Source organism: Aristolochia californica, unplaced genomic scaffold (genome assembly GCF_029961685.1).
Source record: "Aristolochia californica isolate CCGP_79_NKW_82.1479 unplaced genomic scaffold, dmAriCali1.0.hap1 SCAF_11, whole genome shotgun sequence".
Classification (NCBI taxonomy): Eukaryota; Viridiplantae; Streptophyta; class Magnoliopsida; order Piperales; family Aristolochiaceae; genus Aristolochia; species Aristolochia californica.
The window spans coordinates 24,701,842-24,773,930 of NW_027181782.1; the positions used below are offsets into that span (position 1 = coordinate 24,701,842).

At 38.7% G+C, this 72,089-nt stretch overlaps 1 protein-coding gene and 1 pseudogene across 2 annotated transcripts; one reads left to right on the forward strand and one right to left on the reverse strand.

The window, feature by feature from the left end:
- Positions 1-27,503: 27,503 nt before the first annotated feature.
- Positions 27,504-51,857, reverse strand: LOC137944671 (ubiquitin-like domain-containing protein CIP73). 2 transcript variants are annotated; one of them, XM_068790387.1, is made up of 17 exons: positions 51,722-51,857; positions 48,389-48,515; positions 47,995-48,112; positions 47,737-47,844; positions 33,417-33,535; positions 33,251-33,334; positions 32,979-33,170; positions 32,763-32,826; positions 32,416-32,564; positions 30,413-30,577; positions 30,258-30,323; positions 30,036-30,162; positions 29,584-29,964; positions 29,116-29,450; positions 28,411-29,028; positions 27,870-28,022; positions 27,504-27,784 (listed from the first exon to the last, which is right to left on the reverse strand). In XM_068790387.1, the coding sequence occupies exons 2-17, from the start codon at positions 48,509-48,511 to the stop codon at positions 27,707-27,709; spliced, it is 2,880 nt and encodes a 959-aa protein (XP_068646488.1). In that variant the 5' UTR covers positions 48,512-48,515; positions 51,722-51,857; the 3' UTR covers positions 27,504-27,706. The 2 variants fall into 2 exon arrangements, with proteins under 2 accessions (XP_068646488.1, XP_068646487.1); XM_068790386.1 differs by having other exon boundaries at positions 30,252-30,323.
- Positions 51,858-55,764: 3,907 nt separating this feature from the next.
- LOC137943662 (beta-galactosidase 15-like) lies at positions 55,765-57,079 on the forward strand (annotated as a pseudogene).
- Positions 57,080-72,089: the final 15,010 nt, after the last annotated feature.

The window sequence follows — 72,089 nt, forward strand, 5'->3', positions numbered from 1 at the left end:
AGTTTGGATCACTGCCATTACATCCTAGCTTGAGGGTGAGAAGTAGAAAAAGTATAAGAAAGAGGTATATTATTCCATATGTTGTGGATAAGTTTATGTGACCAAAATATTCAAGAAAGGGGGAGCACAAAAGATGAAGCTTATGCATCTAAGAAAAAAATATTTATATCGGATTATGATTATTTCATGGGTCGTTCTACAAGGTTTATTATTAGTTGTTATATGTGTTGGAAGATGGTCGTGTTATATTTCAGTTGCAGCTATTATGTCTCTTTGGGGACATTTTTATTGAAGAAGAGGTGGCCTCAATATCCTTTCTCATATCATCATTTGTTTGACCCCGTCAAAAAATATCACTATTAGGAAACCATGATGAGCCTTGTAAAATATACATATCATGGTTAGAAAATTTGACGGATGATACCCTTTCAAAAAATATCACAGTTGGGAAACCATGACGGAGGAACATATTATTATATCTATGTTATTCCCCCTTGAATTGGCCAGCTGGGAGTTCATGATGTTCTCTCACCCCCACCTTGAGGGGGAGTGTTGGAAGATGGGCTCTAGCCCACATGACCAAGGAAGGTCCACATTTCTAAGAGTATTATAAGATGGGCCACATGACCAAGGAAAGCCCTCAAGATGGGCCCAAGCACATAAGAAGTAGGACCCACCATGATTACTACGAGATGGCATCCTTATCACATAAGTTGGAAGATCATGAAGGACTCACAAAGATAACCACAAGTTGATTGGAAGATCAAGAAAGACTCACAAAGATAACCATGAGCTGGCATCTTTATCTTATGGTCAAACCAAATAAGAGTTCTAGTTTGAGTTATGTTTGTCTTCTATTTATATTGAGTTATTTAATTATGCTAAGGCTTATCCTTAAGTGTTAGAGTTTGGATGTAATTGGGACAAAGGTAGTTTTATTATAATTGGACTCTACTACCTTCCTCTATTATAAATAGAGGTTCATGTACTCTGATTATAATAAGTTAATGAAATCAATGAAGTATTTCTCTTTTCCATAAATTCAACAAGTGGGATTCTTGAATGTTTTTTATTTTGCAAGTAAATGCCCAATCAATGATGTAAGAGATGTATGGTGGACTATTTACAAGTTTCCCAAGCAAACAAGTTGTTATTTAGTTATTTGTAAAAAGATAATAAACATATTGATCGATCATTGGAAAGCTATGATCAATCAATCATGCATAACAACTATATTTTTATGACTCTTTTGGCTTGTTGATCGATCAAGACATTGATCAACAAGTTTTTATGCCTTTCAAAAAATCATGGTTAGATCAATTTTATCTAATTGATCGATCATGCTTTGTAATCTTGGCCATGCAGAAGTCAGTATGATTGATCATGTCAAGTATGATTATGCCTTTATGGTATACTTTTGTTAATCGATCGAGCTTATAATTCATTATGGATGGATAGTATGATCAACCAATTCTAATCCAAATGATCGATCATGCTTTATAGCTCATTCTGGCAGGATACTGGATAATTGATCAAGCCAGTTAGGTATTGATCATGCTTTATATTGTCTTTCTAGACTGTACTAAGATGATTTATCATGACAAGTACAAACTTCCAATATTCTAAAAAGGCTTCTAAGCATAATAAAATTTATTCTAAGCTATTCTAACAAGTTTTAATAATTAGTATGCATCGGTTAAACATGATTTTGAAAGATTTTCCAAAACTTCTTGTATACCTTTGGATTGAAGGTTGGCTACCTATTCTTATACTTTGCTAGAGTTCTTGAGATGTTTCCTCTTGACTTGACTCTAATCTTCAAGTCTTAAAACTTCTTGTAGGTGTTTCTTCAAGACTTAACACTCTTTGAGTTAGTGGTCTTGAGATGAATTTGTCGATAACTTTGCAATGATCGTTGAAATTATATCTCTTGAAGGCATCCTATGAATTGTTTAATTTACAATCATTAGCTCAATTAAGTTTATTATAATCAAAATGTGGATGAGAGTCAGCCAAGGTCAACATATTGGTCAATTAAGTTTGTTATAACCAAATCTTATTACTTTAACCTATTGGTTCCTCCAAGCGTCACTTTTCCACAAATAGTTACACATTGTTTTAGGAAGATTATTAAAAAATAAACAAACTATAAATTCCATATGCAAATTTTTCACAGAGTAACACATTTTTTAATCTAAGGTTTCATAACATGACTACCAATAAAAATCATAAAAGTTCATCATCTAGAGTAATGAGGTGAAATTACAAACATAATTTCGTAAATTATAGTTTGAGTTTGAAACAACCATTCAAAAACAAATTAAAATATTATAGTTAAAATAGTTAAATACGCAATCCAGTCTCCACATTGGTGAATCGGGATCAATCGAACTACATTCTTGACTCAAAGGCCTCCTCATATATACAATACTTGTGTTCCTCTCGAGCATTAGGAATGATGCATCGTCGGCCTTTCACCCCCTCGGCATTAATTAACCTAACGATGGGTTTAAATGGCCACTCCTGACCTGTCTAGAGGGTAAGCCAACTAAATCAAAAAATGGCCCATGGTTCAAATCATTAAATAATGTGCCCCATGTGGACATTTATACCATGGACAAATTTCCTTTTTTACATATCTTCCTTAATCACTTAACATTTTTATCTTTTGTATTCAAAGAGGCTCGTAGAGGAACTCTTCCTAAATAGGAACCATTCTTCACCTCAACTTCTCTCATGCTTTTGCCCTCAAACAATTGCGTCAACTTAGGCATAGGTGTTAGGGCTAGCATTGAATCGAGCCGAGCTTGAACCTACTTATGTTCGAACTAGGTTTGATTCAAATATTTGAACTTGAGCTCAAGCCGAGCCCAGCTTCAAGCCTAAAATTGTAATCGAGCGCAAGGCCAATAATTTTAATCGAGTTTGAGATCCAACCTACATTTAAAACTTTTTATAAAATACATGTCAAATAAATTGTATATAAAACTATGCATACATTTTACCTAAAATATGGCATGACGTCTACGTAAAATTGGGTGTGACCTCTACCTAAAATTGGGCATAACCTCTGTACATTAACCCTGCATAAAATTGTTTATACAGTTTGCATAAAATTGATCATAAACACTTCATAACATTATTCATAAAGTTTATTTAATAATCAGACACAAAAACATCAATGAAATATCACTATCAAATTACAATTACCCAAGTAAAAACATATACATCCAGTTGAAATTTATAAACTCTATTTGTTTCTCTTCATGCTAGAAAATAATATACAAAGTCCCCGTTAGCATGAGCAAATTCTCGACCTATGACAAAAATAGAAGAATAAAACTTATTATTGTCTGAAAAAAATACTCTTCCACTACTAATTACTTAATGTAGTAAAAAATATTTAAATTACCAAGATGAGAAAAAGATGAATAATCAAGTAACTGGTAGCATTATCTCCACAATCTTCTTCTTAGGCTATAATCATCAAATAAAAATTTAATAAATAAAACTAAAAAATTTACTCAAAAAATCATAATAAATAATTATTCAAAAGTAGTTTACCTTTTGATTTGTCTAGACACCATGGAGATCCCAAACAATCATTGCCACAAATCAAAGCTTCAACTATATTGGGTGCCAAGGAAGAACGATATGGGTCTATTACTCTACCACCAGCACTAAAGGTAGAATCTAAAGCTAATGTGGATATGAGAATTATAAGGATGTATGCTGTTATCTTAGATAATACCCAAAATTTTAAATTATTCACTTTCCACCATTCTAAATCGAAATCATATTGTGAAGTTTCTTTACAAAAATACACACCTTCTTCAAGATAATTTTCTAATTCTAACCTAGATGAATTCACTACTTCCACTTGTTTGACATAAGTTATTAACTTTGAACAACTTGAACTTAATGAATATTGTGACCTACAACTTGTGGAAACACCCGTAGAGCTAGTACTTGATGATATCCCTTCATTACTAATCTCCGCATTATATATGGATACATATTCATCATAAATCTTACATAAGGTCCGCCGAACTAAATTTATATTCATTGTAGCTTCCTCCTCATAATATATCTCTGGAAAACATATTTCTATCAATCTTAATTTGACTCTCAGATCCAAAACTGAAGCAACATCCATCAACAAATAGCATTCACCCCAGTACTTCTCAAATTTCTTTTTCATTCTACTAACCATTGTCCTAATGAAAACATTTTCATTTGTAGAATGAAAATTCAGAACTTCATTTACCCTATATACCTCACTAAGGTACAAATAGAAGTAAGGTAGTCATTCCTAGAAATTATTTTAGTGACTGCACTAAAAACTTCTACAATCCCAGACACCATTTCAACCTTTTCCGATTCATCAAGACTTGGCAAACAGTCATAAGTTGGTTCTCTATCATGAAATCTAGGAATTGCATCTTTCAATTTTAATGCTGAACACAACATGTCATAAGTGAAGTTCCAACGAGTTGGACAATCACTAACCAACCTTTTTTCACCTAGTTATAGTTGTTGAGCAATTTCAAAAAAAAGTGTAGAGTCTAGCCTTAGACAAATTCACGAATTTGACACTCACGTACATTCTCAATGATATCTTTAATTTGAGGTAGACAATCTTGGACTAATAAGTTTAGACTGTGATCACAACAACGCACATGAAATAACTTCCTACCACAAACCAATTTCCTATTCCTTGAAAAATCATATTTCAAATATTCTCAAACAAACATCATTATATTCCACATTATCAACTGAGATAAAAAATATTTTATTTTTGATTTTCCAATCTTTCAAACTCTTGTAAATAGCATCTGCTATGTTAACACCACAACGAGGAGGAGGAACATGCACAAAACTCAAGACTCATTTTTTTAGCTTCCAATTACTATAAATAAAATGCCCAGTAATAACTATGTATTCGATCTTTTGATTTTGAGACTTCCAAAGGTCCCTGGTAAGACTAATTTTGTTAATCTCTTTTAATAAAATTTTAAATTTCTTTTTATCTGCCTCAGACACCGCCATACACTCCTCCTTAATGGTCTTACAGGATATTTTTTCATAATTCACATTTGCCATCTTCATTATAAAATTAAATCCCTCCTCTTCTACTGTCATGAATGGATGCTCATGCATAAGAATCCAATGAGAAATGAGTACTCTCATTCTAGCTTGATCATATTTGCCTCCAAAATCTATAAAAGGAAGACAAGTTAGACTCTAATCAACATTAGACCCCACTAGTTGAAAGTTTGTGGGTTTTTGTTTTCTCACTACCATTTTTGAACTAGGGCAATGTTTCAAATGTCGAGTCATATGTGTGGTCACTCCACTACTAATAATACTCAAATTGGTTTTACAATGAATACATTGAGCTTTTTTGTACCATCTATAAGTGAGACTTCTTTAAATTCCAACCAAACATGAGACCTTTTTTGCCTTTTTGAACTATGGATAGAGTCACCTTTTTCCTCATTTAGGGTACCTTCATCTAGGCTCATTTATGTTATTTTTGTACATCTAGAGGGATATGACTCTAGCGGAGTTGAGTCATTATCTATGGCCACACTAAAACTAGTGTTAACTACTGATGTCAATTGAGCTGGAAGTGTTGACATTCTTACTTCTACAACATTAGTAGTTCCATGTAGACTAGATTTAAGCCCCAGTTGAACCAGATACAAACAAAAAAACCAATCAGTACTAAAAACTGCTAGTAATTCTTCCTAGTTTAAATTCCTAAGTGCATTCTATCATAAATCTTGATTCGTGATCACTAAAATGAGGATACTTTTAAAAAGTTAATCAATACCTTCAAGTGAGTAGTAATTTAGCTTTGAAGCTTCAACCAGCATATTCAAGCAAACTAAAACTTCCACCTTCCGCCACCTCTGCCCCGATATCTACTAGGCTAAAAGACCACCACCAAAACAAAAAATCCGTTACGTTTCCTGGATATTCAGAAATAGTTAATAAACAATGACATAATTTTGCTTTCATTTACTCCATGAAATAAAAAGTTCCAATTTTCAAAAATGGGGTCAAAACTGAAAGAACGTGCTTTCACGTCTCTCTACATGGATATATAGATAATCTAATGGAAGGGCTTGTTATTCAATATTTTTCCAATAAGTCAAAACATGGCACATGGCACAAGTATTGTGAAAATTCATACCAGAGTTGTGAAAATTCATACCAGTACTGTGAAAATTCATAACAAGGCACATGGCACAAGTACTGTGAAAATTCATAGCAAGGCATAGGGGTCAAGTACTCTGAAATTCATACTAGTACTATGAAAATTCATAACATGGCACAAGGAACAAGTACTATGAAAATTCATAACATGGCATAGGGCACAATTATTGTGAAAATTCATAAAAAGGTTGTTATGAACTCAATAGCAGGCTGAGTCACCCAGAGGCGTCGTGGCTGAGTCAACTAGTATTAAGTTAATTACCTTTCTTTTAATTTAATTTTAATGCATTTTTAATTTAGTTAATTAGAAAATATGTCGTAGGGGCATTTCTATAATTTTCTAGCTTGAACTTGTGTTGGCACCAACCTTATGTAGGGGGGAAGGTGGAATATGAAGGGACAAGTCTGATTTTATCCTAAACAGGGTTTGGAGTTCTCCTCAACGAGCTTTAGGGTTTGGAATTCTCCTCAACGAACTCTAGGGTTTGGACTTCTCCTCAACAAGCTCTTATTTTTCTATTTTCTTACACTCTTTTCTCCTTTTTCTTTTCCATTTACCAAAACCAAGCCTAGCCCAGTAGTGCTGGACTCATGCACTGGTTTTTGGATTAAACATTCCAGCGCAAGCCAAGCGCAACTGTGCTGATTTCTTCCACTCAGCTTTGGATTCATCTTCCCCAAGCTATGTTACAAGATCCATGACCAGGGACCGTAACAAAGGCACAGGGCACAAGTATTTTGAAATTTTTTAGAATTTAGGATCCCATGATAAGAACTTCAACCAAAGTAAGAAGAAGAAAGAAGAAAGAGAGGAGAGCTCGACTACCAAAGAGGGAGAGAGCTTGGACGAATTTGAGAAGAGAGAACAGAACTTGATGTTCTACTTCTTAGCCAAGGGCCTCTATTTATAGTTTTTACAATGCCCTTAGGGCTACAACATTACAAGAGAAGAGACATAAATATACAAGTAATTACAACTTCATGCCATCTTTATGAGTAGTCTTCATATTTACCAATATGCCACCTCTTGGATGTGTAGGCTTTATTCCTTAGACGTGTGGGCTTGAGCCCATCTCCTAACACTCCCCCTCAAGATGGAGGAAGAAAAACATCATAAATACCCAACTTGCCACATATAAAAGACAGGATCTTAGATGTAACCGGTTTAGTAAGAATATCTGCAACTTGCTCCTGTGATGAAACATGTTTGAGGGAGATTATACCCGCTTGAAATTTCTCCCGTATAAAGTGGCAGTCCACCTCAATGTGTTTAGTCCTTTCAAAGTGATATGAATCGCTGCTTGGTTATCACAATATAGACCCATAGAACCTCTATAAAATCCTAATTCGGTAAGAAGGGACCTGATTCATAGGAGTTCACTGACTATGAGAGCCATAGCCCTATATTATGCTTCTGCACTAGATCTTGCAACCACATTTTGTCTTTTGCTTCTCCATGTAACTAGGTTCCCTCCAACAAGAGTGCAATATCCAGAAGTGGACTTTTTGTCATCAAGTGACCCAACCCAATCTATGTCTGATAAACCTTCTATGTTGAAGCAACCATTTTTCTTATAAAGCAATCCTCTTCATGGGGCTCTTTTTAAGTATCGTAATATCCTTTCCAAGGCATGCCAATGGGTAAGTTGTGGTTTATGCATGTATTGACTCACCACACTTACGTCATCTGATATGTATGGTCTAGTTTTTGTGAGGTAGATGAGTTTGCCCACAAGTCTTTGATATTTGTTGACATCAATATCTTCTCCAGAACTTTCACATAATTTAATATTCGCATCCATAGGTGTGTCAACTAGGCAGCACCCCATCATTCTCATTTCTTCGAGGAGGTTCAAGACATACTTCCTCTTAGATAATATTAACCCATACTTGGACTGAAGAACTTCTATGCCCAAAAAATAATTTAAAAGTCCAATTTAGTTTTAAATGCATGACATATCATATTTTTTACTTCTTGTATGCGATGCACATCATTGCCAGTTAAGACAATATCAACAACAACAACATACATAGCCAATAATATCTTTCCTTTTGAGGTATCTTTAATAAATACCGAATGATCTACCGAACAGCGACGAAATCCAAACCGTAGTAGTGCTTGGCTAAATTTATCAAACCAGGCTCGAGAAGATTGTTTAAGCCCATATAAGGGCTTCTTTAAGCCACATATGGACTCCCCCTCAACCACACTACTAAGTGGTTGAATCATATAAATTTCCTTGTGTATATCATCATTTAAGAAAACATTTTTTACATCGATTTGATTGACGGGCCATGAAGCGGCAAGCGATAATAAGATATGTACCAAATTTAACTTGGCAATAGGAGAGAAGGTATCCTCATAATCTACTCCATAACATTAAGTGTACCCTTTAGAGATGAGGCGGGCCTTAAGGCGAGCAATGGACCCATCCGGATTATGTTTGAGGGTAAAAACCCATTTAGGTGCTAAGTTCCATGTCTGATTTTCATATAAGTCTTGCATTTTCTCATCCACAACCACCTTCCATCCTAGATGTTTCAGGGCCTCCTGATAGGACTGTGGAATAGAGATGGAAGAAAGAGATGCTAGGAACTGATAACATGAGGAAGACAAGTGATGGTGAGACAAAAAGTTGGATATAGGATGAGAAGTAGTACAAGTACGAGGTTCCTTTCTTAGAGTTGTGGGTTGATTATCAAACTGTGGACCAAATGGAATAGAGGAAGAAGGACTGACCTCGGTAGGATCAGAGAACTCCACAGGTGTGGTGTCGCCCGATGCTTCGAGGGGGCGGAATGACATCGGGTTTAAAGGGCATAAATGGATGAGGAGTGGTAGGAGGGAATGACAAACCCGGAGGAGCATCATTCAAGGAATAGAATGACATGTCCTAAAAAAAGGTCACATCCCTAGACACAAGTAACTGCTGAAGGGTAAGATTGTAATAGACATAACCTTTTTGCGTGCGAGAGTAACCCCAGAAAATGCACTTCATAAAGCAAGGAGCAAGTTTACTTTTCTGAATAGATGTGATATGGACAAAACAAGCACATCCAAAAACCTTTACGGGAAGAGAAAATTGGTCTTCAATTGACACTAATACATAAAATGGAGTCTTATGACCAAGTACAAATGAAGGTAATCGATTGATAAGGAAACATGTCATAAGTATGGCATGAGGCCAATAAAAGTAGTGTACCTTCATGGAGTAGAGGAGGCCCCAGGCAACCTCAAGAAGATGACGAATCTTTCTTTCTGTAACACCATAAGTTGTTTGATGGATAAGGCCATTACCTTAACAGAAGGACTGAAATTCACTAAACAAGTAATCTTTAGCATTATCAGACCTAAATAGAATTTTCTTGCCATATTGGGTTGATACCATAGCATGAAAGGCCTTAAAGATAGTAAATATGTCAAATATTTCTTTAAATAAATATAACCAAGTAACCCGGGTAAAATCATCAACAAAAGTAACAAAGTATTTAACTTGAAAAATATTAGAGACACTCAAGCGTCATACATCATAATATAGTAGAGAAAAGGGAACGACACTTTTATTGGTAGGGTGAGGAGAATATGTTCTCCTCTGGTGTTTGATTAACTAACAAACCTCACAATTTAAAGTAGGCAAAGACTTTAAAGAAGGAAATAAATGTCGAAGAGAAAATGTAGACGGATGGCCAAGCCGGTTGTGCCAAAGTTGCGCCTCAAATGTAGAGGATGAAAGTGCAGCTAAAGGAGGCAAGTTGAAGTAATAAAAACCGCCCTTTTATGGCCTCCACCAATCACCCGCTTCGTTGATAGATCCTGAAATACACAAGAAGAGGGTGAGAAGGTGACAAAGCAATTTTGATATTTTGTGAGTTGAGTTACCGAGAGTAAGTTTAATGGAAATTGAGGAACAAATAAGACATCTCAAAGTGGGATAGAAGATGTAACAAAAGATGATCTCTTGCCAAGTAATTTGGTTTGGGTACCATTAGCTATAGTAACAAACTTATTTGGAATGCGTGGAGATAAACAATTTAGCATATTTTATTACCTGGGAGATGTTTGGAGGCCCCAGAGTCTATTATCCAAGATGAAGAGAAGGGAGAGGAAGAAAACATACCTGAAGCAATAGCGGTAGTAGCCATAGGTAAAGATGTAAGGGATGACCCCATGAATGACTTCATTTTCTAAAATGTCTTCATGAGTGAGAGTCATCTTCCCGGTTTGTGATTCAGCCTTTTCTTCCTGTTTATCATTGGTAACGGAGGCTAGAGTAGCCATTGCCCATTTCGGTTTTCCATGAAGCTTCCAACAACTTTCCACAAGATTTTTTTGACCACCACAATAAGTGCATATGCGAGGCTCTATGCGAGAGTAGCTAGGACAAGTTCTACCATCTCTTGTCGGCCTCCTCTAGAATTTCTGTAGCAGCCTTGGTTAGAGGATGATGTACCTCTATTACCTGAATACATAGTAGATGGAGCATCATTATTTGAGTTAAAAAATGGATCAGGGATTTGCATCAATGTGGCACTTATTTCATCAAAGATCGGTAGTGCGGAGGAGCTAAGAATTTGAGTTTTAGCAACTTCAAGGTATAGCTTGATATTTGTCAAACAAATTGTTGCCGCTAAAGCTTCCCTTTGCCTCTCTAGAACTGAAAGATCAGTGGAGCATGGTTGAGTAATCTTCCACTATTGAAGTAGACCCCAAAACCGAGCCAAAAATTCATGAATATTGTCTCCTTGCTTAGTATTGAGCATGTTTTGCAATACAGTAAATAACTTTTGTAAAGAAGCCGTACTAGAATCTAACTTAGTACAATTGTCCCAAATCTGTTTGGTTGATTGTAAGTGGACAACATTCTTGGCTACATGTTCTTCTATACTATTAATAAGCCAAATAATTACTAAATTATCATCTTTAACCCACTTGAGATAGGATTGACTTTCTTTATCAATCGGTGGAGAAGGCTTGGTTAAGTGACCGAGAAAGTCTCAAGTAATAAGAACCTTTCTTACCGATTGAGACCAACTAAGATAATTTGATAGTCTCCTTAAGGGAATAATAATAATTTTGTGTATGTCACTCTTACTACTTGTATTTCTTCATCCATCTTGAATCAAACAAATGCTTAATAAGGCACAAATAAGAAGAGGATAAGGTACTAAAGTACACTCAAGATCCAATTATACAATTTTCAAATTTAAGAGAGTAAAACCAAGGTGGGAAGTCACTTAAAGTCATGCATAGGCAGCCAAATAAGTCAATTCGAATTTCCAAAATAGGCCAAATAGGGGAAGATACCATTTCCCATGTATTCCAAATTTGAATATCAATTCGAATGTTTAAATTCAAATTTGGAATTTCAGTCAACTAAAATCCACTTTCAAAATACTTCAAGATTTCAAACTTGAAAAATATATCTTGCCCAAAAATGAGGAGATAATCTTGTACCAAATCAACTCAAAAAATTATCCACTAATGAATCTTTGTACCAAATCAGCCATTCAAATTGAAATATAGTATCTTATCCACAAAATCAGGCACTAAATCATCCAAAAATTCGTACCTATGTCAAGTGTAATCACCATCCAGTAATGAATCAAATCCTCTTATACCCTTAAAGCAAAAAAAAACTCAAGATGATAGAGTGAAAAATTATGCCTTAGCCCAAAATTCCAAAATCATGGCCAAGCACTTAAGAACCACTATTTTTGGACTTCTTTGAGATCCTTTTTAGCAAATAAGGTCTCTTATAAATCTCATGTCATAGGGGCAAACCCCAACTTTCAAATAGCATATTATCAATCACTTTAACTCGAAAAAATTCAAAGGGAGAACTTCTCTCATGCTTTGTAAACTAATCCGAGTATAAAAAACTTGTCTTGAATCCAAGTTACCAAAGAAAGGATCTTGAACATTAAGAAATTGAGACATCTCTCATGTAAGTAATTGAAACTCAAATCATATCCATCACATAAACATCCTCTTCTTAAATAATCAATCTTGATAACAAAAACTTGTAACAACCGATCTTGATCAAACTTTTAATTTAGCTACTAGAAGACCAAGATTATAACATCTTCTTGTTGGAAGATAGTCCCAAGCCCACATGACCAAGGAAGGCCCACATATCTAAGAGTATTATAAAATGGACCACACGACCAAGGAAGGCCCACAAGATGGGCCCAAGCACATAAGAAGTAGGACCCACATTATTACCACAAACTGTCATCCTTATGACATAAGTTGGAAGATCAAGAAGAACTCACAAAGGCATCTTTATCTTATGGTCATGTCTTTTATCTATATTGAGTTATTTAATTATGTTAGGATTTATCTTTAAGTGTTAGAGTTTGGTTTTAATTGGGACAAAAGTAGTTTTATTGTAATTGGACTCTACTACCTTCCTCTATTATAAATAGAGGTTCATGTACTCTGATTATAATAAGTTAATGAAGTCAATGAAGTATTTATATTTTCCACAAATTCAACATGGTATCAGAGCAGGTTCTGTGATTTGACTTGGTCAACCCATAGAGATAATGAGATCATTTTCTCTAAACCCTAAACCCTAAGTCTAGGTTCTAGCAGTAGCAGCATGCTTCTGTTTCTGAGGTATTTTATGCTATCAAGAACTAGACTTTATATGGAGAAATATATATCCAAAAAAATATTTGTAAGTCTATTATTTTACCTATTCAACCAATTTTTTATCTGAGTTTTATACAAAGATAAATTGATATTTGAAGTAGCAAAGGTCAGATTGCAAAAGAGGTTCAAGTAGCAGCAGAAAGCTTCAAGTTCTGAGGTATTTTATGCTATCAATAAAGAGACTTTATATGGAAAATAATATATATCAAAAGAAATATATATAAGTCCATTTTCTTACCTATTCAAAAAATTCTCTGTATGATTTTTATATAAGGAGATATTGATCTTGGAAGAGTCCATGGTCATTCTAGAAAAAAAAGGAGAAACAGTACTTAGTTCGGCCAGATGACAGAGACCTAAATCTATCAGATTATTTATCTTCTGATAATTATATTTTATGAAGAGAAGTTATACTTGGATGAAATCTATTTAAGTCTGGTTTCATACAAAGAAAATTTCATGTCAATGTGATCTATATGTAAAGATATATTTGCATTGGAAGAATCAAAGGTCATGCTGGTATTATGTTGCATTGAAAAATCCGAATTTAAGCCCATTGTTTTGTGTCACTTTTTTAGTTGATATATCAGGAAAATATCTCACTTCTCCTTGGTTTGAGGGTTTATCTATACATCTTTGTTATTTGGGCTTATGGCTACATCTATGATATATGGTTCAAGCTGGGATCTCTGCCATTATTTCCCAGCTTGAGGGGGAGAAGTAGAAGAAGTATAAGAAAGACTTATTGTATTCAATATGTTGTGAATAATTTTATGTGACCAAAATGTTCAAGAAAGGGGATGCACAAAGATGAAGCTTCTGCATCTAAAAAAATTATTTATATCGGATTATGATTATTTCATGGGTCCTTATACAAGGTTTATTATTTTGGTTCATGTTATATAAGTTTGAAGATGGTCGTGTTATATTCAGTTGAAGTTATTATGTCTCTTTGGGGACATTATTATTGAAGAAGAGGCGGCCTCAGTACCTTTTCTCATACCATAATTTATTTGACTCTCAAAAATATCACGATTAGGACACCATGAGAGTCGGTGCCCGGATTGGGCACCATGATACATTTAACTCTAAAAAATATCACGGTTGGGATACCATGAGAGTCGGCATCCAGATTGGGACACCATTTTAAATAAACACACTACCCCCCCCCCCCCCCCCCCCCTAATGGTTTTTATTACTCTTACCACTTGAGAGTCGTTGTCCTGTGGAGTGACACAGTGGTGGACACTTCAGAGCAATGCCAATAGACACACTACCTACAGAAGGCAGAGTGTGCCCTACATCCACCATTAGGACCTGGAGTATGGAGCAATGTCTTACCAGCTTAGAGTGATTTTTACTCTCACTTATATTATGCCACTAGGGCCTCATTGAAGGATGCAACAACGTGAGGGGGAGTGTTAGAAGATAAAGGCATATTGGAAGATGTGTAACCCCCAGCTGGGTGGGGTGGGGGGGGGGGGGGGGGGAGGGGTTGGAAGATAGGCCCAAGCCCACATGACCAAGGAAGGCCCACATATCTAAGAGTATTATAAGATGGGCCACACAACCAAGGAAGGCCTACAAGATCGACCCAAGCACATAAAAAGTAGGGCCCACCATGATTACCACGAGCTAGCATCCATATCACATAAGTTGGAAGATCAAGAAGGACTCACAAAAGCATCTCTATCTTATAGTCACATCCTAGAAGAGTTCTAGTTTTGAGTTATGTTTGTCTTTTATCAATATTGAGTTATTTAATTATGCTAGGACTTATAAGTGTTAGAGTTTGGGTGTAATTGGGCCAAGGTAGTTTTATTATAATTAGACTCTACTACCTTCCTCTATTATAAATAGAGGTTCATGTACTTGATTATAATAAGTTAATGAAGTCATTGAAGTATTTCTCTTTTCCAAAAATTCAACACTTCTTAACACAAAGAATTAACTTTCACAACTTCTCATATGAAGGTCATCTTTTCTTGATGTAATCTAGAGATCAAAGGCTCGACATATAGCAAAAAAAATATGTAAATAATAACCAGAAATAATTTATCTCTTCATGATGGGATTCCTTCCTTCACGAGTAACTTGTATGAGATCTTCATAATCCTTTTTTTTCGTATACCTTAACATGGGGGATCCTAAACTCAAGCTCTAATACCATGTAGAATTTACGATTCCATGATAATAACTTCAACCAAAGTAAGAAGAAGAAGGAGAAGAGAGAGAGGATGTTGTGGACTCAATAGCACACCGAGTCACACAACGAAGGAGGCAACAACAACTCACTCAATAGGATTTATTTCTTATATTACTTTGAGTAGTATTTATTTCTTATATTGTTTTAAGTAGGAGTTATTTCTAATTACTTTATATGTAAGGGCATTATGGGGAATTATTGTAACCCTAACCCTAAAACTCCATGACGTGACCTATTTAAGGGAAAGGAATGAATGAAATAGGTTAGCTTTCAGATTTTAGAATAACTAGTCTAAACAGGTTGAGATCACCTCTTGATCTCGAGTTTAGGGTTTACTCCAAAAATCCAACCTATCCTTCACCCTCCATTGCCATCCATCTTCACCCAAATTCATCCCTCATCATCCATACTAAGAAGAGGAGCTTCTTGCCCCTTTTCTGAGCCCAAAGAGAGGGTCTTCCCTCATCATCAGCGTCAACAACAAGTAGGGTTCAATTCCCTCTTGATGAGCATCAAAAGAGGAAGAATTCTGGTTCTTTCACGTGAAGGGTTAGAACAACTCTTCTTGCTGGGAATTCATCATGGAAACAGAGCAAGGCCAGCCATCAACATGAGCCAAGACTGCCCCCCCTAAGCTAGGCCTTCAAGTCCTAGAACGAGCTACATCAAATTAGAGTTAAAACCCTGATTAACGTGAGCAAGAACAGGTATTCCTCCATTATCTCTCCACCTGAATTACTTTCATTCTAGCTATAACTGTAGCACTAGAATGAGATCATAAAAAGGGAGACTGATCACTGGTGGAAGAGTACCCAAAGAAGGGATCTTTAACCCTCCTTACCGAGTCCAGCAACTCAATACCAGTGCTGGATTCACAACTCCCACGCCGTGTTACTCTATCCATGACCCGGAACCATAACAACTTGGTATCAGAGCTTTGGCTAGGTCGCGAGTTTGATTCCCAATGGACGCAGGCATTCCGCAGGTCCTGGACGTGGTCGCCATCGGCACCCGTCACTACGTGTTAAACCGTCGTGGTCGACGGTTCGCGAAGGAGGGATGTGGTGTTATGGCCCACATTGACCCCTAGTCCTGGGTTAAGTACTGTAGAATTTAGGATCTCATGAAAGGAATTTTAGATCAACAAGAAAGAAGAAGAAGAAGAAGAGAGAAGGAGAAGAGAAGAAGAAGAACATGGAAGAAGAGAGTTTGGATTAAAGGAGAAGAGGGTTGCGTCAAAAAGAAAAATGAGGGCTGGACGAATTTGTGGAAAGAGAGGAGAGTGCTTCAATGCTCTACCTCTTAGTCAATGCCTTTATTTATAGTTTTACAATACCTTTAGGGCTACAACTTGATAAAACAAAAGACATAAAAGGAACACATATTTACACTTCTATGTCATATTTATGTAACGGGTTTAGTGAGACTATCAGCTACTTGCTCTTGAGATGACACATGTTTGAGAGAGATTATTCCTACTTGAAACTTCTCCCGTATAAAATGACAATCCACCTCAATATGCTTATTTCTTTCATGAAAAACTAGATTTGAAGTGATATGAATGGCTGCTTGATTATCACAATGCAGATTCATGGACCCCTTTTTATAAAAACCTAGTTCTGTAAGAAGGGTCCTAATCCATAAAAGTTCACTAACGGTATGGGCCATAGCTGTGTATTCTTCTTCGGCACTAGATCTTGCAACCACATTTTGCTTCTTACTTTTCCATGTAACCAAGTTTCCCCCAACCAGAGCTCAATATCCTGATGTAGATTTTCTATAATCAGGAGATCCAGCCCAATCTGCATCTGAGAAGCCTTCTATGTTGAAATGCCCATGTTTTTTATACAACAATCCTCTTCCTGGGGCTCCTTTTAGATAATGTAACATTCTCTCTAAAGCCTGCCAGTGGGTAATTTTTGGTTTGTGCATGAATTGACTCACAAAACTTACAGCATATGATATGTCTGGCCTAGTTACCGTGAGATAAATCAGTTTTCCCACGAGTCTTTGATATTTGCCAACATCAATATCTTCTTCATTTGTGGCACATAATTTTACATTTGTATCCAGGTGGTTGAACCATATAAATTTCCTCACTAATATCACCATTTAAAAAAGCATTTTTAACATCCAATTGATAGACGGGCCATGAGGAGTTAGCAGCAATAGATAAGATGATGCGTACCGAATTCAATTTTGTAACAGGAGAGAAGGTCTCCTCATAATCTATCCCATAGCACTGCGTATAGCCCTTAGCAACCAGTCGAGCTTTAAGACGAGCAACCGATCCATCCGGATTATGTTTCACCGAAAAAACCCATCAACAACCAACCGGTCTTTTACCTTTCGGGAGTGATGTTAAGTACCAAGTTTGGTTTTCGAATAAGGCATGCATTTCTTCATCCATAGCCGCCTTCCATCCTGGATGTCTCAGGGCCTCCTGATACGACTGTGGAACGGAACAAGAAGAAAGGGACGCAAGAAACTGAAAACACTCGGAAGATAAGCGATGGTGAGACATAAAATTTTAGATAGGATGCGAAGTAGTACAGGAGCGACGTTCTTTTCTTAAAGCAATAGGCCGAGTATCAAATTCAGGCCCATACATAGGAGGAGAAGGACTTACCTCGGGTGGATCCGACAACTCCACAGGTGAAGGTATGGCCGGTGCATCAGGGGATGGATCCACTTCAAGATTGAACGGCACAAGCGGACAAGGAGTAGTAGAAGGACAAGTCCATCCTGGAGGAGCATCATGGGAGGAGTAGAAGGGAGTGTCCTCAAAGAAAGTCACATCCCTAGAGATAAACATCCTCTGAAGGGTAGGATTGTAACAGACATAACCTTTCTGGGTGCGAGAGTATCCCAAAAAAATTCACTTCATAGACCGAGGATCAAGTTTATTTTTATGTGGAGATGTAACATGAACAAAACACGTACATCCAAACACTTTCAAAGGAAGAGAAAAAGGATCTTCACAATTAAATAACACAGAGTAAGGAGTTTTATGATGAAGGACTGATGAAGGTAACCTATTAATGAGAAAGCATATTATAAGTATAGCATGAGGCCAATAGAAATAGGGTACCTTCATGGAGTAGAGGAGTCCCCGAGCAACTTCAAGAAGATGACGATTCTTCCTTTCAGCAACACCATTTTGTTGAGGAGTATAGGCACATGATGTTTGATGAATAAGCCCATTACTCTCACAAAATGATTTGAAGTCATGAGACATGTATTCTTCCCAAATTGTGTCAAGACCATAGCATGAAAATTTTTAAACAAAGGAAGAATTTCGAAACGCTCTTTAAATAGATATAACCAAGTCACTCGAGTAAAATCATCAACAAAAATGACAAAATATTTAACTTGGGAAATATTTGAGACACATAACGGGCCCCATACATCAGAATGTATTAGCTCAAAAGGAGTTGTACTTGTAGTTGTAAGACGAGGAGAATATATAGTCCTGAAATATTTACTTAATTGACAAACCTCACAACTGTTATTAGAAAGCCCTTTTAAAGATGGAACCAAAGAACGAAGTGAAGGGGTAGACGGATGACCAAGTCGGTTGTGCCAAAGTTGGGCCTCAGATATAGTGGACGATAATGCAGCTAATGGTGGAAGATTGAAGTAGTACAACCCCCCTTTTCATGGCCGCCACCAATCACCCGCTTCGTAGTGAGATCCTAAAAGACACAAGAAGACGGTGAGAAGGTGATAGAGCAATTTAATTGTTTGGTCAATTGGCTAACCGAGAGCAAATTTACAGGAAATTGAGGAACAAACAAAACATCTTGAAGGGGAATAGATGAAGTAAGAGAGGAAGAACCTTTGCCAAGGACCTTGGTTTGGGTACCATCAGCAATAGTAACGAATTTATGAGGATAACAAGGAGATAAGGACTGCAACAAGTGTTTGTTACCTGATAGATGTTCGGAGGCCCCGGAGTCAATGATCCAAGAGGAAGAGGAAGAAAGCATACCTGAGGCAATAGTAGTGGCAGCAGTAGATGATGAAAGAATAGATGATTCCATGAAGGACTTCATTTTCTGAAATGCAGCATAGTCCTCAGCTGTAAGAGTCACATTTTCGGATGATGATTCAACCTTATCTTCATTTTTCTCAATGTTAACTAAGACTGGGTTAGCTGTGGCCCAATCAGGCTTGCCATGAAGTTTCCAGCATGATGCCACAAGGTGGTTCTGACGGCCACAATAAGTTCAAAGTTGTGGCTCAGTACGGAAAGAGTTCTGACCCATTCTACCACCTCTATTTTCAGCCCCTCTCATAGTTCGACCCCCTCTCATATTTCTGCCCCGTCCTCGGGATGAGGAAGATGTTCCCCGATTGCCAGAGAACATCGCCGATGGAGCATCAATAAGAGAAGGAGGGGATGGATCCGGTATCCTAAGTAATGTAGCACTAATATCATCGAAGGATGGAAGAGCAGAAGAACTTAGAAGTTGAGTTTTGGCCACCTCAAGGTATGGTTTAATATTCGATAAGCAAATGGCTGCTGCCAAAGCTTCTCTTTGTCGTTCTTGAATGGCAATATCAGTGGAATAGGGCTGAGCTAGTTTCCATTCTTGAAGAAGACCGCGAAACCGTGCCAAAAATTCATGAATATTATCTCCATGTTTCGTATGCAGCATGTTTTGTAAGACATCATATATTTTTTGTAATGAAGCAGTGCTTGAGTAAAGCTTGGCACAAGTGTCCCATATGTTCTTGGGGGTTTCCAAGTGGACCACATTGTTGGCCACCTGCTCTTCCATGCTATTAATGAGCCAACTTATCACCATGTTATCATCCTTAACCCACTTGTGGTAGGACGCATCTTCTTCATCAATCGGAGGAGGAAAGTTAACAACGTGGCTCAAGAGGTCACAAGTAATAAGAACTCTCCGAACCGATTGTGACCAGCTCATGTAATTGGAGAGACCTCTAAGTGAAATTGTAGTAATACGGAGTATATCACTCTTATTACTATTGTATCCAATCTCTATGATGAGGCAAGTAAAATATGGAGGTCAAGGGAAAAGGCCTTCTTCAAAGAACAATTACTCTATGTAATTTGAAGAACCCATAGACCAAATCAATCACCAACAAAAGAGAACAAGAACCAATTTCTTTCACAAGGGCAAGCACCAAATTATCAACAAATTTGTGCCTTTAGAAAGTGATAATAACATCCAACTATCACTCAACTTCTCTTGTATTCATAAGAACAAAGAGAAGAAAGTAGATGCAACCGATTAGGCCTTAATCCAAACTCCAACACAAACAAGCAATAGACAAAAATTTAGAGAAGATTTAACGACAAACCAAGACACTTGGAAGAGATTTATCTTCAGCTCATGGGAGACTCCAACGTAAGAAAAAATTCAATTGTTGAAGTTAAAAAAAGGGAACTACAAAGGGTAAATGGTTGTTGGCATTTCATCAAACATATAATGGGCATCCAACAACATAACACAAACCCATGAGCAACCTAAAGTAGGAGAAGATACAACAACATGTGCTGGAATTCTACCTCAAATGAGATGGATCCAAATTACATAAAGGTAATTGAATTTCACACATAAATCTTAATAAGATGCAAACAGCAAATGGTCTTGATCACTCTTGTAATTGATTTACAAGGAGTCAAGATTATAACATCAATTTAGTCATAAAATAAATCTTTACAACATTTAAAGATTTATCTTGACTTGATGTGACTCAAAATTCAAGAAGTAAAGAAAAAAAGTAAAAAGGAGTATGTAAATAAGAAAAGGAAACAAAAAAATGAAAATAAGAAGATGATGAACTTATCTCTTTATGATTGAACTCCTTTTACAACTTCTTGAACAGATTTCATAATAACTCCATGAAGAGATCCTAAACTCCTTGCTCTGATACCATGTAGAATTTAGGATCTCATGAAAGGAACTTTAGATCAACAAGAAAGAAGAAGAAGAAAAAGAGAGAAGGAGAAGAGAAGAAGAAGAAGAACGTGCAAGAAGAGAGTTTGGATTAAGGGAGAAGAGGGTTGCGTCAAAAAAAAATGAGGGTTGGACGAATTTGTGGAAAGAGAGGAGAGTGCTTCAATGCCCTACCTCTTAGCCAATGCCTTTATTTATAGTTTTACGATACCCTTAGGGCTACAACTTGATAAAACAAAAGACATAAAAGGAACACACATTTACACTTTTATGCCATCTTTATGGAAAGTACCATATTTTACACATATGTCACTCCTTTGACGTGTGGGCTTCTTGTCTTGAGCTCGTGGGCTTGAGCCCATCTTCCAACAAGTACCTATGTCTTCCGCTCCTAACAAGTCGGTCTTTTGGGTAGTATTGACTAGGTTCTTAACACTTGGTATCAGAGCAGGGTAACATGGGGGATAATATCAGCAATGAAGAAATCCAAATCAGGATACAAAAGATAGAAGATAGCCTTGAAACAGCACAACCAGTGTTGGGGAAGGTTTGTGGTTTGGAAGAAAAGATGAGTCAAGTCATCAGCATGCTACAGGAGTTGAGGACAGAGACACATCAAAGTCCAGAGGTGAGAGAGATTGCTCAACCATATCATAGACGAGGGGAGTAGTGGCCTGGGCGCACTGTTTTCCAAGGACCTCAGCATGGAGGCACAGTTCCAAGGTACACCAAGTTAGAGTTTCCCTCTTTCAATGGTTCTGTTGATCCCTTAATTTGGTTGCGTAGATGTGAAAAAAAAATTTGAACCAAGGGACTACTGAATGGGGTAAGGTGCAACTAGCCTCTTACCATATGACAGATGAAGCCATGTTATGGGTTACTCAAGTAGAGAAAGATAGACCGGGAATGACTTGGGAAGAATTTTAAAATCTATGCACAGTTAGATTTGGGCCTCCCGCCAACAGCAACCCCCTGGGAGAGTTAGTCCTATTGAGACAAACTGGTTCGGTGGAACAATATCAAAAACTATTCCAGGAAAAGTTGGTTCGTGCTGGTGAGAGGGTATTGGTTGACCAACAGATCTCCTTATTCACAGCAAGTCTCAATGAGTATTTATGGCTAAAGGTAGAACTCCTTATGCCCACGGATTTAGCTCATGCCATGAATATGGCCTGAGCAATGGAACAACGACAAGAGTTGCAGCAACGTAAGCCTGGTTGGTCGGGTGAGAGGAACACTTCCTCCACGTGGCAAGGGCACCGCTATAATTCATCGCAGGGAGCATCTCTAGCAGCACCATCCAAACACACTCCGACTACGACTCGGGTAGCCGATCCCTGCCCTGGTAATTCCCTACCGAGCTTTATAAAAAAATTGACGAGTGCGGAGATAGTAGAAAGGCGGTCCAAAAATTTATGTTATAACTATGATGAGCAGTATCGGGTAGGACACCAATGTAAACGATTGTTTTGGCTCGAGGTAGAGGATTCAGAGGATCTAGAGGAGCCAGAGGATATTATCGAGGAGGAACCACCAGAGATATCCTTTCATGCTATTACTAGGAAGAAATCACCTACTACAATGCAAGTCCGAGCTCATGTCATCGACAGATAACTGGTGGAACTAGTCGACTCTGGAAGTACACACAATTTTTTGAGTTTGACATCCGCACAGCATCTCCAGCTCCAGATACACACTCATCCTACAGCCATCGTCTCAGTGGCCAATGGCGAGAAGGTCCCTAGCTATGGGATTAGTAAGATGGTAAATTTTCCATTGGCTCTACTTCGTTTAATGCTGAATTTTTTGTTATTCCCCTGGCGGGATTTGATATGGTATTAGGCATTAAATGGTTACAAACGTTGGGGCCCATTCTGTTGTTACGGTCCCGGATCTGACACAAAGATTATTTGGGAGGATCTGGGATCTGCCACGAGTTACGAGTCTTCCAAGCATTACCTTAGGGATAGTAGGAAGACATGGAGAAGACGAAGATCAATGGAGGATGAGAGAATACGTGGGTTTTTTAGGAAAACCCTAACCTCGAATCCCGAGCCTCTTTACACTAGATTTAACCTAATTCTCAATACTTCAATGCTTCCCTTTCTCATTACTCATACCCCTTAAATAGGGTTCACCCTGTTAGGGTTTAAGATAAAATATTATAAAAATATCCCTATAAATAAAATATTCCAAAAATACCCCTATGGCCTAAAACTGAAATAAATAAAGTAAATTAAAGAAAAAAACTAAAATACTAATGTTATTGCGTGCATAACATTACACCCCCTTGGAAGACAAGCTTGACCTCAAGCTCAGAAGTAGTGTCTGTATGCCAACATCTCCACCTGTGCCCGAGTAGCATCCGCGATCGCTATGTTCGCCAGCTGGACGCCCAAAAACTGGAGCATGCCCTCTAAGGTGTTTTTTTTTTCTTTTTCTTTTTTAAATTGGCTCGGACCGAGTTGGCCTGAGTTAACTCAGTGCAGTCAGCCCGATCCCGCATGAGACTCAGCGGACCATGCCGATTAAATTTTCCTAAGTTGGAAAAATTTAATCGGACCCCTTCTTTCTCCTGTAGCAGATCCCGAACAGGGCGGGAGGTGGTAATTGCAGAAGCATCGCCGATTGGTTGTCTGCTGGAATGTCGCCGATGGGTCTTCTGCTGGAATGTCGCCGACAGTCTTCTGCACGCCAACGGTTCTTCTGTTGGAATGTCGTCGACGGGTCTTCTGCTGAATTGTCGTCGATGGGTCTTCTGCTAAAATATTGCCGACGGAATCTCCTGCTTCTCCGGTGGTGAAGAGCAGCCCGTTGGGGCTTCACCGCTGGGAGAGTTGCCAAAACAAAGGGCTCTCGGACGTGTGAATCTCTGTTTCTCAGCCCACCGGAACAAAGACCCCTGGCAGAAATTTTGCCTACGGCGCCACCTCTTCCTCCGGTGGCCCACAGGAGAACATCAAGGTGTCCCTGCTGAAGGATTTTCCGTTGCCTGGTTCGAGAGGCATTCTGGAGCCCCTTTTCCCATTGCCCTTTCTCCCCCCATGTGCTCCGCGCCATGCTGGCTACCAGATCAACGAACCCCGGCAGAAAGGTGTTGCGGTTGGGTGCACGCAGAACTTTCTCCGACGGTGAACAACACCCCTTAGGGGCTTCTCCGCTGGCCGATTTTATTGCCATCACCTGTGGAATTCTGGTTTCCCATGATAAGGGGTTTGGGGTTGCCCCCAAACCTTTTGCAGGTGCTTCGGCTAGTAAACGGGACGAAAATTTTGATTTGTCCAGCCCTTGGCCTATTGCCCCGTCCGAGATAGCTTCTGCTACCTCTTGTGCGCATATGTGGTCGGAGATTTGAGGTCGTGTGACCTGTTTTGCTGCAACAACGAGTTCCTCCCTTGCATAACATTCAAAGGAAGCATCTAACCGTACTCGTATTTCTTCCAATTCCTTACCCATAGCAATCCATCTTTCTTGGGATATAGAATAACCCATTGTGTTCCCGCTCTGATACCAGTTGTTACAGTTTCGAATCTGACACAAAGATTCTTTGGGAGGATCTAGGATCTACCACGGGTTACGGGTCTTCCATTAATGTTAGCTCCTCTGTCTTACCGCACCATCGAGATGTATCTATAGTGCTTGGTGGGGGATCGTCCGCGGCAATGGGTTCAATGGCTTCCATGGGCCGAATACTATTACAACACTTCGTTCCACTCTGCCTTGCAATCCACTCCTTTCCGGGTTATATATGGTCGGGATCCACCTCACCTTCTCTCGTACAACCCAGGGTCCACCCGCGTGGATGTGATTAATCAGGCATTCATAGACCGGGATCTACTGCTACAGAATATCACAGAACGGCTATGACACGCCCAAGCTCGGATGCAGGAGGTCTACGACAAAGGCCACTGTGAGGTCTCTTTTGAGGTTGGGGAGTATGTGTGGCTACGGCTTCAGCCCTACCGTCAGCAGTCTCTTGTGGGACCTCCACGTCATAAGCTCTCTCCCAGATTTTTCGGGCCATTTTCCATTCTTCGACGCGTGGGACCAGTCGCCTATCAGCTCAAATTACCGGACGGCCAAAATTCATGATGTGTTTCATGTCTCTCTCTTGAAGCCACATTCCGGAGCACAACCTACATCCCTTTTGGTCCGTGGATGCTACTCGGGCACAGGTGGAGACGTCGGCATACAAACACTACTTCCGAGCTTGAGGTCAAGCTCGACTACCAAAAAGGGAGAGAGCTTGGACGAATTTGAGAAGAGAGGAGAGAACTTGATGCTCTGCCTCTTAGCCAATGGCCTTTATTTATAGTATTTACAATCCCCTTTAGGCTACAATATTACAAGAGAAGAGACATAAATAGACAAGTAATTACAATTTCATACCTTATTTATGAGAAGTTTTCTTATTTTACCAATATGCCAGCTCTTGGATGTATGGGCTTTCTTCCTTGGAGGTGTGGGCTTGAGCCCATCTTCTAACAAAATTCATACCAGCACTGTAAAAATTTATAACAAGGCACAAGGCACAAGTATAGTGAATTTTCATGTCTTTATATAGTCCAACGAATTCTATGCATTGGGGATAGATAGGAAATATTGGAATCAAATTGGATTTCAGTCCAATGTGGTATACCAATGAATAGAACTCTTACTCTTCATTTTATCGAAGTTAAGGAATCAAAGAATTTTTCCTACAAATTCAGATCTAACTTGACGAGTTTTTTATTTATTTTATTATTATCCAAAGAGTCAAAAGAATCAAATAATCATTCCATGATGAAAATAGAATAACCAACCCATCCATTTTGGGAGAACAGTGCGTATACACAAAAAAAAAAAAAAAAACAATACAATGGAAATATTAAAAATCATAGGGATCGAAGTACTATGAAAAGCACGTATACACAAACAAAAGAATACAATGGAAATATTAAAATCATAGGGCAACCCATGGATTAAGTACTATGAAAAGCGAGTATTCACAAACAAAATGATACAATGGAAATATTAAAATCATAGGGCAACCCATGAATTAAGTACTGTGAAAATTCACTAATGAATAACAAGCTCTTCCATTAGAAAATTCACTGTGATTATTGAAAATAATCTAATGGAGGGCTTGTTATTCAACAGTATAAACTGGATATCTGAGCCACTCCAAATAGTATCAACTATGGATGGGAGTTAAGTATTAGAGCTGAAAAATAGAAAAAGCAACATAACAGTAAGATCCATTACCTTTGAAAAATGAGTAGGAAAAAACTCCTGACACAGCACGAAGCGTTCATCCATAGCAATTTTAATGTGAGATCGAAGAAAAATAATTGAATACAGTACATCTAGAATAGATAAAAAAGCAAAAAATCATTGTTCCATTGGCAACAAAAAAAAAAAAAAAATAGAAGATAAAGTATAAAAAAATCTTACCTCTGTTTTGTCACTTCTGTCAGGGAGGAAGAAGATCAGAGAGGAAGAAATCTGAGAGGAACAACCAAAATTTACCTAAAGGAGCAGATTGCACTCCAATTTTTCTGGACAGTAGTCAATTTTCGTTCGATCTTCCTGAGCCCCAAATCCTCCTTTCCTCTCACGAACTTGCTATTACACTGCTGAATCCCGATTAATCCAAAGAATGAAACATCACTCGCTCTATTGCTACTCGCTCGGGCTTTCATTAAGTTAACGAGCCAGGTTGCGAGCTTCTGAACCAAACCATGGTTAGCTCGAACTCGACTCGTTAACTTAAATGAGCGCAATCCTGATCTCGATCTTGAATTTGATTCAAAATTGAGGTGAAACAAATTGAACCGACCCGAGCTTGAATTCAAACCGCTCGCGAACCTGCTTGGTTCAATGGCACCCCTAGTGTCCAATGCCTTCAAAATCGGCAATATACTCATTCGATGCCATGATCAATCCAACCACACTACACAAACACCATTGGTATCACCATAAATCAAAATTCATTAATCCATGCAAGGCACTTCCCGCAGCAATGTGTCAATTGAGGATTCATTCTTTCGACAAATGGGAACTAATATAGAACAATTATAAATGCAGCACCATAGTGCACATTCAAACATGATAATATTTAACATAGAATTCACTGAAATTACAATTCATTCACCCATAACATCTTCATTTACAACTAATCTCCTCACCCAGATCTGTAAAACTCTAACAGTTACAAAAATTTCGACAACATCTCCCTATGATTCAAAACGCGTTGGGAGGGGTTCCTATGCAAAAACAACCTCCGGGTCCATTCCGACACTTTTATACCGAAGGGATCTAAGACAAACGACTCACCCCGGCTCCGTACCGGACCAAAAATTAACAACTCCATCCACGTTAAATTATACAATGTTTAGTGTCATAAATTTTGACGAAATGTTTTAAAAAGAATACTCGACAAAGTCATTACTACCTACCCATCTGTCAAAGCCTGAGACATTTTGGGAGTCGGTTCCAAGGACAGCGCTGAAGCTCAAGCAGCCCAACTGGCACCTAAAGTTGTAATAATCTTACAAAAAACAAAGGAAAGGGCTGACTAGCCTCCGGTTGAACTTGTACAGAATGATGTAAAAGTATTACAAAAATGTAAAGAAAATAAAGAGAAAATAGTACATAGCAAACACGTCCATTCGATACTAAAATATGCAGCATTCGTGTTTTCTTAGCAGGCTAGGAACCACCAGTAGAGGATTCAGATTCAAACTGGAAGCGAGAAGCTATATCACGGCGCAGCATTTCCATGTACTCCTGCCACAGATGAAGAAGACAAATCAGAGAGAAAAAAAAAACTCATTTGGAAGAAAATACGATATGGAAAATCAGAGATGCAAACCTTCTCTAGTCCGTCACTGCATATTTCATCAATCAGACGTTCAGCAATGTTCCCTTCACCATATAGATGATTGGCACTCTCAGCCACACTGCGAAGAACATTTGCAGGTGGGTCCCCATGCTCAATGCTTTGTACAGCTTGTCGTAGGTCAATCTGAAAAGATAAACCACATTTCAACCAGAACATATTAAATGCAAATAATATCATCTTCCTTAATGTATATTCTACCAAAATTATTGCTTGAAAAAGTGGCTTTTCGTATCATTGCGGAAACAACTGCCTCATAGATGCATGTTAATCACCAGCGCACCAATACCATAAACAAATATGTAACAGCCTAGTTAAACAACACTATCATTATGAACATGGCTTCCATGTTGTATTTGAAGAGGAGATAAAAATATTAATGCTCTAATTTGTATTCCTGGTTTTCTGAGAGATGGTTGGAAGAGAGAAGTTGAAAAACACTACGTAGTTGAAAGCTTCAAAAAGTTGAAAACAATCTCGTTAGTTGAAAGTCTATAAAGAAGTTGAAAAGCACCTCATGGCTCTTGTCATCCTCTTTGTCATCTCTATCATCTCTAGGCTCTTCACATAGTGTAGGTGCTGATGTAGGCGCAGGACCATTCAACATCCCACCAAGAGCTTCTGACAAGACAGGCATCAGCTGTTGAAACATTCTAGACATATCAACAGGCCCATGTTGCCCACTTTCAAAACCTGGAACCATGTTGCCATCAACCTGCTCCGCAAATTGATTAATTGCATTCCTCATTGAAGGGCTTTCAGTAATCTGTTCCAGCATGCCTCTTAGGCCACCGGTTGGAATAAACCCTGCCTGTTGTGACACCCCTGAAAGGAGATTGTCTATTGCAGGACTTGCAAGAACTTGCGACATCAAGCTTGCAGCATCAATTTTTTTGCATCCACGATCACCACCCTCTGCATCTGAAGGTAAACTCTCTCGAAATTGATCTGAGATGGGAGGTTGGACTGCAGACTGACTGCCACTAGACCTGTTTTGGTTAGAAGCTCCCCTAGATATAAGAGACTGCAAAACTTGTTGACCTTGAGCAATTGACTGTTCAGTCTGGTTAGCAGATGAGGAGGAATCAGTCCCTGAAACTTGTTCCTGTGACTTCGGCTGCATGCTTCTCCTCTGGCACCATATGATAAGGACATACCGTGAGAAAGACCAGGTAAAACAACAATAAGTAAGACACTTGACTCGAACTCAAGAAATTACCTTCAGCTGCAAACCTCCAGATCCTAGTCCCAATGGAGTACTTTTATCACCTGCTCCAGGATGTCTATCTTTGCTGGAACCTGGAGAACCTGGAGGTGTAACATTATCACCCCTGCTCTCCAAATGCTGTACTTCTGATTCAACAGAGTGTCCTTGTGTCAGCCCCAAAGTTCTTCCTTTGTCATTACCAAGTTGGCGATTCTGGGGTTCCAAAACATGAGGGGAAACAGAAGGCCTGAGAGCCCCAGCCCCGCCGTCTCCATCAACTGCCAAATGGATGGAGTTTTGATTCTCCTCATCAGACCTCTCACTAGATCTTGAAGAGTCCTGATGAGCTGAAGCTCAAAAGAAGAAGAGTGAAAGGATAACAAAATTAGTCAACATTATGATATTTGCCTCAACTAGAGTGAACTAATAACCACTAATGACCCTTGGAATCTGGAACAGTTGTACTGCAGGCCACCTTACCATGGATGTTACTATCACTGCTCACAGGCTCACTCAGATGGGTCACAGTTGAAGAGGTTGAAACAGACTGAGGAGCTAATTGCACATTATTCCCCATGTTGGGTTGAGCCCCAATGGGTACTGTTGGACTAGCTCCCTGCAAAGAAGTTTGTGGGCTGGAGTTCAAGTTAGTTGGACGAGACCTGGCATGGACAGGGTATATTACATTGAGAACATGGCCAGATGCATCCACAGGGGAACGTGCTGGAATAGCTGCAACAATGTTTCTTGCAGGCAGCTCATGTGGAAGCCCAGTTCCAATTCCACTTGACTGTGCTTGATTTGTTTCCCCATTATTTGTCCTAGAGCCCACTGAAGATAAGGCAGAAGAAACCGAGGACCCTGATGATCATGTGAAGTCAGAATGGAGAATCTGGATTGAGAAGAGAGATCCAAGAGGTTGAGAAACTCACCAGCATGTATGTGAATGTTAATGTTGCGATGCACATCTCCCATGCCAACAGGACTTAAAATCCCGGTATTTGCCACAGGACCAGCAGATGGGACCCCAAAGAGGGAGCTCATTTGAAAAGGAAATGGCTGCACAAAGATAAAAACATCTATATGGGAAAATTTGCCATCAAACAAAGGTAATGAGATTATTTATATATGAATTTGTTAACAATAACCTGCACCATTATAGGATTTGGCCCTGATGGAGATATGTAAACGGCTGGTCCAGCATTCACAACAGATTCAGCCTACATTTAGCCAGACATTTCCAATAAATACTGATCTAAACTTCTGAAATTTCAGACGATGTGAAAGAAAGTGGAAACAAAAGGCCTACTGGAGACTGCCCCATCCGGAGGGTCATAATCGTGCGACCCAGCTCCAACAGTAGGGCGCCTAAGTGTTGCATGGCTACTCCCACTTGCAATGCTTCAGCTTGAATTTGGGCTCGAACCCTTGCATCCGTACTAAATCCCTCTGTTTCCAAGCGCCCTGCAATATTCTATAGAAGTTGCAGAACATTATAATAAAGCAACAGCAGACAATTCTGTGCATAAAGATCAGAACTCCATAACTGGACTTTGCTTATTTTAATGATCAGAAGACACTTAAAAGACTTCAGTTTTCGACATGTTAACCCCCAAAAAGTTGGAAATTTAAGAGTTTTTGTACCTCTACTCATCTCTGGAATTCAAAAATAATAGTAAAAGTTGGTACCAAAGTTATCACAACCAGAATGCATCAGCCAGTTGAACCTGGTTTAACCAGAATTGGACGCAGTCCAGATCTGAAATCACAAAAACCAGGGGAGGGAGAATACCCAGATGACCAAGCCGACCTAGTCTGTTCGATTACAACTACCAAAACCGACCAAACATCTGGACAGTTTTCCTCGTCCAAGTTTGCATTCAATGGAAGGGGGAGATCCTTTCCTCGATGCACTGGAGAAAAGAGGGGAGGACAGGCACCCCCTCCACCATACTTCTCATCAGAAAAGCAGAGTGGTGAGGCAGCACCACCCTCCCTCTTTTCTCTCTTTCAGTAAACAGCAGAGGGCAGAGGATGGTTCAGTCCTCTGTTTTCTGGCTACCCCACCCGCTCTGCTGAATCCCTGTCCTTTACTTTCTTTATAGTATAAATATAAGTATAAATATAATATTATAAATAAGTTCTTTAAAAAAAACATATTTATTTTTTACAATATTAGATTCATTTGTTTTCTATAATAAACATCTTACATTTTTTATTTTTTTTGATAAAGATGTATATCTATATAAAAACAAGAAAAATACAGAAGTTATAGGAACAAATTCCTAACAACAAGATATTGTAAGTTTGCTCCAATAAACATCTTACATATACTATAATATGCATGTATATGCAACTTACAATGTTACATATTAAATATACAGTAATACATGTGTTAAGGAATAGTCCCACATGAATTAGTGAGTACAAAGATCTTGAGTTTATTAGTTGGAAAAGAGGTTTCCTAAGTTAGCTAGTCATTTTGGGATGGGCCTTGGACCCGACTTTACATGGCATCAAACCAGGTACTCATATGTGGGTCTACACCAAAACTATTCACTTGTAGAGCCACAAAAGAGGGCCTACACCTAAAACTATCCACTTATAAAGCCACAAAAGAGGACCTACACCTAAACTATCCATTTGTCGATCCACAAAATAGGGCCTACACCTAAAACTATCCACTTGTAGAGCCATAAAAGAGGGTCTATACCTAGAACTATCCACTTGTAGAGGCACAAAAGAGAGCCTACACCTAAATTATCTACTTGTAGTACCACAAAAGAGGGCCTACACATGGGTGAAGAGGGGGGGTCCTTGGAACCAACTTTACAACATGTAATTATACATTATAACCTGAAATTAAATTAGGTATAATAATTTTAGTACAAGTCCAGACATATTGTTATACATTCAGTATATGTAAAATATAATGATAGATAAATAATCTTATATTAAAATATGTTTATATTTTACAATGAGATACCAATTAAACCACCGATAAAACCAATCTAACTAAAATAAGAGAATTCTCCAGTCCGATGACCAGTTCAGTTTCATAACAATGGTAGAAACTAGTGGAAGTTCCCAGTTTACATCATGAAGAATTCAAAATGTTAAGGATTGGAATTTGGGCTTACTTTAGGACTTTTGAGCCTAATATGAAGCACTTTCTCCATGTAACACTCTTTTGAGTTCAAGGGGAAGCTCTAAATGATACATAGATTTTCTTTTATATGATATTGATACATAGATAAAACAAGAAAGAACCAAACTTTCAATATTCATTAAAATGTCAAGCAGAAGACTTACAGAAAGTGCAGCTCCAGCATGCTCACTAAGGAGTTGCTGTGCTCGACGCACCACGGTTCCTAATGCTTCAGCTGTTGGCAGTCCCCTTGTATTGGGCGATGCAGTATCTGGTCGTGCTTGACCATCAGCAGGCAGAGATGATTGAGATCCTGTAAGAGTCAATCACCAAAATAAAGATAAAGTTATGAAAGCTGAAGTTATGTCAAGTATCTGATCTTGCTGGATCACCAGGCAGGGACATTGAGAACCAAGCAAAAAAAATATACATAAACTGACCAAATTACAAAAGTTCAAGTTGCTTCTTGTACCAAATAACAGAAGAAATGCAACCAATTTATTACCATTACCTGATAATACCACTTGCATTCGATTTATGAACTGAGTCAGTGTAGTCAAAGCATCTGGAATGACCTGAATAAGGATGTAAATGGAATAGATCAATTCAGGTGGAAGGGGAGGCCAAAGAATATCAGAGAAGAGAGGAATATCAAAGGAAAATATAAGAAATATAGAAAAGAACATCATCATCAGCAAAAGAGACAAAAAAAAAACAGAATAGCAACCATATTTTGCGGTGGAAAAGCTACTGCTCCTCCGGTCAATGGTAACTGTAGAGACTGATACAGAGATTGAAATGGAGGAGCCATAAAGCCCTGACCAGATTGCCCCTGATTCCCATTCTGATCTCGGACACCATTCCCTCCATGCAGTTCTGCTGCTTCAGCACTTTGGGTAGTCTGAACTGCCGAATTGGACTGAGAAAGAATACTCTCAAACTATAAAACTACACAGAAATTTCTATGAAGTTATTCCAGGAATAAAATGGAATACTCACAGAAGTGACAGAAGACATGTTGTTGGTACCGCCAGTTGCTGTTGGGTTCCCTATTCCAACAGAATTTAGAACTGCCCCAATGATCTGATGGACATATAACATTACAATAACATAAATACAATCAAGTCCAAACAAATTCAACTACAAAACATGCTGACAAACTTACCCGACTAAGATCAGGTACAACTCCTCCTTGGTCTCCCCCGACATTGAATGTCCCAAGAACTACACTGTGAGAAACTTGTCCAATCCTGCCTCGGGGCCCAGTAGCAGTAGAGTCATTTCCTGTCAAAATACAATAAATCAACATACAGTAAACTATCATGATCAGCTCCGACAGTACCAGAAAAACCATGAAATGACTTACAATGCTGTATAATAAAACAAATCTTACAATAAAAAATAGTAAGGAAAAAAAATTGAAGCAAGTATTGCAACTCTCTAATTGAAAACATTAGAAATTTGGATCAGATTGCAATTTAAAACTAATGACTCACAGTGTCAAGGAAAGTTTCTGATTCAGTTTTGTGTGTGTATATGTGTATCTGTGTTTATATGGTTGGACGGATAAATGGAAAGACGGAAAGAGAGAGAAAGCAAACAAGACTCGTCCAAGATGAAATATTCCAGTAATTTACCTGCTATGTAAGAAGATATTATATGATATTAAAATAGCCAACATTATCAAAAATATAAAACCGAATCTAGTTTGCTGGATAACTATAAATTTTATGGAATGTTTTGTTGCATTTTTTATTTTTGGGGTGTTTAACATTTTTTTTTTTTGGACTAACAAAATAAATATTATATTTTGTGTATGACAAGCATGATACCCCCCCTCCCCCCCGGTCCGTGAGACTTGAACCCAAGACTTCACACTAGAAACTTCCCTATGTGACCATCGATCCAAAGGCCCAAGCACAACTAAAAAAATAATAATAAGTGGCATTTGACACTTAAAAGAATGATATCAAAAAAGAAAAATGAATAACAAGGTACAAAGATAAATAAAATGTCAAACCAAGAGTCCGTTTATAAAAAATATTGCTTTGAATTTTTATCAATAATATAAGCACACTTATACCCCAACCATTGTTGTAGTTAGTTTACATAAGTTTGCTTTTCACCCAATAAATTTGGTGATTGCATTTCATAAGGGAAACATAGTTTTTACCATGAATCTAGCTAAAGCTCAAAGTTTGCAACCCTCTCTCTTTACAACTCAACTAGTATGCATTATGTGGAATAGACATCCCAAGTTGGAATTATTAGAAGAGGGTGCTTGAAGTTTCACATCATACGACAGCAAGACTTGTGGTCCTATGGACTTCACCTAGATTGACAGCCAAGTCACATAAAACCCGACCAGCACGATTGGTAAACAAGACAATCTTTACTGAAACTCGGATAGGTTTCAATCCTTGAGTTGTCTCAGCCGAGTCATGAGGTGATTTGCCAAGTTCTCTAACTATTTACCTAGTATATTATTTATAAGCAATATTTTAACCAAGATTGTATTTATTATTTATATGCAAATGTGAAAAGTAAGAAAAAAGAAGGTTGAAGAAAGAGAATGAGAGGAAAAGAAAGTAGAGAAGAGCACATTGACAAAGAAACTGAGATGGGGGGACCTGCACATCCCCCAGCTTCTATTTATAGCTTAGGGTTGAGTGGGTTGAGTACAATTTACAATATTGCCCTACTTTAAGTGAAAAACGTAATTCTCTATATCTCTTATTCTACGTGTCCCTTTTACATGAAATTTAGTCTATAGACATAGTTTGACACATAGAATAAGATTACATCAAGAAATATAATAATGACACAATAAAATAACCAAAATACCCTTGTTCTTGTTTTTCAACTCTTCCCCTTAAGCTGGAGAGTATATGTCGAACAATCCCAACTTGTCATAGAAGTTCAGGAATCCACGCTTTCCCAGTGCTTTAGTTAGGATATCACTGAGTCGATCACCAGACCGAACATAGGGAGTAGTTACTTCTTTCCTCGTTACTACATCTCGGATGAAGTGACAATCTACATCTATATGTTTTGTTCTTTTATGAAAGACTGGATTGTTTGCAATGAGGATTGCCGCTTGGTTATCACAATACATAATCATAGGATCCTTCTGATCGAGGCCAAATTCATGGACAATAGATTTTATCTACATTAGCTTACTGACAGTGTAGGCCATTGTTCTATATTCAACTTTTGCACTAGACCGAGCAACAACATTTTGCTTTGTACTTTTCTAGCTGACTAGATTTACTCCTAGAAATACACAATATTCAATGGTTGATTTTCTGTCAAACTTGGAGCCTGCATAGTCAACATCAAAGAAAGCTTAAATCCTCAAGTGATTATTAGGTTTGAAAAGGAGACCTTTTCCTGGTGCTCCCTTTACATATCTCAAGATTCTTTGTGCAACCTCTAGGTGAATCTTATGTGGATGCTCCATGAATTGGCTCACTACAATCACTGCAAATAAAATATCTGGTCTAGTAACCATATCATAGATAAGTTTGCCTACTAGCATTTGATATTGTTTTATTTTTCAGTTCTAGACTTTGATCATCATGAAGATCGTCCTACCTCCATAGGTGTATCCACAGGTTTAGTCCCCAGAAGACCATATTCTTGAAGCATATCAGTAACATATTTCCTCTGAGTTAGTGTTGTTCTTTCCTTGCTTCTCGCTACCTTAATACCTAGAAAATATTTTAACTGACCCAGATCCTTAGTCCTAAAGTGATTCGCCAAATGGGATTTAACTGTTTCAATACCTAATCTATCACTCCAAAATAAGATGATATCACCTACATATACCAGTAAGATAGGAATTTTAGATGGTCGTTTCAAAATAAATAATGAGTGATCACAATGGTTTCTACGAAATCCCATGCATATAACCACTTGACTAAATTTTTCAAACCGTGCTCGACTATGTTTTAAGCCATAAAGAGTATTCTTTAGTCGACATACCTTATGTGTCTCCGCCTGAGCAACATACCCTAGAGTTTGCTCCATATAGATTTCTTCTTCAAGGTCACCATATAAGAAGGCATACTTAATATCTAGCTGGAATAGAGATCAACTTTGATGGACTGAAACAGAAATAAGTATATGAACAAAGGACAAGCAAGCAACCGGAGAAAAAGTCTCAAAAACATCCACCCCAAATGTTTGTGTATATCCTTTGGCAACAAGACGAGCCTTATACCATTCAACTGATTCATCTGAATTATAATTAATAGTATAGACCCACTAACACCCAACTACAACAACACCTAGAGGTAAATCACGTAACTCCCAAGTCCCTCTATCAATTAATGCTTCCATCTTAACATCCATGGCATTCTTCTAATGAGATTGCAACAAGGCCTCCTACACTGAAGAAATAATAGTGTAAATGGAGAAGGACAAAGTAAACTTACGATAGTTATCAAACAAGGAATCAAAGGAGACAAAATGAGATAAAGGATGGCAGGTACCCTTTATGAACGTTCGCCTTTCCGAAGGGCAATAGGAAGGGGCAGATCACTTACCTCAGGTTCAGAAGACGATGAAGAATCATGATTGGATGTGAGGAAGAGGTCTAGATCAAAATGAGATGGTTGTTGTCGGCGCTAGTATACCTGTAGTGGTTTTTCAATATGAGTATCTGGTGCGGCTGGAACACATTCATCAATTGGAAGAGGAATAACTAGACTAGGTACAAAGGATTCAAGTGGAACCGACTCAGATTTAGAAGATTAAAAAGAAACATCCCCAAAGAACGTAACATCAGCAGAAATAAATGTTTTTCTCATAGATGGACAGTAATATTTGTACCTTTTTTTGTTTGAGAATACCCCAAAAAGACACTTGATAGATTGTGGATGTGAGGAGGGGGTCTGGATCAAAATTAGATGGTTGTTGTTGACGCTAATATACTTGCAGTGGTTTTTCAATAGGAGCATCTCGTGAGGCTAGAGCACATTCATCAACTAGAAGAGGAATAACCAGACTAAGTACAGAGGGTTCAGGTGGAATCAACTCAGATTTAGAAAATTCAAAAACGAAACATCCTCAAAGAACGTAACATCAGCAAAAACAAATATTTTCTCATAGATAGTAACATTTGTACCCTTTCTGTGTTCAAGAATACCCTAGAAAGACACTTGATAGACCGTAGAGACAAGTTATCCTTTGACTGATCAAATACATGTGGAAAACATACACACCCAAAGACCCGAGGTGACACTAGAAATAAAGGTGCAGTAGGTAAAACAACTTGAATAGGAATCTTGCCATCAAGAGCAGAAGGCAGCATTCTATATATCAGAAAGCATGCAGTAAGAACAGCATCACCCCAATAAGTCTTTAGTACATTCATGTGAATCAGCATAGTGCGAGCTACCTCAAACAAAAGACGATTCTTGCGCTCAGCAAATCCATTTTGTTGTAGAGTGAACACACAAAATGTCTGATGAATGATTCCTTGTGACTGACAGAAATAGTCAAATTTACAATTCATAAACTCAAGACCGTTGTCTAATAACAAGATACGGATGGAAGTTGCAAATTGATTCTTTGTTTCTTTATAAAATAGCTGAAATACATCAAAATCTTCATGACATAAATCCAAGTACATTTACTGAAATCATCAATAAAGGAAATAAAATACTTCTAACCAAACTGACTAGTCATAGGACAAGGACACTAGGCATATGAGTGGACAAGTTCAAAAAGTTTACTTAACTTATGAGATGAAACAGGAAAAGAGCTTCGGTGATGCTTGCCCAGTTGACATGACTCGCATTTAGGGGTGGCTTCAAACCGAGCCGGCTCGCGAGCGGCTTGAGTTCGGCTCGGTGCCAGCTCTGTTCGATTCGTTATATCTCGAGCTTGAGCCGAGCTCAAGCAGAGCCAGGTTCGACTCGCCGGCTCGCGAGCTGACTTGTTAATTTAACGAGCGAAGATTCGAGAATGGGGGGATTTGGAAAATTTTCAGGAAAGAGAGTCCCATCTCTTCCATTCCGTCTTGCCGCCTGCGAAACCCATGCTTCTTTGCCATTTCCATGCCGTTTCAACATGATTTTCTCACGGGAATCGCTATCCGTCGGCGGGTATTCATGGGAAATGGGGTATTTTGGTCTTCAAATCCCTCGTTCTCCCTCTGTTTCTTCGATTCCTCAATCTTTGTCAAAGACTTCGATTTTTTCGTCTACAATTGGGCTTCGAAACCACGCCGTTTCAGGTCAGGAACTGTTGCTCTCCATGAAATACAAAAATATCAGAAGTCTGGGGACCTCCTTGTTCCGCATGTTCCGTTCGTCCGAATAGTGAGTATGGCTTCAAAAAGTTTCTCATTCTTCTGGAATTTGGTCTTGACAGGCTGCAGTATTTCTTAGAGTAGTCCTGGGGACAATTCTGCTCAAGTCTCGCTTAGGACACATATATTTAAAGTTATCTAGGAAGTACGGAGTCCTCCAGAATTTCACGTTTTATAATTAAGTTTGCTCATGAGTTACCCCGTAGATTTACTGGCACAAATTCAATTTTGCAGCACTAATCTTGGAGGGACACTAAAGAACAAAATATATACAAAATACAAAGGTTTTAAACACTGTAACTAGTGCACTTGAATCCATGTTTAGGCTACTTCTACTGACTAGAACGGCTGCATCTGTGCCTCCTGAATCTTAGTGTAGCGCTTTGATATTTTTTGTTATCTTCGTGTGTAATATTTTAATCTATTATTTGAGAGATGTCTTACCTCTCTCCTTTGTTATTTACTCCACTGGCTTGATTCAATTCTAATGCACTTTGAACTGAAATTCTTTGTTAGTTTCTCTTTTTCCAAAATTTAGCTTCTTATTTTTATTTTAAGATAGTGTTTTGACTAGGGACGCTGGTTTTGCATATTAATTCTTTCATGCAGCCTATGCACTTGTTTTGTTTTCATCATTACAGAACATTAATTTCAAATTTTGGTTATACGAGGAGGCTGAAAGAGAAGAAGTGATTTAGTTGATTCTTTTGATCAAAGGTCAAGGACCAGTCTGTTTCTTGTGAACTTGAACTGCAGAATGTTAGTGCCCCACAGAATTCATGTAATAAAGCTTTAGTATTTATGCTGGATCGACGCCTTTTCATTTTTGAACTCTGCAAAAGAGAATTAGGGTGTAAAATGCTCTGGATACGTTTCTGCAGTTATATGATGTGAGATTGGACTGTAAGATATGAAGTGTATTACCAGCACAAAGCTTATAACTGTAAGATGTGGAGAAAAGTACATCGAAGAATCAGTTACATCGAGTTGAGAGTATATTGGCCAAGCTAACTCAAATCAGTAGGGAAACTGGGTAATGTTTGCAATCTCTGTTCCTATGCAATTTTATTGAGTTTCTTTCACAGATTTGCTGAATGTTAAAGGCTTGCCTCAGAATATCTGCAGCCAAATAATTTCACGCCAGATAAAAGATCAGCAATCTCAGATTCTATGGAGTTTTAGAATCCCAGACATCCTGCATATATCCATCAACATGAATGTCAGCTGCAAGTTGTCTCCATGAGAGCCCAATCTTATACATGTATTATATATATATAGGTTATGCCCAATTTTATATATAGGTTATGCCCAATTTTATGTAGAGGTCATGCCCAATTTTATGTAAAATGTATGCATAATTTTATATATAATTTATTTAATATATATTTTTTGAAAAGTTTTAAATGTATGTTGAAGCTCGAGCTCGGCTCAAACTCGGTTAAAATTTTTGGGCTCGAGCTCGATAACAATTTTAGGCTCGAGACGAAGCTCGGCTCGAACATAGGCAGGTTTGGGCTCAGGTCAGCTCGATGCCACCCCTACTAGCATTGAATAGTAATACTAGAAGGAAGATTAGGAACTACTTGAATTAATTTTACTGGAGATGGATGATCAAGTCTGAGATGCCACTGAAGAGGTGAATCAGTTGTGTGTAGTGCGTGTAAAGTACTGGTTTTCCAGATAGTGTAATCTCCCTCTCTCACAAGTGGAACCGATCTTCCTCGTCACAAGATCCTAGAAGACACAATGAGGGCAAAAAGTGAGTACTCATAGACTTAGCCACTTGACTGACAGACGATAGATTTAAAGGAAATTTTGGAACTAATAATGCAAATGGATAAGAAAGAAAAGGTACAAGGAGTAATATTTCCCACTGCTTGTACAGGTGAAATTGACCCATCAGCAAGATTAACAAGTTTAATGAGAACACTCTTTTAAATCAAAAAATAGTGAAAACATACATGACATGTATTTTGTGGCACTGGAATCAAGAACCCAAGATGGGGAATGAGACACTGAGAATGCAGATATACTTGCAAAAGTTTTATGTGCCAAGGATGTAGAGGAAATAGATAGTTGTGTCATACATTGGGAAATTCATTGCTATTGCAGTGAGATTTGTTGTTGTTGTTGGATCATTTTTTGTAATTCATCTAGAGCACCAAGTGGGATTGTAGTTTCAGACCCTAGAGTTGTACCTTTATGTGTAATAGCATTTACCCACACAGGCTTCCCAAATTTTTTTTCGATGGAGACTTTGGATTATCAGTTATCTATCATCTACCTGGGTCTCGGTACATATCATCAGAGGGTCTAGTAGCTACTTTTCTGCCTCAAAAGGCCTCAGGCAAGGCAATCCACTATCCCCACATCTTTTCAACATCGTCGTCAATAGTCTCTCCAGCCTCTTCAAACTTGCTGAGAACGTCAGATGGCTAAATGCTCTTTGATGATGACCGCTTGCCCTCCCCCTTAGTGCAATTTGTCGATGACAATGTGATCTTTGGTGAAGGAAGTTTGGATCAAGGCCCTTCATATATTTGAGCTCATGTCAGCATAGCAAACCGAATTGAGAAGCTGATGAGAAATTTTTTACGGAAAGGTTCTGCAAAGAGCTTCAAGCACCTCCTCATTAGATGGAGCGATGTTTGCAAACCACAATCCATGGGAGGTATGGGCGTTTAGCTGATCAAATTGACCAACATCGCATTGCTTGGAAATGGCACCTTAACACCCGCCTCAACCTTCCTTTGATGAACATCGTTTCTAAGAAGTTAGGAGTTCACAGTGGTTTTTGGTGGAGTAGCATCAGGAGTACTCATTGGCTATCTCCAATTTGGCGTCAGATAGCCCATTCATTTCAGCAGCACTTCAAGCTCACATACGCATTGTTGCTTGGAACGGTCATTAAATCCTTTTCTGAAGCAATCTCTGGGCTAATAATTCGCCTCTCTGAACCCTCTTCCCTCAACTATTCCGTCTAGCAACCAACCAGGAAGCCTCCCTTGCAAATGTTATTGGAGACAACAACCTCTCAAGTGTGGATTGAACCAAGCTTTTTAGAAAGCCACTCAATGACCTTGAAGCTATTGAAGTCCACAACCTCCTCCAAGAGATTGAGCAAACCTACCTCAGGTTTGGTCACCCTAACGAACTCATTTGGTGCCCCAAAATTGATAGATTCTTCTTAGTCTTCTCCTACTATTGGATCCTTTCTACCTCTGAATCTTCTATCATCGAGCCTAATACTAATATGGAGAGAAGAGCCTGGTTGACTTCTAGACCGGTGAAGATGAAGTTCCACCTTTGGAGCACTTCATAGCAAAATCTTAACAAAGAATAACCTAATGAGACAGGGACCAATCTATCTTCTTTGTGTTGTGCTCTATGTGGTGCTTCAAACGAGAACATTGATCACTTATTCATCCTTTGCATGTACTCCTGGCTCATCTGGATTCACTTCCTCAAGTTGTTCGAGATGCCTATTTGCATCCCTACCTTCTCCTCGAGTCTCGTGGATACCTCAGTCCCCTCTTCCCTATCTCGGGAAGACCATGATAAGATCGTGCATTGTTTTCATCACATGGCACATCTAGTCTAAGAAGAACCAAAGAATCTTCATCAATACCTCCACATCTTGGTCTGTTACTATTGATAGAGTTCGAGAGAGTATCAACTCTTGGCTTCCCACGCTTGACGCCTTCAACAACATCAATGGCAATTCTTTAAGAACTAGCTGGTCGGTCATTCCCATTCAAAGCCAGCTACCTTGCTAGAATGCCCCCTTTCCTCCTCTCTACCCCCTCTAAAGGCATCATTGATGCTTTTTCTCTAGAGAACCCAAGGTGTTTCTTGTGACTCTTCTGGCACTGTTCTTGCCTCCAATGTTACCCTCTTGGCATGATGGAGTCAACCATGATCGAGCTTCAAGCTCTAAGACACCATCTGCTCTAAGACCCCTCTTTAGTTCCTCTCCCTCTCTCTCTCTTCATAAATTTGTCCCAAAGTGATCAAAAGACAGAAGACACCATCTGCACTAGCCATCTTAGCACATCTACAATCGAATCACTAGAAAAACTGCAAGGTATGAAAGCTATAGCTATATTTTGTGCCATAGAAACTGTTAAGTTGGGTCCAAGGCCCATCCCAAAATGACTAACCAACTTAGGAAACCTCTTTCCCAACTAACAAACTCAAGATCCTTGTACTCACTAATCCATGTGGGACTATTCCTTAACACTCCCCCTCACGTGTAGACCCTCTTTTTGTGGCTCTACAAGTGGATAATTTAGGAGTAGGCAGTTTAGGTGTAGGCCCTTTTTGTGGCTCTACAAGTGGAAAGTTTAGGTGTAGGTCATCTTTTTGTGGCTCTACAAGTAGATAGTTTAGGTACATGCCCACATATGAGTACCTATGAGTCAACAAGCTGATTCCGACAACTGACATTGTGGCCCACCACTTTGGTGAATGAGCAATCAACACCTCAAGCAGGAGGTGCATGTGGGTCCTGTCACTTGAGATTAGAGAATTTGATTGACAAGCTTAAGCTTTTTAAAGAAAATCAACATGCGCATATCATTATTAATATGCATATGAACCAAGTAGAGAAAGGATGTAATACCGAACAAAATGATTGCAATTTGCAGTAGAGAAAACTTGGTATTCTGAATGTAGCTCTAATGAAGAGAGCTTCAAAGTAATCTGTTGATGTTGGGAAAGATTTTCTGAAGAATGCAAGTAGTTTGTGTCTGTAGCTCTATCAGAATACTTCAGAATCTATCTGCTGAATATTTGGAAAGATTTGTTTAAGAGTGACAGAGTAACTTCGTGTCTTTGCACATGGGTTACGCTCTAGGTAGATGGTTGTGAGCTTCTCCCTAGAACCAGCAACAGCAATATCAAAGCCTTCTAATGAAGCTATTTGGTTGTCATTGAGCCATAAATCCTCCAATTTTGTCAGTTTTTCTATATCATTCACCGCGGTCAGCTTATTAGAAGAAATATCCAAGACGCGAAGATTCACTAAGGTGGATATACCTTCCATTGTCATTATGCCATTATGGCTCAGATAGAGTTCTTCCAAAACAACACAATCTTGGAGTCCAATCGTAGATGTTAAACGGTTGCTCTGTAAGCTTAATTTCTTAATGCACCTCAGCCCCATAAGTTCACAGCCCGAATATGGTTCTGCACTAGCCACAGTTCTTGTAGATTGGTAAGGTTTTGCAAATTCTCCATAACCCCTGAACTTGTATTTTAACACTCCCCCTCAAGCTGAAGAGTAGATATCAAATAATCCCAGCTTGTCACTAAAGGATACATGTTCACGTCTCCCCAAAGGCTTGGTAAATATATCTCCCAACTGGTCTGAAGACTTTACATAACGAGTTACCACCTTCCCCTGCATAACTGCATCTCTAATTAAGTGGCAGTCAACCTCTATATGTTTCGTTCTCTCATGGAATACAGGGTTGTTGGCAATAAAAACGGTTGCCTGGTTATCACAATTCATAACCATAGGGTTAGGTAACATAAAACCAAACTCAAGAAGCACAGACTTAATCCACATAAGCTCACTAACTCATTGCTCGATACTCGGCCTCTGCACTGGACCTAGCCACTACTGTTTGGTTCTTACTTTTCCAACTTATCAAGTTGCCTCCAACAAAACAACAGTAGCCTGATGTAGAACGTCTATCCATCTTACACCCAACATAATCAGCATGAGAATACCCAAGTACATCAATTTTCCTATTATGAGTATACAAAAGACTTTCTAGGTGCACCCTTCAAATACTTCAAAATCCTATGAGCAGCTTCTAAATGGACTTTTTGAGGATTTTCCATGAACTGGCTCACAACTCCCACAACAAATGAAATATCCAGCCTGGTAACTGTAGCATAGATCAGTTTACCTACTAACCGTCGGTATTGAGTTTTATCCTTGAGTGTAGGACCCTGGGTGTCATGTAGATTATGATTAACTTCCATGGGGGTGTCTATAGGTTTAGCACCTAATAAACCATACTCCTGTAACATATCCAATATATATTTTCTCTGAAAAAGAGCAATACCTCGCTTGATACGAGCAACTTCAATGCCAAGGAAGTACTTCAGAGAGCCCAAATCTTTTGTCAGAAAATGTGTGGCCATATATTGTTTAACTTCTGTAATACCATCAAGATCATTACCAGATAACACAATGTCATCCACATAGACAACCAAAATCACCACACCAGTCTTCCTTTTAAGTAGGAACATAGAATGATCACAATGACTCTTATAGAACCTAAATTGTAGTACCACATCACTAAACTTTTCAAACCAGGCCCATGGACTCTGTTTAAGTCCATAAATAACCTTTTGTAGCTTACACACCATTTTTATCTCCCCTTGAGCAGGAGGTTGCTCCATATACACTTCCTCATGTAGATCACCATATAAAAAGGCATTCTTCACATCGAGTTGAAAGAGAAGCCAACCCTTATTAACAACCACAGAAATTAAGATACATACTGAAGTAAGTCGGGCCACAGGAGAGAATGTCTCAAAGACATCAACTCCAAAAGTTTGCATATACCCTTTTGCTACCAACCGAGCTTTGTACCATTCAATAGAGCCATCAACGTTATATTTGATAGTATAAACCCAACGACACCCCCACAATAGCTACTCCTGCAAGTAGATCACATAGATTCCATGGTCCCCGAGACACCAAAGCACTCATCTCATCATCCATAGTTTGTTTCCATTCTAGAGAGCACAAGGCTTCCTGCACTAAACGAGGTACATGGGAAGTAGACAATGACATAACAAAGGACTTGAAGGATGGGGACAAAAATCAAGTGACACATATTTAGATATCGGATGAGAAGTACAAGACCGTTTACCTTTTCGTAGACTAATAGGCAGATCCAAATCAGAGACAACAGGATCTGCAGGCAATGAGGAAGTTGGTTGATCATGAGAAGAGAGCTTTGTAGAGGTATCTATTGGAGGCACTGCAGGAGTACGAGAGCGACGGTTGTAAACACGAAGAGGCAATGAAGAACTCGATGACGCTGGTACATCCAAAACTACAATAGGAACAGGACAATCTGAAGGAGATTCAGGTGATACAGGAAGCTTAGTAGATGATAAAAAATATGGAGTATGTTCAAAAAAGGTCACATTGGTTGACACATGTTTTCCGTCGAATAGGATCATAACATTTGTACCCTTTTTGTTGACAAGAATATCCCAAAAACACACATTTGACAGACCGAGGTGACAACTTATTGACCGAAGTTTCAAGCATATGAACAAAACAAATACATCCAAAAGAACCACACCAAACAATTTACAATTGGGTCTTAAAACCTGAAGTGGAACTTGACCACTCAAAACAGTTGAGGGCATACGCCCAAGTAGCACGAAGTTAAAACTGCATCTCCCCAAAAAGATTTAGTAACATTCATATGCAATAAAAGTGTCCTTGTAACCTCAAGGAGATGTCTATTTTTACTTTCAGCCACCCCATTTTGTTGTGGTGTATAAGGGCAGGATGTTTGATGGGTAATACCATGAGAATCACAAAATACTGAAAATTTATGGTTAAGATATTTCAAACCATTGTCAGTACGAAGTACATGAACACATGCACCAAATTGATTTTTTATTTCATTTAAAAATTTGAGGAATATATCAAATACTTCGGACTTCTCCCGTAGGAGATACACCCGAGTGACTCTACTGTAATCATCAATGAAAGACACAAAATACTTTAAACCAAATGGGCTAGGAACCTGACATGGACCCTATACATCAGAGTGAACTAATTCAAACAACTTGGTGCTTTGACTATAACTAACTGGAAAACTAGAGCGACGATGCTTTTCCAGCTGACAGGATTCGCAATCAAATGAAATACCGGCTAGCAAAGAAGGAAAAGACTGACGCCACTTAGCTGGTGACGTTGTCCCAAGCGTAGATGCCACAAGTAAGAAGAATCTGTAGTAGTGAGAGCTATGGCTCGAGAAGGCTGATTATTCTTTGCACACAATTTGATAAGGTTTCAATGAGACTAAATGTTGTCTTGACTCCACAATTATTATATTGTAATAAAAGTGGGATAATTGGGATCTTTGATACGAAACCTGTGATTTCCAAGTAGTACTGCGTATCTGGCAAACAGGAAGCTTCAATTAATAGATCAAAAATAAAAGATATGGTTGTTGCTATACTTTCCGATAGATTTGGTTGGTTGCTTATGTAACTTTAGTGAGTGGGAAAAAGCCGCCCACATTATAAGTGTTAAGAAATGGTATAGGATTATAGGGTTGAGCAATAGGCCTCCCAAGTGGTCAGTCAGTTTGGGATAAATCCAAGTTCAATCCAACAGTGTTATCAGAATAGGATGTGCCGATCTACCGAGGCACAGTTTGTGCTCCATGGGAGTTTGTGTGTTGTGTGCACTATTGGGTGAGAGTTTGTATGTTGTGGGCTCCCTTGGTAGTTTGTGCCCACATTCCAGGCCCATTATGTGTAAGCCTGGACGTGAGTGAGAGTGTGGAGTGGAAAAAAGTCCCATACTGAAAAGTGTCAAGAAATTATATTGAGCTATAAGATTAAGCCATAGGCCTCCTCAGTGGCTAGTCAATTGGTGATGGAAGCATGATAGTTAGCAGTGTTATCCAAAGATTTTCTAACTTGTGAGCCTATAAAACTAACCAATTAGTCAAGTGACATGTTGCCCTTCAAACCAAAAATAATACAACCAAAGGAGCACAAACAGCAAGTATTCCCAAACTCTTAAGTTTCATTTTTCATGGCAATAAGGGAAAGCACAAGAACAATCAATATGGTAGTCTAATAACTAAGACATTGAAAAGGGAAAAGAAAATTAAAAAGCGTGAAAATTTGTTTGAAGAAGAAGCAGCATCAAAATGGCATTATCCAAGCTAGTAAAATGTAAATGCTTCAAAATTCTATGCATATTGAATGGAAAGCAGGTTTTTGTAACTAGTACTGATGCAAATTTTCCAAAATAAATACAGCATCAACTAGAGATTACTATCCAAATTATTCTAAGAAGAAGATCAATATCCAGATATGTAAGCCCTAGAAAAACAGGAAAACTATCTGAAAACCATGCAGAAAGAACTTGGTTCAAAAATAAAGGAATCAAAACCTTGAGTATCATTATCTCCATTATGCTCTGTAGAATTTGTCCCTGGTTGATTCTGCACTTGAACTGGCTGTCTCTCAACTAAATGGAGGGTATGCCTGTCTTCAATATCTATGATTTTCAGTCTTGGAACACAAAATCCGTAGGAGTTGCAAGGGAAACAAAATTTAAAACAGGAATAAATAAATAAAAGAAATTACTGTTGAATAAGTGACTTAAAATAAGACAAACAAGCAATAACAGATTGATATGGAAGGATACGATATTCAGAAAGGAGATGATCATCCTTTAAGACTTTCCCCCTAAAAATAAGCCGCTGCTGTCCTACTGGAACTCCAATTGTACTTGCTACTTTCTCCTTAAACAAAGATACCCGCATCTGAAAGTTTGTCAAAGAAAACTAAGACAGTTTATAAAGATAGACAGACCGAAGTTTAAAACAAAGTGAGTTCTTATCTCATGAACACATCATACACAGAAAAAAAAATTGGATGGCAAGATATCCAGATTTCTGTAATCTGTAGAAGAACATTACTTATATGTATCTAAATGATACTATACCCTAAATATTTAAATATCAGCTAAAATGAACACAAACAAACCCCAGATATTAAAAGAAACAGTCTACTCAAAGTCATTTTCAAAATCTCATTACATTCTTTTTCACCCGGAAGGAGTAGATTTGAGAATCCAGAGTCTTTATATTGATTTCCACCTCAGGCTCCTCCCCATTGACCTGGCTTGAGCTAGAAGCTTCCATAGAACATTCCTCAGCCATGATCCTGAGGAACACAAACACTAAAAGATAAATAAGGGAAAATGCATAATTTCAAGAAGAAGATTTCTTAGGAAGAATATGAAAAAAGAGACCTCTTAAAAAGATTTACACAAATAAAACTATGAAGACTTTTTGAGCCAAACATACTCGATGTATTCATCCACTTCTGTCAATTGTGTGGTTTTCGAAGAACAAGAAGAAAAACACTTATTTATCAAATAATTTAAAAATTAATAATCAGATAATTTACAACACCAACACAGGAGCATAAATATGATATCCAAGGAACCATTTTGTCTGGTGATAAAAGAAAAACATTCCTTCTTTTTTCTGACTTCAGACTGGCTACTAATAGAATAATCTAATCATTCAAAAAACTAAAAGAGAACAATCTTTGCTAATTGAACTAATAAATTGCACCGAATAGGAAATTCAGTCAATCTCAGCAGTTTTATGCTAACCAAAGAAATTCTTTAATACAGCCCAGATTTTGATGGTTAATTAAAGAAGCTTCAATTACGGTCCAATACTGTGTCAATCCAGTAAACAAACAGAATACACAGCTTATATCTTATCTGGTTCACATTGTAAGAGGTATAATCATTCCACAAAACAAGTCCTAAAATTATTAATCAAGTGGTTTTGCATATAACATGATTTGCTTTCAATTTGTCCATCATGACAAAAGCATCAAACAGTAGGGAGTCTCAGGCAACATCAACGGCATGATTTTGCAAATGTTATAAATTACTTAGCCCAGTATTGACACGAGATAGCTTGAGCAGTCACCGAGTAGACAAAGAGGAATCTCCTACAGAAACTACTAAAAATAAATGCATTCATGCATTATTAGCATGTATAAAAGAGGAGAAAAATCACCAACTTCCAAATGACTTATTGCAGCACATGAAATTAAATGCAAGAAAGGAGGTAACCAAACTAAAATGTCCCCCAGCAAAGTTCAAAGAAATAATATGTTTCCAAGCAGTAGTTATTGTCTTTTTTCATTTAAGAAAAGATCAAGGAAAAAAAAATCAACAATCACTTGTGCTTGTCTCCTTTCCCCGATACTTTCCATTAAAAAATTTCACTGTCAATCATCAGACTCTATCAGCCAATCCCATCCCATGACATCAATACAAGATCATATTCTAAAGCTTTAAGACAAAGAGCCACGAATTAAATAGACATCTTAACTGTCAGATTTTAACTGGTTATTTCCTCATACTGAGAATAGTTGTTAAGCCCACCAGAAAGACAATTTCTACCGCAGCTTATAATCTTATCAAATTTGTCAACTTGCTTTCTATGTTCATTCAACGTCTAAATTTTGATTTCACATGCTTATTTAGGTATAGGAACTTTGTCTTTATTACTTATGACTTACTTGCTTAAAATGGGCATCTACCCTTCAGAGGCCATCAAGTGATCCATTGGTAGCCAGACCAACTGCAACTGTAACCTAATATCTGTTAAATGGGTCCAGACCATGAACCAAATCCACCTCCTCCAAATGCAATCATCGCGGGACCCATGAATGTGTTGAAACTCTCCTCTAATATTTTTTTTTGAAAAATATGTGTGTATATATTAACAAGAAAAACAGAAATTACAAAGAGGGGAGCATCTCCCTAAACTCTCCTCTAATATTGAAGTAACCCATTACACTAATACTCTTTACGTTCTCTCTGAATTCCTTCCCAATATGAGAATCACTACAGAACTTGTACACCAGACAATATAAAGAATTCTGAAGCCATAGAAGTACCAGATGAGTTACAGAAGTACCTAACAACTTGGAAAATAATGGACAACTCAACAATTTGACAACTCAACCACCCATTAAATGGAAAGCACAACTTTTTATCATTGTATAAATGTGAAAAAGCGTTATTGCCACTAAAGCAACTGCATACACAAATGCTGCATGAATACATTTACAAACTAGAACAATATGCTCTAAGAGTTTCCTGGTGATAAATAAACAAGTCATAGATTATACTTCTCCCATTTAAAAAGAATCGATAACCTTAATTATACAAAAAAATCATATCTTAACATATGTTTACAGAAGAATATATGTGCACGTGCCTTTGGTATCTCTATCCCAAGTACTGTTATGATATGTTAGGATTAATTAAGGGGCTTAAGATATTTAAATCTTCTGAATTGTGTAGATATGTCCACTTAAAAGGGTTTATACCAACATGATAAGCACTAAAAGTGCATTTTGTTGGACATTATGTGTTTTAGTCCAAGCTCTTAGAACCTAAAAAACTGAAGGTTAGGCAAACATAAGTTAATACCAACAAGACCCCCTACTTCAATATCTTTGACTGCAGTAGGAAAATTAGGTTCTCAAGAACCAAAAGCAGCTCCTTTTTTTTTTTTTTTTTTGAGGAACTTATTCCAAGTGGAAAGAATAATAACATCTACAACACGATAACTTGTAAAGAAGAATCTTCCCCACTGGTAGATAATGATGATTATTTCTAGCATCCTACATTTGGACATCCAACATTTAAACTTTTTGAGGTGTGCTCTTACCCCTCTGGGATCTGTCTAATAGAAAGGGTAAGGACTCCATGAGAACTGATCACCGCAGGTGTGATGGCTGTTACAATATATCAACGAAAGATAAAAAAATAAAAAATAAAATATTCGCCATTCTCTCACTCCCCACTAAAAAGGGGGGAAATCGTCTTTCTTCTGGAAAACTTACAAGACAAGACTAGGTTACTACTATCTCACGTTCTGATCCTGCGTGATTAGTTATAAGCAAAAAAACTTTCACGCCATCTTTTGTTGGTTAAACCTCCTCGCTGATAAACAACTAAGAGCATCTTCATTAACAACCCCGATCTTAAAGAAAAGAACAAAGCTATTAGCCATTTCGTAAGCAAACCAAAACTCACTTCAAGTAGACTGGAAGAGACAGAAGAGATAATTCCTTTAACTAACCCAAAAGTATACAAATACGCCACTAATTGGGAAAATTAAATAAATAAGAGACCGACAAGGGAATCCTTCTCTTAAGAAGAAAAGAAACCAAGCACAAGAGAAAACAGCACTTAAGAAAATAAAAAATTCTATCGACAAACTTGGAAAGCTGTAAAACTTGCATTCCGAGCTACTTCTCAGAACCAAACCGACTTAGAAACCATAGGAGCACGATGAGTATGGGGAATACTTTGATAGTGAGAATCGTACCTCCGTGGACGGAACTCAAGTTCAGATTGATATCGGCCTCCGACCACCGGAAGAGAAATGAGGAGAACAACGAAGAAACTTGGAATACTTGGGGCCGACGAGTTGGAATTAAAAAAAAAACAAAAAGAGATTTTGAGAGGGGGCTGTCAAGAATTGTATAACCCGCCTTGGAGCTTTTATAATATGTTTGAGATATTAGGGGGTTTGGTGCACATTGTAAAGTGGAGGGGCAAAGTGGAAGCGAAGTGAAGTAATCTCCGTGGGAAAGCGAGCAGGAAAGTAACTATTTGTTTATGTTAGTGTGCACAATAGAAAATGTGGTGTAAAGTGTATATAGATTATTTATTAAATAAAATATTTTGATATATCTCACTTTTAGAAAATTAAATTAATATTAGTTAATAAATAAAATATATTAAATATAATAATTAAATAAATATTTACTTTTATATTATTAAAATTGTAATTAAAGTTTAATTTTGTAATATCTAAATATAAAATAATTATACAAATATAGTACTACATAGCGTACTACACAAACATTATAATAATAAAAATAAAAATAATACAAATATAACTCAATCACCTTTTTAATATAAAAATTACATCTGTACATACAAAAATACAATACAAAAAATATTTAGTGGCATTAAAACATAATAGTCAATAATTTTGCGACATCTGAATTACTAAAACATCTCGATAATATGATGCTCTTGCAAATTATGCTACGGAGTCCCTTTAAGTACCTCTTTGAGTGTTCACATCATCTTCAACATCATCTCTACTATCATTGTCTTCATTTTTCACTTTCATTGTTATCTTCACAATGTTCTCCACCAGAATCATCACTTGAATCATTTTCTTCATCTTCAAATAAATCCATGTAATCTTACATGCGTATATAATTATATAATATACAACAAGCAATCACAATTTTTACCTGGACATCAAAATCAAAAGGAGGAACATCTTTTAATATCTTGAAACGAGTTTTAAAGCCCCAAATGTACGTTCAATAGTGTTCTGTAAAGATGAGTGTCTTCGGTTAAATAATTATCTTTCATCCGTAGGAGTATTATTTCCAAATTCTTGCAAGTGATAACGAGTACCTTAATAGGGAGCCAATATACGTGAATCGACTGTTGATCTCTCTCATCCAGCAAGTATATATGTGAATTGCATGTCAAATGTACATGTTGTCATTATGTTTTGTGAGAGGAAACCCATCCTGTTCCAGAATTTTGTTTGTTGATCAAATGGGATATGTGCTTTAATATGAGTACCATCGATGGCACCAATACAATCCTAATAAAAAAATCATTAATACAAATATATATTTTTATAGTAACTAAAAATTATTCATCAAACGACTCTATATTTACCTTAAATATATGGATAATAGATATCATTGTTCAAGATCTTTGAATGAGTACGTCTTGAAGGTTGCTTGATGTAATCAGATTGTAGTTTGATAATAGCATTTAACACCTTGTTAAAATACTTACTAATTGTCCAATTTGATCTTTCAAGCATCTATTGAGGTGACACTGTAAGCTTGTTGTTGACCAACAATGATACAAAAATGTGCAAGTTGTTCTCCCACAGATATTGTCCTTATATCAAATAAAAGTCCTCTACTTTTCAAGATTTCAACCAACTTGAGAAAAATAGTTTGATTCATCATATACACTTTTCGAAATTTAATAGGCGATTTTTCTAATGCTTTCTTTAAATATCATGGACCACCCATATGATAAGAATGTTGTACTTGCCTATTACAATCATTTAAGTATGAATTGACAAAGACAAGTACAACTGTGTAAGCTGCAATATAAATACATATTTTCTCCCTATCTAGTAGATTATCCATGGGTACCTGCAATACTAGACATTCAATAATAAAAACATGGTTCAAACACATTCAATTATTTATGTCTGAACATGTTAACACAACCTGCACCATTAAAGAATTCTCAATATTTACGTATTGAACACAAACAATAATACACATTCACTGTTTACCATAAATACTCAATAATCAACATCATTCATACAAAATCAAATGTGTCTCATAAATATAGGTTAAAACTATCAACATATGTGTAAGTGTTATGGACCCCATAGCAGGGTTTAGTTAATGCATTTTTCAGTTTATGTATTAGAAGGGTTTTTATGTAATTTCCTTGAGACTTGTGGCCTTCGATTTAGGCCTCTGTGTGTATGCATTCCCTAATCCTTTTATAGGGAGATCAGGTTGAGTAAGAGAGCAAGCATTAATCCAATTAGTTTTTAGCAAGGTCGGATTCTCCCTCTTTGAGGTCCAGGGTTGAGCTCCCTTCGAAGGCTCAAAACCACCCAACAATTATTCACCTTCATCTTCTTCCTCCCTGTGATAGATCCCGGGCATAACAACTGGTATCAGAGCAAGAACACAATGAGCCACGAAGAATGGATGGAGTTGCGCAGAGAAGTATCCCCAGAAGAATGGAGGTCGATGTCCTTAGAAATGGCAAGAGTGACAGTGAGGACACCTCTCTTCAATGGAGGGGAAAGAATGTGGGAATGGCGTGCCGCTTACATAAAAAAAATTTGGGCAAGGAAGCAACTGGCTCTGTCTCTCCAACAAATTTGTTCTGGCTCTGTCTTGGATGGGCGGGTGACGCAAAAAATCAGCAAGCATTCTGTATCTCCAGTGGCGGCGACATACGAAGTTGGGAATTCAGAAATTCCAAAAAAGGAATGGTATTCAGCACACCCTTCTTCGAAAAATTTTGCTTTGCATTCAAGTTCGAAAAACCTTTTCTCATGGGATGTAATACAAATCCAAACAGGAGAAATTCCGAAATCGTTGGCACTAGATGATTTGGGTGCGACCTCAAATCCGAACGGATACCGAGGCCTTGCTTTAGAAAAATCCAAGATTTTCACGCAAGGAATTCCAAGGCCGAACCGCGGTGACTAAGATTTGGACCATGCTTCACAAAAAATCAAGATTTATGTACATGGAAATCTGAAGTCGAACGACAACGACGATTTGAGGAAATCGGAGGGGTATGCTGAGCAGGGAACTCTAGCGACAGACCAGACCAAATTGATTTCCGGCTCATGGATATCAGATGAGTAATACCTTGCACATCAGAAATCACAGTCGTTCTCAAATCCGAAATCGGCCTCCACTCTTCCGAAATCAGACGACGGGAACTCCAAATTTGGGACATCAGAAGGGTATTCTGAGCCCTCTGTCTTTGAAAATCCCCAAGGGATGAAGCCCCAATGGGCTGCCCTTCGCCACTGAACATGGAGGAGGTTCCGCCGGCGCCATCGGAACCAAGTCCGGTGGGATGTGACTCCCGACCACCACCTCCCACTCGCAATCCACTTCTCGGCAGACCAGAGAGAACCCAAGTTCCAAATTAGGGGAGGGGTAAGTATCGGCAACCTCAAATTTGCGTGGAAAATTTTGGAAAGTTATAAAATTTTGTGAAGTTATTTGATAAAGCGTCTCGGAATTTTTTTTTTGAGCGGCTTTGTATTTTTGTGGAGGAGCACCATATTTGTGCAAATGTGAGTTGTCCAATTGACGTTGTGGGGTTTAATTTTCTGGATCTCGTGTATGCTGTTCAACCACGAATTTTTTTTTTGGAGGTTGTTGTCTTTCTATACTGCTGAGACCAGTAGCCTTGCACCTCTTTCAATTTCTGCTGCATGCAGGGATGCAAGACCTTTTTCATATTCTTTGTTGAAGGGAGATAGAATTCTTTTGGGTAGTTAATTTAACAACGGGGTGCTGACATTTTGTTTGTGGAGGAACTATATCCATTTTGCTGGGACGAATTATTTAGTTGTGGATGAACACTGCATTAGTGTGGTTGTTTCTGGTCATTGTTCCAACAATAATAGTACCTTTAAAACAGTTATGTTCATTTTTTTGGATGAATTGTATGATGATCGTCCACTGTTAGTCAAAATTATTCAACCAGTGCCTGTTGGTGATGAACTTTATGTTGGGTATCCAGAGTAGGGTTGAGATAATTTTGTGGATGAATTGTTTTTCTATTGATGGGACCAACAGTAGTGAGTTTGTTCTGGATCTACTTGACAATGTTGGGCTTAATTCTTGGCTGCATCAAATGCCTGGTATGTTGCTTAGAACAGACAATGAGCTGTTCAAGAGCGAAATGCAAAACTTCACCACTTTGATAGTGGACATAACGAAGCAAGAACAGTTGTTCACTTCACAAGGAGGTCCCATCATTCTCGCTCAGATTGAGAACGACTACAGAAATATTCAGAAATACTACAGACAAGTTGGGACGAAGTATCTTCAGTGGTGTGCATCCATGGTTGATTCATTCGATATAGTCATCCCATGGATTATGTGCCAGCAGGCAGATTCTCCTGTTCCAATGATCAACACTTGCAATGGATGGTATTGTGACAACTTCACTCCGACCAATCCCAACACTCTGAAGATGAGTACTGAGAATTGGACTGGCTGGTTCAAGGCTTGGGGAGAGAATGACCCACACATGAGGGCGACAGATGTAGCCCTCGCTGTGGCAAGGTTCTTCTAGACTGGTGGAGTCTTCCAAAACTATTACATGTACCATGGTGGCACAAACTTTGGGCGAACAACAGGAGGTCCATATATCTCCACATCCTATGACTATGATGCACCCCTTGATGAATACGGTCACTTGAATCAGCCTAAATGGGGTCACATGAAGCAACTTCATGCAATCCTCACGTCCAGGGAGAGAGTTCTCACTCACGTTGATAATGTAACCACTGACAGGGGCAATGGAGTTGTTGTCACTGTGTCCACGGAAGAAGGTTCTTGTGCGCCTTTCTTGTGCAATGTGAACACCACAACTGATGCCACCATCACTTTCCATGGAAACCAATACTTGGTACCTGCATGGTCTGTTTGCATTTTGCCCGATTGCTTTGCAAAAGTATACAACACAACAAAGGTAAGCACTCAGACTTCAGTGAAGGTCAAGCAGCCTAACATGGCTGCGGATCAGCCTGAGCAATTGAGGTGGGTGTGGAGACCTGAACGTCTTGCTGAGGTTCTTAAAGGCTGGGCTGACCGCATCTCGTCTTATTGACCAAATCACAGTCACCGGAGATGTCAGTGACTACTTGTGGTACATGACTCCTGTGCGGATTGAAAAGAGCAATCCAATCTTCAACAACGAAGTGACACTAAGGGTGACCTCCAGTGGACATGTCTTGCATGCATTCTTCAATGGAAATTTTTTTGGCTCCCAGTATGGACCTGCGTATGGAAAATATGATTTTGTTTTCGAGGCCCCAAATGTTATTGCTAGAAATGGCATGTCGGGGGGGTGAGCTTGGAAGAATTCCTGCACGGGCAAGGAAGGAGAAAAGTCTGCAGGGTTCTTTTGCAAATGTTGATGCAACTCCCATGGAAGTTTCTCCAGCAATATCTGCAAAGAAGAGTAAGAGGGAAGCAAAGGCAGCACTTGAGAAACAGGTTACTGCCAAAACGCAGAAATGAGGTGCAGAAGGGTAGCAAGAAAGGCAAACCTATTTTTGAAGTTGTGCCTAAAAAGAAGCAAGAGACAAGCAACTTAGAGGATAGTTCGTCTGAATCCAAAGAAGAGGAGGTGAGGGGGGGTGAGGGGCTCTTTCACTCTAGTCTAGGACTTAGGGAGGGCCGCGTTGCTGTTGGGCGAGATGTAGTGACATTCGGCATGCTTTTCTACAGTTAAAAAAATTATTTTTCTCCTCTGCTTGGTTGCTCTACTTTTGTAGTTCGGTGGGCTGACGCTGATACTATGGTTGACGCTTGTGCATGGATGGAGATGGCAGCACGAGCAAACAGACCTACCTTCGAGCTTGAGGGCAAACTCGTTCTCCAGGAGGGGAGTGATGTTATGGACCCCATAGCAGGGTTTAATTAATGCATTTTCCAGTTTATGTATTAGAAGGTTTTTTATGTAATTTCCTTAAGACTTGTGGCCTTCGGTTTAGGCCTCTGTGTGTATGCATTCCCTAATCCTTTTATAGGGAGGTCAGGTTGAGTAAGAGAGCAAGCATTAATCCAATTAGTAGTTAGCAAGGTCGGATTCTCCCTTTCGAGGTCCAAGGTCGGATTCTCCCTCTCTGAGGTCCAAGGTTGGATTCTCCCTCTCTGAGGTCCAGGGTTGAGCTCCCTTCGAAGGCTCAAAACCTCCCAATGATTCTTCACCTTCATCTTCTTCCTCCTTGTGTTAGATCCCAGGCATAACAGTAAGTCTATTACATTGCATTGAATTTAGCCATCAACCAGTCATACTGATCTTCTTGTTTCATCTTGACAAACATATTCTTCTTATCTTTGGTGTCGAATAACTCTGGGGCACAAACTTTGACTTCCCTGGGCAAGTTAGGTAATGCCTCGATAGCTTCAAACCATGGAAGTTTTACAAGACGAAAGATTTGCAAAAAGGTTGATGACATATTGTTAATAGCCTCAACGACTTTGTTAGTATTTTCTAGTATTTTCAACTAATAGTTCGGATCTCTTCCTACGCCGAGTATTAGAAGTTCTATCCCCATCATTTCTTGATGCTTTGCTTTTCAGAGGAGCCTCACTTGGAGACTCTATATTGTTGGGTGCTAGGATCTCCCTAATTGCATCACCTTCGTCAATGTCCTCAATCATTAACCCTTCTACAGTATTTGAAATGTTATATTCTAACTCATTGTTTGTGTGACTCGTTGTCCCCGCGGCAATAAAATTTCCAACCACAATAGCTAATTTTTCATATAGTGGATAACCTTTCGGCCTATACTTATCAGCTTCTCTATGCGCCTACATGAAAAGTTATCATTTAAATTACTAAAATTCCTGATTAATAAAGCAAGAAACATAACATTCTATGTTACATTTAAAAACCTTTATGTGCCACACTATCTTACTTGCAGTGACTTTCTAGGTTGTTGGATCCCACCCAAAGCCGCTAGTGTTGAGGCATGTACTCACAATCAGATAGATTTCTTTCCAAGTCCTCATGCGGTTTTTCAATTGTTCTACTGTCTTTTGGTTTGTTGTGTCCAAATTGAACATACAAACACAATCATTGAAAACTTCATGTTTCCAAACTCCATTGGGTAATTTGTTACCCAAATTGACTTGCTCAATGAGCAAATCAAGCATTTTACTGTCTTCATCGCACGTCCATGTGTCGTATGATCTCTTTGTAGTGTCATCCATATTGTCTTTACCTTTCCTCCTTCCATCCATCTAAAACTCATAACAAGTAGACAACGAATAAAAAATAAGTTGTTCTTAAAAAAAAATAAAGAAGAGGGGAGAAGAAAAACAATGAAGAGCGAATACCCCTCCCCCCCCCCCCCCCCCCCCCCCCCTTCCCCTTACTTGACCAGATACACAATTTCATCAATAAAATTAGAAAGATTTTTGAAGTCTTGTGAGATAGAAATCGGTATATCTCTAAAGATATTTCATGTTTCTTAAAGACAAAATAAAGCTAAAGTCAGGCCAAGGTGGACTTAACAAGGTTCAGTCATGTTCCATGTTAGTGCTGTCTTATAAAAATATGAATGCTATAGACTCTGAAATTTCCTCATCAAGCTGTAATATCTTCCATTTCTGTTAAGTTTCAGATGCAAAAAACTTTTCATTGATCCTCAAATGTTTTTGTCATTTTTGTATGTTATGTAAAAAGAGATTTTGTGGATGCAAGTAGCATTCTCAGAGTATGGAAAGCGGAGACTGTTTTGATTGTCACAAAGTGGAGACTTCTTTCTTTGTTCCTATCTTTATGTGAAGAAGTAAAAAGAAAAAAAATTATTTATATCTCTTGCTTATCTCTTCAGATTATGTCATGTAAGAAGTCATTAATGCTGGTTTTGTTGAACCAAATCCAATCCAAGCTCAGGGGTGGCCAATGGTGTTAAAGGGTCGTGATCTCATTGGCATTGCAGAAACAGGGTCAGGGAAGACACTTGCTTATCTGTTGCTAGCAATTGTCCATGTCAATGCTCAACCTATTTTAAGTACGTTAATCTCAATTTTAGAATCACATCACACAATAAGAAAACCCCAATAAGAACATTCTGATCCTAAAATTTAACAGTTAAACAAAAGCCCATAGAAACCCCAAATAGACGAGTCCAGTAGATCAGAATCACAACCAAGTAACAAATCAAAATCAACAAGAACAAGATCTAAAATGATAAGGACCACAACAGAAAATAAAAAAATGGAATTCAATACATGAAACTCATAAAAAATTAAAAAAATAACCATCGACTTACAGGAAGCAATTTTTACCCAACTTTCTTCTGAATTGAGCCGAAGAAGTTGCATAGATGGGGGAGAAGTCACTGAAGGTCGTCGGTGCTAGGGACGGCTAGAGGAAGAGAGTAAAACACTGGGGAGAGGTCATAGAGGGGGCGATTGAAATCGCCGACGGTCGCGAGCGAGGGAGGAGTCGGAGAGGTTGCAGAGAGAGGAGAGATGTCGCCGAAGATCGTCGGTGTTGGGGACGGCAAGAGGAAGGGAGTTGAGCACTGGAGACAGGTCACACAAAGGACAATTGAAATCATCAAAGGTCGGTCGCGAGCGAGAGAGAAATTTTCTTTTCCCTGAAACCCTCATTCGACACAACCTTCCTTCCCAACAGCCCTAGCCCGATGTAATTGAGGGAGGGAAAGTGAATTCAGAGCTCGACCCCTCTGATTTCACTTTCCCTCCCATTATGCCTAAAATGGGGGAAAGTGAAATACATTTGTATTTTACTTTCCCCCTGCACTTTCACTGGGCACTAGTGGCTTTTGGCTCCTTTTACCCAACGTAAGTGAAATACATTTCACTAACGCTTCGCACTAACAGGGCCTTAGTAAAGATATAGGCATTCATGGTAGATGCGGCCACACAGGCTTAGGGAGTGCGACGTTGGCTCCTAGAAAGTACTACACTGTCTTGAACGCCCGAGAGGTTCCAATCTGTTTGGGCCACTAATGGTCGCCACAACCATGTGCGTAGAAGTGTTCTACTTCTGCCATGTATTTAAGCAACGTTGGTGAACAGAAAATACAAGGAGAGTAGAACATGATACTATCTTAATTTCTTTTATTGGCTAATTTTCTAGTATGGCCTTCTTTGTGCATTTCCAATTGCCGTTGTAATTCTATTTAGGGTTGAATTTTAAACACGATCAATTGATTCCATACACTTATGGGTAAATAAGTAATTAAAATTTTATAGTACAAAATATTTTGACATTTTCATTACTTTAGAATCTTTTAAAATTTACAAATATAAAATAGTGGACAGGGAAATGTTAGGTGCTCTAACCATGGACCTAGTAACCCTACAGGAGGGAAGGTCTGCATCCAACTCTGGTTCAGCACCGGGGGAATGTGGTGCCCCTGATCGACCTATGATGCCCTATTTCTGAGTGAAGAATGAGAAATTGAGAGGGAGCGTGAAGGAGAATCAAGGGGAAAGAGGGATAATTCGGCTCTAAGGGTGTCCGAAACCTGGATTCCTTGGAGGAGGAGAACACCGACCCTGCTATAGATAAAATCATTCTTGCCCTTTTCATTTCCTGAACTCCTTTTAAGTCATTCACGATACTGGTCAAAGAGTCATTTTACATCTTTTACAAACCTGCCCTTCATTGGCTTACATGCTAACTTAGGAAATAAATTTACTTCACGTACACAAAATTATATCACATACACGCACACAACAATACATATATGTGCTCACGCTAACCTTTTGGCCTGCACACTAATACAAAATTACGTCCATATGCTCACGTCTGAATTAAAATAGACTTCTGGATTCTATACATCTAACCCTGCTGAGCTTTCAGTTCCAACTCACCCGCGTCGCCTTTGGATGACTCGTCCTGCTATGGTGTCCCTAACATCACTCCTCTACGGTAGAAAGAGTTTGTCCTCAAGCTCGAAGGGAGGGTAAGCGTGCTGAAAAACATCTAGATCATCCCAAGTGGCTGCAGTGGCATCTACGTGGGTCCACTGGACTAGGTCCTCTATGTGCTCATCATGCTGCCTAGCACTCAATATTTTAGCAGGTTGTGAGAGAAACCTTACCATCTTCAATCAGTGGCAATGCGGGAATAGATGGAGGGGTGGGGCACTTGAGCGGCTTGAGTATGGAGACTTGAAAAACATTATGGAGTTTGGACTCTGCAATGGAATTTTGGCTGTAAGGGTGGAGGCGGAGCCATACTAAGGCATCCGGACTGTACTGCACATCGCAATGTCCCTGATCATAAGTGTTTCATGCGGGCTTGAGTGGGTCGAAGATGGTGTGCAATAGCTTTCAACAATTTGTCGCTAGTGAGAAGGGCTACCACCACCCATAGAACTGATTTGCTCGAAGCTTTTGGAAGCACTTCAATAAAATCCATGGTAAGGTCTGCCCAGACCTGAGTGGGAAGATGGAGCGGGTGCAAGGCGCCGGCTGGATGAAAATGCTGAACTTGGTTCCGTTGACACCAAGCAATGAGCCACATATTGTGCAATGGTGGTTTTCATCCCTGGCCAATAAAAATCATCTTGAAGGCGCTGAAGTGGTTTCTGCAGTCCCTCGTGTGTGCTGTCATGATAAGATGAGACAACAACAACGATCAATGGAGAAGAGGAGGGCAAGTATATACGCTATTTATAGAGAATAAGGTGGTCGTGAACCACCCATTGTGCTGATTTGGTGCCTGCAGCAATCTGGTGGGACAACGTCTGTAATTCTGGTTGGTGCTGGTTAGCCTCCCGGATGGAATTGAGTAAAAGCGGAGTGGGGTGATTGATAGCAGCCAGCTTCAGTTGTTCTTTCGTGCTCCAAGAGAGTGCATCAACGACTTTGTTCAAAGTATCCGCTTGATGTTCCACTTTAAAATCAAAGTCCATTAATTGGTTCAACCATCCAGCCTTCAAACTGATCCTATGGTCACAATGACGCAGTGGGCTACAGAAACCGGTCCCTGAAAGAGGTCCTTGAAGTGCTCAAGCAAACTGTCGAACTTGCTGTCCGTTGTTGGATGTTGCAACAACCCGTGTAATTGGACTGACCCTTCACATGTATGGCCCTGGAAGGTGACATTTTTTTGGTCAATGGTGAAGCTCATCGTCAAGGCTGCAAAGTCCCACAAAATGGGCCCCAAAGTTTGGAGCCACTTAATTCCCAAGACCATGTCGAACCCTGTCAAGGGAAGTATAAAAAATTATGTGGAGAAGTGCTGATTGTCAATCACAAACACGACCTTGTTGACCCCATAGCTGGGCACTTGTTCCCCATTTGCAACAGATATGGAAGCTATTGGTCGTGGTTGAATTGGGAGTTGTAAAGACTTGGCCGCAATGAAACTCAAAAAATTATGAGTTCTGCTGAAGTCCACCAAACTGAGGAGGGTTGCTGATTGACTAAGGCAGAAACTTGCATTGTGGTTGTGGACTGAAGCCCGGTGATGGTGTGCAAGGAAATGGTGAGCTCTTCGACCTCTGGTTGTTCCAGTTCAAAGTGTGCTTCTTCTTCCGCAGTGGCGAGTTCTAACCATAATAATTTAGGGCATTGGTACCCAAATGTATACTGCTCATCGCAGTTATAACACAATCCTTTCGCCCTTCGTGCTTCCATTTCACACTGGTTTAATTTGTGGATAAAGGTTGGAGTGGCTGGAGCAGATTTAGGGGTTGTAGACGTAGAGGCAGCAACACCCTAAGGGGGCTGGGGAGCAACATTGGTTCTCCATGGCTGCTCAGCATTAGTTCTCCATGGCTGTGTTGTGCTAGGTACTGGTGAGCTAGTCTTTGCCCCTGGCTAGACTGGCTGTCTGTTCTGAAATGTCTGTTTGGATTCCAATGTTTGGATTCCAATGCGAGTGCCAAATTCATTGCTCGGAACAGATCTGTGGGCCCAAGGAGTTCCACTTCCAGACGAAGGGACTCAGTGAAGCTGGCTGTGAATAAGCTGACGTGCTAGTCTACCCATTCCACCTTGCTAGGTTGTGCCAGTTTCTCTTGGAATTGTTGTTGGTATTGGGCTACACTACCGGTTTGGCGTAATAGGATTAAATCATCCAATGGATTATTGTGAGCCGGTGGTCCAAACCGTATGGTGCACAATTCCTTAAATTCTTCTCACTCTATGCCCAGATGTTCCAATTCAAGTTGATGTACCACATTTGCGCTTCATCGAGCATATGGAATGCGACCAACCCAACCTTGTCTTGCTGAGCCGTTCGTTGATTGGAAAAAAAATTTGACAACGATATAACCACAGTAAATGGTCGTTTGCCCCATTAAAATCCAAAAAATCTAGTTTGGTGTACCTTGGAATGGTGCCATTGCTCTGGCCAGTGTCTGGACGTCCCCCATTTGGACTGAAACATCCCCCACTTAGAGGTGCTTTGTCCCCTTCTCTTGGAGTGGGTGTGCGGCCTAAGAGTCTATCATAGACTCGATTTGTAATTTCTTCGACTTGTTGAGAGATCGTCTGAGAGATTCGACTGTCCATGAGGGCTGCTAATCGACCCTCTGTTTCTTCTTGTCTGGCGTTAACCATTTCCATGAATCTTGTTAACAATTCTTCCTGGTTTGAAGTCTCCCTAATAATCCCCTGCTCTGATACCAGCGTGTTAGGTGCTCTGACCATGGACTGAATAACTCTACAGGAGGGGAGGTCTTCGTCTAGCTCTGGTTCAGCACCAGGGGAACGTGGTGCCCCTGCTCGACCTATGATGCCTGGTTTCTGAGTGAAGAACGAGAAACTGAGAGGGAGCGTGAAGGAGAATCAAGGGGAAAGAGGGATAACTCGGCTCTAAGGGAGTCCGAAACCTGGGTTCCTTGTAGGAGGAGAACACCGACTCTGCTATGGATAAAATCATTCTTGCCCTTTTCATTTCTTGAACTCCTCTTAAGCCATTCACGATACTGGTCAAAGAGTCATTTTACATCTTTTACGAACCAGCCCTTCAATGGCTTACACGCTAACTTAGGAAATAAATTGACATCACGCACATAGAATTATATCACATACACTCACACAACATTACATATATGTGCTCATGCTAACCTTTTGGCCTGCACGCTAATACAAAATTACATCCATATGCTCACGTCTGAATTAAATTATGAATTCTATACATCTGACCCTACTGAGCTTTCAGTTCCTCATCTTACCTCTCTGGCCAGCTAGACATGAGGAGAAGGGAATGCTTTGCTTCTTTTTTCTTTCTCTCTATGGAGAGAACGAGAAGGTGTTATCCCTTTGTTCGGGAAAAAAATAAAAAACACAAAGGGAGTGTCCTCCTCCCTCCTCCCTCTATTCAATAGAAGGATAGTCACATGTGGTCTCCTCTCGCATGTACTTTTTACAATTGTCCTTATGTAGCCTTTTGCGCTTGCAATAAAAAATAACCCACTACCACTTGCCCATTCATTTATACAAATATCATCAAAGACTTAGTCAAATAAAATTTTTAATAATTAAAATCCACTTGGAACCATAATCAATTTGTTTTTTTTTCTTTTATTCAGTGGTTTGAGCTCTCAATAAGGTAATTTGATTAATTAATACCTTACTTAGATCTTTTGCTTATGCATAAAATATATCGTTTCCAACTTGATTATCCATTGCCCCGTGTACTTTAATTGGATCCACCTCAAGCAAATCATCATTATTCCAACTCCAAAGCCAAAATTTGCTTCTCAATGTCTCGTAGAGCAAAATCAATGTCACCTTGACCGAATCACCATGCATGAGGAGAGGTTTACTCAACCAAAGACAAATATAGGTGTAGGTTTTAAAGAGATGTATATGTTGATTGGACAATACACAACTATCAAAAGAATAACCAAGGACAAGCACATGGTTGTCGAAGAAGGAGATGGCCATCATTCTTCCATCGCTCTTATGAGGTGCAAGTCTAATTGTTATGTAAACAAAATGCCCATAAGTGTATATCTAGTAGGTTGAGTTTAAATGGATAGAGACAAGGATTTTTTGTCTTCAAATTGTGAACATAGGGCATACTATTGGTCTCAAGATACTTATTAAGTTAATCTTGATGTTAACAAATATTTAAGCAACTAATCATGGAGTTTGAGTAAACTTGAATGATAGAAAAAAAACCTCATAAATGAAATTGGTAGAACATTTGTTCAATATGCCAAAGACCATCTAGATACTCCTATGAAAAAGACAAAACGATTTTGCAAGATCAAAGAAGTATCGCCCCAACGCTTGATAGTCATTCAATCGAACAAAGTAGACAAAGACTCTATTTGGATTTGTCCACCTTAGATGTCTAAATGACCAAGCTAATAAATGCCAAAAGTGAAAAGAAGAAATTGTTGAGGATTGTTCAACTGGACAACCACCTTCCAAGTGACAAGGAAAGAGAAGCAGCTATTAGAGTTTGTTTGCCTAGATATCCAAATAGCTAGCCAAGAAGGAAAAGGAAGAAACAAACTCTACCAAGATGATCATTTGACCGGATACAAAATGTTCGAATAGACTGAAGAAAATAAAAGAGGTGAATCATAGTAATTTTAAGCAAATCACTTTTTCCAGCCATAGTAGTATTTAGCTCACTAGCCATGTATGAGTTTTAAGAGATATTTAACTCTAAATTCCTAGTGCAATATCAAAATTCAAGAGGAGATTTACATATTGCTGCTATAGTAGAGACCAGAAGCACGTCTCAAGAAAATAAACCAGCTGCTGAACAATAGTTTTTTGTTACCGTAGTAGATACTGCTGTGAAGAAGATATAAGAGTTGTAGTAGTAGATGTTTAATAAAAGCGATATATGATGTTGAATGCAAAGTAATGAAGCCACAAATATTTCATATGGTTGCTGCTAGGAGAGATGTCTGAAGGATTAATTTCCAGCACCAAAAAGACATTGGTGCTGGCCACGTGAATAGCAAAACACCAAGTCCAGAATTTCGTCCTCCAACAAACAATAATAGCAGCAGTGAAGTAAGTAAGAAAAGCCTGGTAATTGTGACTTTAACCACTGTTGGAATATATGATGTAATTTGGGTGGCATTGATGTAATTATTTTACGTTTTCTTTTTCTTCTTCACTCTTATTAGGGTGAAGGGTATAGTTATAAAATTGGTAGTTTTGATATCTATAAATATACCTTATGGGGGAGGGTTTGGATCAAGTCCATAACCTCCAGTTTTCTCCCTATGGTGTCTCTCTCATTTTTCTCCATGACTTAAATCCATGAAGTTGATTTTCAAGACTCACATCTATGGTTTTTCAGGATTAAAAAAAACCCCATTTTTTTTTATTTGCTCATATTCTGTTGTGTTATTCGTCATTACTGAAGGCCCTTTCTGTTGCTGAGTTTTTTTATATTTTTGCTGCTCGGTAAAGCATAATCAGGCTCTTCTCAAGTGTGTTTAGTGTTGCTTGAGTTTGTAAAGCACATCCCTTGTTACCAGAAGAAAAGAAGACGATGTTGCTCTAGTGTTTGCTTCTCTCTACGATTGTGCCTCATTACTCTATTTGGGTATGTTATAGAAGATCAAATGAATTCTCCATGGAGGGAAGAAGACAAGTAAAAAACTCAACTCTCTACTGGTAAGGTTCTTTTTTTGTTCCAGAACTTCTACCTATTTCTATAAGTTTTGGGACTCAACTCTATAACGTCTTGTTTCATTCATGCAATCTTCAAAAGAAAGCTTAACAAAATAGTTTCCAATTTGGAAACAATGTTGAGAAAGAATGAAGAAGGAAAGCCTTTCTGAACTTGGGAAGGTTCTATTTTTTTGAAAATTTAATATGCGTACAACCATTGTCGTTCTTTAAATATGAAATTCAGAATGAAAAAGGTTTATTGCTGCTGTAAAAGAAGTAGTACAAGACGTGTTTGTTGCTGAAATATGTTGGTTTTGTTGAAAACTATTGAGACTCTGGCTGGACGATGAGAGTCTCTGGTCGTATTGGCTAGTCGTTAATCTTCATTCTTTGGTATACTACTGCCATGACGTCATTGAAGTTATATTGATTCTCTAGTATATTGATTTTGTTATCCTCTGGTTTTTGGCATCGCCTGAGGGATCATCTCTATCTTCCATGGTGTAGCGTGGCCTCTATCTTCCATGGGTGATTTATTGAAGGATCCAGTAAGGCGTATTCAATCTACCAAAGAATCAAGCCACACCTTGGTCTTCCAGAATTTTTGGAAAGTTCAGCCAGCTATCCGATAAAATATTTTCGTTCTGGATTTTATCTACATCTTTTCTGGAATTCTTTTTCCTTGCTACTGCTTCTCCGGGAGATATCTCCATTGCTAATTTTGGAAACTCCTCTACTGATTGATCCTTCATCCACTGCTTCTCCAAGATCCTATCATGATTGCCGCCTAAGATCTCCCGATCTCTTCGGCGTCGAGAAGGATGCACTGGTTCGATTGGAACATCCTCCTTCTACTGCTAACTATCTTCAAGAATATTTTTCGGAAACTCCTCTCATGCTGATTAATATGCTAGATTATTTCCATTCTGTTGTGGTTCATTGCTATCCCGCTATGTTCGGATGCGAGGACGACGACTGCCATATTTCTACCTCTGCTGAGAATCAGTCTTGTTGCCATTTTTGGAGAAATGACACTGTTCCAGTGTTTTTGAAACACTTTCGAGGCATCGACAACAGGTATTGAAGCTGGTTGGTTAATTGCTACACTAGTTGAAAACCAGTGTTGCGGGGAAGAAGAAGAAACTTTGGAAATTTTGATTTTCCATACTTAGGAAATGGACTTAATCAAGCGTCGGTTTAGCGCCTGTTCCAGCTCAACTCGGCCCGAGTTAAGTCAAGCCATCTTGGATTGGGCCGAGTTCACCCAGTGATGGGTTAGCACTCTCTTATTCTGCTGAGTTAACTTGGGTCAACTCGAATTGAGTCAATCCATCTAAGGTCAAATTGAAAAAAAAAATGGTCTCGGTATAAGTGTTTGGGTCTCGAGTTCTATGCCGATTCCTCCCACAACTCGGCTATATTGGTCTATCATTTGATTCAGTTCAACTCGGTTCTTTGTTTCCGATTGATTATTATTGTGGATTATTACCCAAATTTGGTACAAATTCCTTATTTACTGATGGACTCGCTGCTGACTATTTCATGTGTTTTATTATTCTTAAGGACCTCTATTATTTACCGGTTATCCGCTACTATACAACTGCACATATGGAGCATATTATCTGAGCATTGGCCCATTTCTCCTGCTGCTATTGTGTCTTTTTGATTGAGACATTATTTTTGAAGAAGAACTCCTCGGTTGCTTGCCTTGCGTTCATTATTTGCTGACTGTTGTTGGCATTGATTCTTTTGATGTAAAATTTGAATTTCTTAGAAAAATAAATCACATGGTGGCTTTAGCATTGTATTTTCTCTTTACCCATTACCCGTTACCCTTTGGCAGTCTTTCTCCTACCAGCCTTTATTTGACTCTCACTTACCCTTATTGGCCAACCCTTTTTAAAGCATTGCTTTGGTTGTCCCTTTTATTTATATGGGTGTTTTAAGTCCATTGAGACTTTTTATTGGTACTCGTGGGTCTTTTATCTCCATCTTGTGATTGACAAGTATTGCCCACTTTAGTGATTATTGTCACTATATTCGTTCGAAATCATTCGAGTTTGGTTTCGACTTATGTTTTATCACCCATTTTTACCTTTTGAGAGTTTGTGACCAATTTCGTACTTATCCTTGGGACAACGTGATGGAGGAGATTATTATTACATTTATATTATTTGGTTCAAGCTGGGATCATTGCCATTACCTCCCAGCTTGAGGGAGGGGGGGGGGGGGGGGGGGGGGGTTTGTTGGAATATATGATGTAATTAGTTTACATTTTCTGTCTCTTCTTCACTCTTATTAGGGTGAAGGGTATACTTTTAATATTGGTAGTTTTGATATCTATAAATATACCTATGGGGGAGGGTTTGCATCAAGTCCATAACCTCTATTTTTCTCCCAATGGTGTCTCTCTCATTTTTCTCCATGAGCTAAATCCATGGAGTCCTAAAAATCAACAACCACAAGATTTGTTTCCTAAATTGATTAGTCTATACAATGAGAGTTTCCAATCTAAATCGCAACAAAATTCTGGCAGGTATCCTTTCTTGATGCTGCAAAAACAAACCAGGAAACTTGCCAAAAATTTACTTTCCTAGAGTAGCAACATTTTCCTAAATTAGACAATTAGACTTTCCAAAGATAAGATCTTACTGAGACTTTCCTGAGATCAAAAGAGGCTTAAAAAAACTGATGAATCTTTATAAAATTCTTCCAGAATTCTAGAGTTCACACAAAGGTTCTTTGCATCCTTCAAACAACAATGCAAGATATCAAAATTCAACAATCTATCAATGTTATGGACTTAGCCAATACTACCCAAAAGATCGGCCTCTTAAGAGCAGAAGGCATAGGTACTTAACCCAGGGCCATAACAGTACATCCCGCCCTCCCAAGCCGACGACCACGGCGGCCTTAACACAACAACAAGGACCGGGTCAGGAGCCCATACTCTCTTACGATGCCCCGCCAGGGGCGTGCGGTCCACCTGCATACGTGGGGATTCGAAGTCGGGACATAGCGCCTACTCTGATACCAAATGTTATGCACCTAGCCAATACTACCCAAAAGACCAGCCTGTTAAAAGCGGAGGACATAGGTACTTAACCCCAGGACCATAACATACCAAATGTTAAGCACCTAGCCAATATTACCCAAAAGACCGGCCTGTTAGGAGCGGAAGGCATAGGTACTTAACCCCAGGACTATAATAGTACACCCGCCCTCCTGAGCCGATGACCACAGCGACCTTAACACAACAACGGGGACCGGGTCAAGAGCCCATACTCCCTTACGGCGCCCTGCCAGGGGTGTGCGGTTCACCTGCGTATGCGGGGACTCAAAATTGGGACGTAGCGCCTGCTTTGATATCAAATGTTAAGTACCTAGCCAATACTACCCAAAAGACCGACCTATTAGGAGCGGAAGACATAGGTACTTAACCTCAGGACTATAACAATCAACCAGTATTGCTGCAGTTCCATTTAGGTATGTAATGAAGAGAGAGGTATCCAGTAGTAATAGATTAGATTATTGATTTCCAGAGACTAATATCATCAACCAGCCATAACATTGTAAGGAAAACAAGGTTGTATAAGGCATAGAAATAAGTTTATAAAACACTTCAAATCAATAACTTTCTTCCACCAAAATACCAACTTTCATGGCATAGGAAAAAAATTTCAACTTTTCCTCATAGATCTCTTGAAAAAATCATAAATTATGGAAGTAGAAGATCCATCATATATCTGACATTAATACATATGAAACATCAAGGATCAAACTTGGAAAAAAACTTAGCTTTCGCAAGTAATTCCAGTACAAACTGAAGAAGATGATTTCAGCTCTTCAAATTGAAAGTTGCACCTTGGAGTCCAGAAATAATCTGCTATGATATCATGTTGATTTCAGTACTCCATCATCTATGATCTTGAGGGTCACGTGTGGTAGAGGAGGAGAAAAGAAAGAAGAAGAAGAAGAAGAAGAGGAGGAAGAAGAAGAAGAAGAAGAAGAAGAAGAAGAAGAGAAGAAGAAGAAGGAGAAGAGAAGAAGTGAAGAAGGAGGAAAAGAGGGGATGACTAGAGAGGAGAAGAAGGAGCAAGTAGAGGAGAATTTGGTGAGAGATTAGGTCTCTTTGGAATGACCTAATCCTCCCCCTTAAGCTTTATTTATAGTGGTCAAGGATACAATAATTACAAGTATACCCATCACCATAAAGGGTGTGAATAAGAGATAAAAAATAAATAGTAGAGGAGAAGGAGGAAAGAAAGAAGAAGAAGAAGAAGAAGAAGAAGGAGAAGAGAAGAAGTGAAGAAGGAGGAAAAGAGGGGATGACTAGAGAGGAGAAGAAGGAGCAAGTAGAGGAGAAGTTGGGGAGAGATTAGGGCTCTTTGGAATGACCTAATCCTCCCCCTTAAGCTTTATTTATAGTGGTCAAGGATACAATAATTACAAGTATACCCATCACCATAAGGGGTGTGAATAAGAGATAAAAAATAAATAGTTATAACATTAATGCTATTGAAAGCTTGGCCATATCTTCTAACTTGAAGTATTTCTCTTTTGCATAAATTCAACAAAAACCACAATAATTAGTACATAGCCTAGCTCAATTGGCAACCTGTATACTAATCAATGACCTCAGGTAATGGAGCAATTAAAAGTTTCCAAGTTTAGGTTTCCCAAGTTGATTGGAAGAGCCATATGGAAGTGCTATTTGGATTTCAAGTGATGACTTAAGTCATTGTAGGGAAGTTTGTAGAGCTGTCT

Bases quoted from the DNA above. Each gene is read 5' to 3' on its own strand.
- LOC137944671 (XM_068790386.1), bottom strand. From the start codon at position 48,511: ATGGCTGAGGAATGTTCTATGGAAGCTTCTAGCTCAAGCCAGGTCAAT. The intron at 48,113-48,388 runs GTAATGAGATTT...ACAAACTTTCAG, and splicing joins CCTTCCGGGTGAAAAAGAAT to ATGCGGGTATCTTTGTTTAA. The intron at 33,335-33,416 runs GTAAGTTTGTCA...TATGTCCATCAG, and splicing joins TTGTACCTGATCTTAGTCGG to ATCATTGGGGCAGTTCTAAA.